This window comes from Callithrix jacchus, chromosome 6, assembly GCF_049354715.1.
Source record: "Callithrix jacchus isolate 240 chromosome 6, calJac240_pri, whole genome shotgun sequence".
In the NCBI taxonomy this organism is placed as follows: domain Eukaryota; kingdom Metazoa; phylum Chordata; class Mammalia; order Primates; family Cebidae; genus Callithrix; species Callithrix jacchus.
In genome coordinates this window covers 82,928,385-83,000,473 of record NC_133507.1, presented here as the reverse complement: position 1 = coordinate 83,000,473, position 72,089 = coordinate 82,928,385, and the positions used below count along the sequence as shown (strand labels likewise).

At 36.7% G+C, this 72,089-nt stretch overlaps 1 non-coding gene across 1 annotated transcript; it reads left to right on the top strand.

Annotated features, from left to right (window-relative positions):
• The first annotated feature begins 35,597 nt into the window (after nt 1-35,597).
• On the top strand, nt 35,598-35,704 carry LOC118154899 (U6 spliceosomal RNA). The gene has a single exon (XR_004745150.3). It is a non-coding gene; the product is annotated as a U6 spliceosomal RNA (small nuclear RNA).
• Nucleotides 35,705-72,089: the final 36,385 nt, after the last annotated feature.

Sequence of the window (72,089 nt, the reverse complement as noted above, 5' to 3'; positions counted from 1 at the left end):
GAATAGAGAAGTCTAATAAAACTTTCTGTGATTATAATGGCTAGTATCGTAGTCACTAGCCACATGTGGCTACTAAGTACTTGAAATGTGGCCTGTGAGACTGAGGAAATGAATTATTAAATATTAATTTAGATTTAATTATTTTAACTTAAATAGGCACATACAGCTAACAGAAAGATACAAAGAGATCTTGAACTTTAACAAAATAGATCAAATATTTTCTATGCATGAGACTGTAAATTCTATTCTGAACCAACCCATTTGAAATAACATAATAAGTCTCGGAGTTTGAGAGAGCTACACCATAAAAGTTATTTCTACTAGTATTTAAAAAGTAAGTTTTAAAAGATGACCTCCCATAATCAAGCACGAAAAAGAAACAAAGTGGCACCATCAATGTGAAAATATAGTTCACTGAAAATATTGTTTGTTTCCCAAATTACTGAGACGGAGACTCAACAGGGAACTGATGGTAAAGAACTGTAAAAAGATGGCCTCTGCCACAACCTTCAGAGACAGAAAGCACTCTATAAAAATGTTCTACGTGTAAGAACATGGATCTTTATTTTCATGCTGCTGCTAAGCCTGTTGACTTTTTCCCAATCTAGTGAAACATCATCAAGAGTTAGAACGTCTGTGTTATAGGTCCAACTCTGACCAAATCCATGGCCCAATAAAGTCATATAATTTCTCTGCACCTTGGTTTATTATAGAAAGAAATAGATGGGCTAAATGATGTCAAAAGTTGCTTCCAGCCCTGATACAATTGGTCCCCATGAATACTTTGCTAGTCCTTTTAAGACTTATGCCTAAATCGGATTTTACAAACCAAACTGCGATATTGTACAATATGCAAGCATAAATTTGGTCTGGGCTGGTATATAAAAGCCAAGTCACATCCATTTTTGTGTAAAACTTGAAAACCTCTTGAGATGTGTTTTGAGAACAAGTTTTCACCATGTATGCATTGTCAAACTTCTGGGTCATTTTTCAAATCCCTATTTGGCATAGAGGGGTGTAGAGGTAACATACAGCATGTATGTGACTAGTTTCCGGTTCACACTGCTAAAAATGAGACGTTTCAGGGTCAGGGCAGTTGCAACTGATAAGAACCCTGAGCTTAAACAGTGAACTTTCAATGGTTTATATACTCCCTTTCATTCCAAAACTCATTAAGTTGTTAAGCATATTGTAAAAGTTCATTGAATAGTTACTCTTCCCATAAGATCAGTAAAGACTAAATTCCCCCCACTCCACCCCTGCGCCCACATAAAAATTAAGCCATTTGCAACTATTCAGGGCCAATGTGAAGCAATTCTTGTCCTTGATGTTGCTAACCATTCTTTGGACAGGCTCACATATTAACATCTCTCATACAATGGAACAGGAAATTTGAAATCATGATTTCCTTATGACTATGAAATCTAAAATTCCAGACTTTGACCAAAAGTACTAATTAGCAAATATCAAAAAAACCATATCTGAATTCATCCAAACGCATATGTCTGGAAGAGATACTCAAGGGTCTTGCATATGAAGCACTCGGAAAATTTACAATGGACCTGTCCTTAAGTCGCTTTGTTTGGGAACAGAATAAGCTTGGAAATAATTAGAGTGGCAAAGTCAGCTTCCCTGGACCTGATCCCTGGCATTGCCAGGAAACTTAATGCTGTTTAAAATGCTGCCAAGAACTGTTGGCCAGACCCTACACAGTTGTAAAAAAAAAAAAAAAAAAAAAAAGATCCTCTATAGTCATGTAAATCCCTGTTGCCTCAAACCCCACAATGGCCAACAATTATTTTACCATTGACAAGATTTTCAGCACAGTATGTTGGAAAGGACCTATCATTTTCAGAGATCTTGGTCTCTTTATAAGCACTTGGGAGTACTGCCAGACAACAGATTTGAGTCATTATTGCTGGACTGTTGGATGGAAATGTAAAGATATATTTATCCACTATTCTGCATTATACAGTCATGGCTTCTCAGGGATGGGCAGTACAAATGGGTTTATCTTTTCACGCTATTAATTATAAATTGGGAAAACCAGAAAATGGATCAATTAAAACCAAGTTAGTCCAGCTAAAGAAAGTACTTGGCAATTTGCTTAAAAAAGTTGTGGCAAATATGAAAATGTCAATAAAGCCAAAGATGAAGAAGCTAAATAATGAAAGATTATTTTATTATTCAATGTCCTTTCTAATGTTTAAATATTAATAATAAAAGATATTAATATTTCCACTCTTGGTTTAATGTTTTTCTTCTGTTAAAACCACAAGGTGCCAAAGATTTTCTCTTCATGGTTTTGTTAACAACTAAAGTCTAATCTCTGGCAAGATTGTTTTCCGATTGGTTTCACAACAGGGTAACATTGCTGTGTTTCTTCTGCATTTGAATTTGTCATCACTTTAAGTTACAGTATCTCTCTGGATTCTATGACTACCAGTCACATGTATTATGATATAATTCCTCTTTTTCATAAATTCAGTTCTTTATTTTTTTTTAAGGACCACAGTTACGTTTTTTCCCCTTCTTAAATATGCAGACTATGATCAGAGATGGAATTTCTAATAGATCAGCAAGTAGTTCAAGATGCTGCTGACTGTAGCATTATAAATAATTTATAGCACATGAAATGTTTAATAACATCTCCTACCAAAAATGCAAAATGAACTTTGAATGGTAATAAACCATGCTCTAATCTAAAATAAACATAAGCATTAAAGTGGGCATTTGTTAAAGGTATCACTTCATGTTATGTTTACCAACCTCCAAAATGGGAAATTACACACCTACATCAGAGACAGAAAATAATCTGTCAATAATAGAATATTTGATTTTCAAAACAAAATGTATTAACTAGACCTATATGGACCTTTCTTTTTTCCAAAAGCATTTCTCATCTCTGAAACAATGGCTAAGAACTTCAATATGCCCACACATCCCATCTGTCTCCAGTCTCTTTTTTATCCGAATAGGATGATTAGATGAAAAATAGATTAAGCACATTTACTCATCAGCTAAGAAGTGACTAATTGCCCCACAAATAAAGTTCAGTTTGAATGAGTGCGTAAATAAATTTAATAAAATATTTATCCAAAAGGAAGAGAATGATCAAGATGCATCCTACGCTAAAGCTCAGAACTTTACTATTTGCTTCTCTCATACATTTATATAAATCTTTCCCTCTCCCATGTGAAGAAAATTTAATTTTGCCAAGCAAAATTAATTTTGAAAAACTTAAAGTTTGCCATCCTTCAGATTCATTTCCTGAGATAACCCGACTAAAGTTCCATTAGGTTCAAGGAAAATCTTGTACCTGATGCCGACAGCCTTTGATTCCAAAGGCTCTCCCTCCGCAATTATTTCAATTTGTATTAAACTTCTGTTATAGGATGAGGTAAAGAGAAAGAGAGTATTTATTTGAAGATTCATTCATTTTCTGCTATTCACACACTGTTATTCTGCAGTTTTTCCATACTGCTTCAAGTTATGCTAAGGACACAGTTATGCACAGAATTTGCTTGTATTTTTCTTATGGTTGAGGAAGGAGATTTTTACAGATGTTACGTAGGCCACCACCATGGTCCTAAACTACATGGAGAGCCAGTAAATATGTATATCTTAATATGATGACTCAGTAGTGTAAAGAAGTCAATCTTTCTAAGTTAATTTCTAACTTTACCATGGTCCCAATCAAATTTCTAAAGTATTCATTTGTGGACTTATTTGTTTGGGGTGTGGATTTTTAAAGTACAGATTGTATCTAAAAATTTATTTTAAAGATCATTCACTAATGTATTCTTCAAGGAAAATAAATTAGTCAAGCTGTCTATGAAAATGTATATGGATGAGGGATAATAATGATAAAGATAATATATATCATATTGCTACAGGTATGTGATCAATATTATATTAAAAATCAGCTAGTAAAAAGAGTTTACTTAATAAAGGATGCTAACAAAATTGCCAGCAGATATGCACAGAAAGAAAATTGTATCCCTATCTTACCCTATCTGTAAACATCATTTCAAGATAATCAAATTTCCAAATATAAAGCTTAAACAAATGAATAAATGTACTATAAAAAAAGAGATTGCTCTTTATATAATATTAGAGTGGAGAAGGCCTTGCTACACATACCATAAAATTTGAAAGACATAAAATATACATTGGTAAAACCGCATATAAATTTGAAAATTCTTCATAACAATATCATAAAGTCAAAACACAAAAAGGAAGAAATATTTGAAAACATCTGGCAATGGGCTATTTTGTTAATACAGAAAGGTTTCTCACAAATTGTTGAAAAGATCCACAAGTCATAGGAACATTTTACACAAGATACAAACGGCTCAGAAGAAAAACAAAATATTTACAAACTAACATAGTTAAAGATGTTCAACTCAAAATTAAACCTAAGACAAAGTTTGACACCTATGGGATCGGCATTCTATAGGTTCCTCAACTCATCCATTTTTCACCTTCTTTTCACTTTCTGGGTGAACTCAACCACACCTCAGACACCAATTATCACCTGTGGGCCAGCCAAATGTTCATCACAGACTGTCTTCTGAGCTCCAGACCCCTCTTTTTCTCCTCCCCAAAGCAATCTTTAGTTTGTCATGAAAGCAATTTAACAGGATAGGAATAACATTTTAAAAAGAAAATATTACTAAGTGAACCAAGCTAATCTGTAAAGGACTGCACACGATGTGGTTCCAACTATACGCCTTTAGAAAAAGGTGAAACTATGGAGACAGTAAAAAGATCAGTGGTTGTCAGGGGTTTGGAGAGGAGGAGGAAAAAATAGTACATGAGGGATTTTTAGGCCAGTGAAACCATTCTGCATAATACTATAAAAGTGGATATATGTAATTATTCATTTTTAAAACCCCTATAGAATATATATCATGAAGAGTGAACCTCAATGTATATTACAAACTTTCGTTAAAAATATATATAATAGGAGCTGGGCATGGTGGCTCACACTTACAGTCCCAGTTACTCAGGGGACTGAGGTAAAAGGATCACTTGAACCCAGAAGTTCGAGGCTGCAGTGAGCTATGATCATGCCACTACACTCCAATATGGGCAACAGAGCAAGACCCTGTCTCAAAAAAAAAAAAAAAAGACACTGTGCATCATGGGCCGAATTGAGTTCCTAACCCCCAGTACCTCAGAATGAAACTATATTTGAAGATAGGGTCTTTAAAGAGGTAATTGAGAAAATAAGTCATATTGGTAGATTGTAATCCAATATGGCTAGTGTTCATGTAAGAAGAGGAAACTAGGAATACAGACATACACTAGGAAAATCATAAGATACAAGGAAAAAAGAACTATAAGACAAGCAGAATGGCTTGGAACAGATCCTTCCATCATGGCCCACAGAAGACACCAATGCTGCCAACATTTCGATCTTGGACTTCCATCTCCAGAACTGTGAGAAAATAAATTTCCTTTGTTTAAGCCACCAGGTCTACTGTGTTTGTTATAGCAGCTTTAGCAAACTAATACAAATAGTGTAGCATGGCATGGCATAACATAGGATAGAAATTAGAGTACATCACAGGTAGTGGAAGTCAATATTGTTTAGTAAAACATTAGTTTCTGATGTGGGCTGTGTATGTGGAGTCATGTATGTCTATTTCTTAAGATAGTTCATAATTAGAAAAGTTTGGAAAACACTGATCTAAATGATCTGTTTTTTATCCTTCTCTATGACCAATAGCTTAGTTCAGGACTTCGTCATTTCTTACTGAAATTACCTTTAAAATTTATTGCATGTTCAGTGTGTCTATTCCTCTATTCAACAAATACATATTGAGGAATTACTGTGTGCCAGACACTATTCAACATATCTCCAGGACTGAGAACACACAGCCATCATCCCCGCTCTCATTCAGTCACGGTCTAATATCTCCACTGAAGTTTTTGTTTTCTCTCTATATATCCATTCTCCACAACCCTGAGAGCAGTCCTCCTAGAATACATATTTTATCACTCTACTCTGCTCATACCACCCATTAGTGGTTTTCCTATGAGTTTTGAGAAAAGCGCAAACTCTGAGCTCATGAGAGCTTTCATGATCATAGAGATACATGCTTGTATCTCTCACATTTAACAGCTCTTGCCTATACACTACGTTCTAGATATAATAAATGATGTACATTACACCTCCCCACATATCACATGCTCTCTCAGACCTTTGTGCTTTTATGTAAGCTTCAGCTTCTATCCTCCTCCCTATCTGCCTTTCACTTTGATAACTCCTAATTATACCTCAAACTGCAGCTCAGGTGCAACTTACTATCCCCCAACCACTCCTTTAACACTTCTACCTCTTCCTCTTCACAAAACCTAGTCTAAATTAGCAACCTTACCACATCAAGCTAATTGTTTACTTTTTTGCCTATGCCTTTCATTAGTTTAATGAGTCAATGCAAATAATCATTTTATTGCTTTTCTAGCTTTTTCTAAATTATTACATTTTCTAGTACATAAATGAATAGATGAAGAGAGGATGGATGGATGCACAGCTATTTACATAGGAATCCTTTCAGTCATTAATAATTCATCAAAATGTTTTTAGAAATAAGCACAATAGATAATAAAACATGCTGTGTTATGGCAAGCAGAGAAGTGACAAAAATTATAGAAAAGTATAAATTGCAACAAATGAAATAAGAGATATTACAATGCTATATTACCTACCCTAATTTGTGAAATATTTTACTTAAAAATTGCCATTAATAATAATTGAAATGAATGTAAATATTTTAATTATTTCTGGGAGAAAATCACTCCTTGTTCTCTAGATACCAAATAATATAGATGAGGAATTTTCAGGGAAACTTTTTGCTAAAGTACCTTGCCTGTCATGCCTCAATTATAACATGAATAATGGAGAAGAAATCAGAAAAAAGTTACTTCCAACCTGGTAAAATATCACACATATATCATACTTTGTAAATGTGAGCTTAGCAATACAATGTAATCCAGCTATTCAGGGTTCTGATTATTAGCCCTGTTTCTGTTTATCTGTCTGTAGTTATCTAAAGACTATATCCAGAAGATAATTAAAATGGAAGGAAAACTCCAAGTGCTAGTGTCAAGTTTTGCTTAGGTGGCAGTCTCTTCTGATAAATCTATGCCTTCCAGATACCCACCTTTTATACCAGTGCTCATCTTACATTATCAAGCAGTGCTAAGGAGAAAAGAAAGGAAGGTGGAAAAGGAAAGGAAAGTAAAAAGAAAGGAGTAAAAATGGTGATTGTCCTAGTTCAGCTGCCCCTTTTCTGAAACCTGAACCTGTTTGTACAGTTTTGCAAAATTTATTCTTCTTTGAAAAAAAGTCAAAATGCTCTTAGCCCTATTTTCAGAATAGAACATGTGATCATACTTGCATATATCAATATAAGCACCTATTAGATGTAACAGACTTTGTTTTAGGTTTCATACATATAGTAGCACAATCCACACCATCTTTTATCACTTCCCACAACCCATGAATTTTTAGGGATAGTTGCTGCATAAAACATTTCACTGTCTACCTCTCTCAGGATTTCAGGAATTATCTTAAATGTAGGCCTTGACACAGAATTATGAAAAGATATCTGGCCATGAATGAGGCCTATTGATATGGTCCATATGGACCAGCTTTCCAGAACAAGGCCAGAGTGAAGATGGATAGAAAATGGAGCTGGAGGAGCAAACAAAAATATCTTCTGACACAACATGCTAGTAACAAAGGATATTGTATAATATGTAAGAAATAGCAGTGTGAAGATTGCAATAGACACTGAGAATCCACAGGAGACCTGAGAACACCAAACATTCATCCCACTGAAAAACACTGACATCATCCAATGCATGCATGGGTATACTTGCTTCTATATTCTTCCACCCAGCCCTTCCTAGGCCTTCAATATAGAGTCCTGTTGAGCCAAAATTATCTTCAAGTCCAACCTTTCATTACTGACTATATTTAGGAGCACATCAGTCTGTGATCTCTTAGCATCCTACTTCCCATGGATAGGGCTTGGGAATAGCTACTGCAGATGGAGTCTCTTCCCTTATATTATTTCTGAACAGAAGCAAAAGTGCCATAGGAACCCACTCTGTTCCCTATAAGGGAAGAAGGTGGCTTTGCTAACAATACCATTTTATTCTTTGCTTTATTCTGTTTGCTTCTCTTTTTTTAAAATCAATTACTTCCCATCCCACTGGGTCCTCCAGAGCTATCTCACCATAGCAATCCCACTATTACAGTGTTATTCATTATATAATACTTCTAATCCTCAAAGCAGTCATCCAAGGTAAGTGTTATTATCCTCCATTTGGCTAATGAGGAAATTGAGATTTGGAGAAGTAAGTTAACTCCTTCAAGAGTAGACTCTTTAAGGGGTCAAGATACGTAGACCCCTAGCATTTGTTGAGATTCCTGGTATACTTTTTAAAATCCAAAATTGTATTAGAGTTAGAAAAATTGTGTGATAGAGACAGAAAAATTGTGTGAAAATCGTGTGATAATCAAAATCCACAGAAAATATGACACCAGGAGTGAATCTAATGTAAACTACAGACTTTGGGTGATAATGAAGTGTCAGCATTGGCTCATTGGTTGTAACAAATGTACCACTCTGGTGTGGGATGTTGATAATGGGGGAGGCTGTACGTGGAGGGAGTGGGCATATGGGAACTCTCTGTACTTTCTGCTCAGTTTTGCTGTGAACATAAAACTGCTTGAAGAAAAAACATGTATATTTTTAAAGAGAGAGAAAGAGAGCCAGTGAAAGCATGAGAGATAGCAAGATTTACAGGTCCTGACATAAAGGGGTGGCTGAGACACACACAAAAATGTGATACTGTAATGTCTATATTTAATAAATTAGTCCTTGTATGCAATAAAACAATATAGTACAGTTATGATTGCTAAAAAGTAATTTTAGCAATTATGAAGTTACTCATTCATAGTGTACTACAGATAGTGCAATCTAGGCTATACAACAAGAAGCTGTATTTGTTGTATTTCTACAGGCCAGTAGGGTGGTTCTGCCAATCTCAGCAGGACTAGGCTGGGCAGTTCCAAGCTGCAGTTGGATCTGGAGCTGTTCCAGGTATCTCTTACCCTCTGTGGACTCATGGACTAGCTGGGGCATGTTCTTTTCATGGTGACGGCAGAGTCCCAGAACACTTGCAGACACACACAACACTCTTCAGGCCTCAGGCGAGTCCTGGCAACCTTCTCACTTCTGTACACATTCCATTAACCAAAACAGATACATGGTCAGATCCAAAGTTAGGGGACAAGAAAGTTCACTCTCTCTTTAACAGAAAGATCTGAAGAGTTACTATGAGAGGCAGAGATACAGGAAGGAAGGAAGTAGTGAGTCTATTCAATCTGCCACAAATGCATGCTGCTTCTTTCAATCTACTGTGTTTCTATGACAATATGTATAGAGTAATTTAGAGATAAAGGTAACAACGGAAGTCTAAATCAGAGGCAGGTGGCGATCTCTGTTGGTGTCCTACCATAACCCCACTCCATTCCCCTTTGATCAAAGACTTGAGGGCTTTCTTTGGGTGGAGGAGCGAGCAGGGTGGGCCAGACATACCAGAAAGTTAACACCACTAGATAGAGTTTTGACAGGTACAACACTGAGATGTGTTTCACAAAAGTTTCCCAGAAGCTTTCCCTAGGATTAAGCACCCATTGCCCATGGTGATAACATGTTCTTCAAAGCACACCATATGGGCTTTCTTCCCTCACCCATCTTAGTTCTCCACTCCCATAGCTAGGCTTCCCAGGATCATGACACAAGTGAAATCTTTGCCCCCAAATCCTTCAAGGAGTTTCTGGATAATAAGATCCCATCCCAGGCTCAGAAGCTTTAGTACTTTTGGGCTTCCTCTCTCTCACTGAGCATATCCATGGAAGAAACAGGTCAACCAACCTCTTGCAAATCCTATTCTGTGGGTCAACTCCAAGAGCATCTCAAGAGCTGAGATGTGGTTTATAAATGATTGACTGAGTCTGACCGCAGCGACCAACTCTTCTTATTTATCTGAGACTGAAAGAGTTTCTGTAACATGGAATTTGCAATACTAAAACCAGGACAGTCCCAGGTAAACCAGGATGTTTGGTCAGACTAAGCAGATCATAAAAAATGGGAGTCAATAATATGGCAGTTATGCTCATTTTCTCATTCTGACATCCGATTATTGGTTACTGCATAAAACTAGACAACATTCCTGATGAAAGAACGTTAAATATCACCTATTACCTTCTCCCAGAAAATGCAGGAAAATGAACTAGGCAGATTTGTTAAGTGCCAAATATTCTACCCTCTGTTTAAATGTCTTCACCGATGGGGAGTTTAGAGTCTATTCCATTAATTTTTGTAATTTAAATTCGATTCTACCACTCTGTAATCTAAATTAATTGGTCCTAGTTACCCAGAGTGACACTGAATAAGTATAACCTATAGTTCATATGTATAGGCAAGACAAGGTTCTTCAACTGTTTGGTAACAATGGTTCTTTCCACATCAATGTTCCCCTACTCAGTGAAACATCTCTAGTTCTTCCACAGTGTGATTTCTAGAAAAAAATAATTTTCTGTTCTGGGCATCCTCTTCCAGATTTATGCCCATTTATTGACACTATTCTAAAACTGAATATAATACTCTAGATATAGCCTGGTTGATGTTAGAATTCAGGGACACTAATACCTTGCATGTTCTAGATATGTTATTTATGTTACTGAAACCAAAGTTTGCATTAGATTTCTGGGCAACTCTGCTTCATTATAGGTTTATACTAGAATTGTGCTCCATTAAAACTTCTAGGATTATTCTCTACATAAACTCATTAATCTAAGACTCACGCATTATATACTTGTGGGTTGACTTTTTTACTGTAATTGTCAGGCTTAAATTTCAACTGGTTGTTCTTAGCACCTCTTTCCTACTTTCTGGAAAATTCTAAGTATTTATTTTTATTAGTCAAAATATTATCAACACATTGTGTCTGTTTAATAATCATGTGCATACAAGAAAAGTGACTTTTTTTTTAGCTTTTTTCAAGTAATTAGTGAGAACTTAACCAGGAAAATAGACATAGGGCTAACTTCTAGTAAGATAACTTCAAGATAATATTGATTCACCAAACACACTTTAGATATGGGTGTTTAACAAGCTACAAAGTTACTTACTGTCCTATTATTCAACTCAGATGTTTCTATCTTTTCCATTAAGATATAAAAAGAAGCTGTGAAATGTTTTACTGAAATCCAGTTGCAGTAAATCTCAAGACAGTCCAGTCAACAAATATTCCACTCATAGTAGCAAAAGTAAAACATTAATGTGTCATAATTTGAGGACAGGATGATTCAGTTAGCATTTTCAAACTGCTGACAGATACTAATCTTCAGGTGTCTGCTAGGGAAAAAAATTAGAATTCTCAGAATTTTTGAAATTGTGTTATTCTTAAAATACTTCCAATATTCTTCACACTGTTTACTCATTATTATGGTGTGATAGCTAATTTTCTGTGTCAATTTGACTGGGTTAAAGAAGCACAGATAACTAGTAAAACATTATTTCTGAGTGTGTCTGTGAAGGTGTTTTTGTTAGAGAATAGCAACTGAATCCAGTAGAAAGAAGATTGCCTTCACCAATGTGGACAGGCATCCAATTCACAGAGGGCCCAAAGTGAAAAAAACGGTGGAAGAAAGGCAAATAAACTCTGTCTGAACTGGGGCATCCACCTCCTCCTGCTGGGAAAAATTGATGTTTCTCATTCTTAGATCTTTAGACTCAAACTGAATCACACCACTGTCCTTCCTGGTTCTCCAGCTTGCAGAGGGCAGGTATTGGAACGTCTCAGCCTCCATAATCCCATCAGCTAGTTTCCATTATATATTCATACATATATATATATACACACACACACACACACATATATACATACATATATACACACATGCATACACATATATGTACACATATACATATATACACACATATATACACACATACATATATTATATTCATATCTTTATGTATATAATATGTATATATTTTAGAGTTCTCCAGTAGAAAAAATATATATTTTTTCTATTGGATTTATTATACATATTCTATTGTATGTATATATATATATATATTTTTTTTTTCTATTGGATTTATTTTACTGGAGAACCCTAAAACACATTATATACACAAACACACACATATATACACACACATATGTGTATGTATATGTGTATATATAATATGTATATGTATATATATAATATGTTTTAGGGTTTTATATATATTATGTTTCTTTTTCAAAAATATCAAAATAAGCCCAAGGTTTTATAAACTATGAAAGAACTTTCCTTTTAATGGCATAAAGCTCAACATAATGTGTTGAATGGAAAGAAGAGAAGGAAGGGAGAGGACACGAGAAAGAAGTGAGAAGGAGCGAGACATTGACAATAAGCAAAAGTCCCTCCTGTGATTCCATGCAGTACCACAGCATTTGAGAAAACAAAGATGAACATAAGACAGTCCCTGTCTTCAAGGAGCTCCCAGTCCAGATACAATAAAAGTATATATGCAATTCAGGACATAGACATGGGCAAGGACTTCATGACTAAAACACCAAAAGCAATGGCAACAAAAGCCAGCATTGACAAATGGGATCTAATTAAACTTAAGAACTTCTGCACAGCAAAATAAACTGTCATTAGAATCAACTGGCAACTAACAGAATGGGAAATAATTTTTGCAATCTACCCATCTGACAAAGGCCTAATATCCAGAATTTACAAAGAACTTAAACAAATTTACAAGAAAAAAAAAAAACACATCAAAAAGTGGGAGAAGGATATGAAAAAGTTTTACTTCTCAAAAGAAGACATTTATGCAGCCAACAAACACATGAAAAAAAGCTCATCATCACTGATCATTAGAGAAATGCTAATCAAAACCACATTGTGATACCATCTCATGCCAGTTAGAATGGCAATCATTAAAAAATCAGGAGACAACATGTGCTGGAGAGGATGTGGAGAAATAGGAACACTTTTACACTGTTGGTGGGAGTATAAATTAGTTCAACCATTGTGGAAGACAGTGTGGCGATTCTTCAAGGACCTAGAAATAGAAATTCCATTTGACCCAGCAATCCCATTACTGGGTATATAACCAAAGGATTATAAAACACTCAATTATAAAGACACATGTACACGAATGTTTATTACTGCACTGTTCACCATCACAAAGACTTGAAACCAACCCAAATGCCCATCAGTGATTGACTGGATAAAGAAATGTGGCACATATACACCATGGAATACTATGTAGCCATAAAAAAGAATGAGTTTGTGCCCTTTGTAGGGACATGGATGAAGCTGGAAACCATCGTTCTCAGCAAACTGACACAAGAACAGAAAACCAAACACTGCATATTCTCACTCACAAGTGGGTATTGAACAATGAGAACACATGGACACAGGGAGGGGTACATCACACACCAGGGCCTGTCAGGGGGTGGGGGAGCTAAGGGAGGGAAAGCAGGGGATGGGAGAAATGGGGAGGGATGACATTAGGAGAAACATAATGTAGATGACAAGGGGATGGATGTAGCAAACCACCATGGCACATGTATACCTATGTAACAAACCAGCACGATCTGTTCATTTGCCCCAGAACTTCAGGTATAATTTTTTTTTAAAAAAAGAATATGTACCTCATTTTAGCTTTGGTTTGAGTCTTAGCCATGGAATTTCAACTTGATTTTCTCTAAATTTTTTGAAAAAATCTGGTATCAGATCTGTTCAAGTTACTTTCCCTTTGTTCCTATAACAAACTTCTATCTCATCACAGTCATTTCTATCCCAAACTTCCTAACACTATCCTTTTATCAGTCTTTATTAGTTAAAATAAATTCGGACCAGCAGTTTCTCAAAATTTTTTCTTACACGTTTTCTTATAATTCATTGTTAGCTAGGAAAATTAACCATGTACCAACATCTCTATTTTTAATAGATAACTTCTAGTATTGCCCAAAAGTTAAAAAAAAAAAAATCTGCCACACTTTTGTATCTGTGTCTTGCCTCTTTACTAGTTTTGTAATCTGCGTCATGAAGATTCATATTCTGCATCTGACTAGGCATGCTGCAATCCATCGAACAATGATGTTTCTTCATATACTTCCAGAAATCTGTCTACCATTTATCACACCTTTAATGTATTAAAAATAGATTATCTTACTATGCCTTTATACTCCACATTGTTTGAATAAGACAGATATACTCCCACTGTTATATTACATTCCTAAATTTCTACCCATTAAGTCTCAATATTACACTAAAGTTTGTTTTTACCGCTGCTCAAAATTAAATTTTCAAATTTGTCATTGGCCAACTGAGGTCATAATTTTCAGCCTTATCTTCCCAATCACTTGCACATTTGCTGTCACTGTTCTTTTACCAACGCACATGTCATATTCCATAACAGTTTGAACATACAGATCTTTATTACAGGATTTTATTTCTCCTCCCTACAAGTGCAGTAAAATTGTACTGAATGGAGCCTCACCTCTCCTGACAACAACAGCCTCCAATTTTCATAGTAGGCACATTATCTTTGCCAATTCGCAGTCAAAAAAAAAAAAAAAACTATTCTTCAAGAAAAATGTTTGAGATAGCAAGAAAATCAATCAGTCATAAAAAGCAAAATATGAACTGAATGAAATGTTTAAAATAACACTCCAGTTTTCTGTGACTCAGTTTCATATTTGTAGACATTTCAGGAACTGCATATGGAAATGGCATTTATCTTTGGTTATGTAATTTAACAAACATATTAAAAGTTATTAGTAATTACTGGGATTTTTGCCAATTTTTTGCCATTGTATCTTTGCTACTGCTTCAGAAATCACCTACCAACTAAGTATGTTAAAGCTTTGTGTATAAAGCTCTGTCCTTCATCCTGGTTTTTGGGACAGAGCTTTATGTCTTTGCTAGTACATAGAAGCATACCTCATTGTTTCAGGGACATTCAGATTCCACTCCCAAAGGTCTGGTTTCATATTCAAGATGCAACAAATGATTTTGCTTCAGGAATTAAAATGCTGTTTTCTTTGAAACACTCCCCCTCACCAATCTATTCATGAGAATTTTGAATCTCCAATCTTCACAGGAACATTTTCCTCTGCTCATTTCCTTCTTGTATCACCTCTCCCATCTTATTCAAAATGACTTCACCTCCTTTAATAAGCCATACCATAAACAATAGTCTCCAAATCTTTACCTTCTACCCAGTACATATTCAGAGTTCTCATAATTGTCACAGCTTCAAAAAGAAAATTCTAGCTCAATTACTCTAAGTAATCATTTCCTGCACCAGTTATCTATGGCTACATAATTACCTCTAAAACTTTGTGGCATGAAATAACCATTTATTATTTCTGGTGATTCTTTGGATCAACTGAGCAGTTTCTGCTGGTCTCACCTAGTCGCAGTCAGATGGGATGTGAAATGCTAAAAGTGGTACAGTAGGTACCTAGTCAGGCACGAACAGGGCAGAAGAGGGCTCCCCGACATATACACTAGAAGTATTGGGTGACCATCAGGTAATGGTCAGGCAGTTGTTAACTGTCTCTCTAAAATAATTGATCACAGCTGGTGCCAGGGAACGGCAGTCTCTAATAGACAGAAAACACCTGAGACTGGTGATCAGCAGCTTCCCAATAAGATCTCAGGAGTGAGGAGTTAATAACACAAAAGTCTGGAAGTATGCCAATGTATAAAACCCCAAGTTCATGGGCCAAGCCATGGACTTGGTCTCTCGAATCGCCCACTCAGCCCTCTTCCAAGTGTACTTTCCTTCCTTTCACTACTGCTCTGAAGCTTTTTAATAAATTTTCACTCCTGCTCTAAAACTTGCCTCAGTCTCCCCTCCAGCCTTATGCCTCTGAGTCAAATTCTTTTTTTCTGAGGAGGCAAAAATGAAAGTTGCTGCAGACCTTGTACGGATACCTTCCTCTGGTAACAAAAGCAGAGGCATAACCAGCATGGGTCAGCAGGAGCAATCCACACAAGCAAAAATAGGGTACATCATCCGTAAATTTCAATGCAATAATTTAAATGACGAGAAGTCAGCCTACCTTGGATTATCATCACCAAGTGCCAGCAGTTCTGAACAGTGTCAGTGGCAAACTACTCCTCCCTGGGAAAAAACAAAACAATGAGTTGGCCTAATTTCTTAACAAATACCAAAGCTCTTGAGTTTCCATAACATTTACATAAACTTCAAATTAGCCCTTTTTACTATTTATATTATAATGAACATTGTATTCTACATAGAAGTTGGAGAACTCACTGATCATCTCCCTCCACCAGCCCCATTACATATGTTTGTTTTAAGAATAGTTTCATGGTGACTACAAATTGTTCAAGCTTTCTTTGTGTGTAGTTTACATCCCTAGCCCTGTGGTACTACATATTCTTGTGTTTAATCAGTAGATTTGAAATTAGCAATGATACAATGACAGAATAGCAGGAGCTCAAGTTGTGTTTCCTTGTCTTTACAATCATTCTTTCCGGAATTTTTGTGAAAAAAAATTTTTAAACTGAGGCAAGACAAAAACTGATGTATGTTTTTGTTGAGTGCAATTTTTAGTTCATCTATAAAGTATTTTGCTCAACATGAATATCTTTGAAATTGACATCTATTTATTATCTTACTTGCCAAATGTTTGCTTTAAAACTAAGAAACATCATAAAAATTATAATTATTATTTGTTATAGTTGAATGTAATTTTGCCATAGGGAAAAAGTTGGTGTTAAAATGATCTACTCTGAGTGTCCAACACTTGAGTACAGTATTAGCCAGAGAATCTAAGAGGCACTCACTCATATGTCTGGAGTCGGTGGTGTAGGCAGGGACGCCTGGAATCTTCTCCACAAAACTGCTTCTCCTCCGGTAGGCTAGACCGGCTGCCTCACAAGATAATCTTAGGGCAACATTCCTAGAAGATGAAGGTAGAAGCTGCAGGTCTTATAAGACTTGCTAGCAAAAGAAGTTGCACAATTTCTCTTTCTCCATATTCTATGGGTTAAAGCAAGTGGTAAGATCAGCTCAGACTCAAAGGGTGAGAAAATAAACTTCACCTCTGGGTAGAAAGGGCTACATGTTTTAATAATATGTTTATAAAAGCTTACCCCAGGGGGTCCTTTGAAGTGCAGTCTTCCAAATCTAAATTGCTGAGGAAACCTACTTTATTTCATGTTACCTAGAAACTGTTAGATACCCAAAATTGTAGGAGCTCCTGGAATGGCTGCCTTTAAGTCAGTCTGGCCATCCCATCACTCCTTTGGGTAATTACTGCTAATTACCTCTAGGTATTAGCAATTAATATAGATTGACCCCAGCTGGGTACCCCCAGGCTTTGGCGTCAGTCTTTTACTCTTATAGACCAGATACTTCAAAATTTCTTGCTTGCCTGTTTAAGCTCTTTCGTCATTCTTTTCAGAGCTACATTCTAAGCTTAGCTAGGGCAATTAGGGTCTGTCTGTAAGATCTCCCATGGGGGAGGATTATTTTATGCAGCAGTTTAGTTAGTCATTAAGCAAATATGAACTTAATAAGAATTTGATTTGATTGTGGACCAAATCTGACCAAAGCTAGAAGGAATGCCTTTCTTCTTCTCACAGCCTTTTATTTTGATCCAGTTTCTGGCACATCTACTTTTAGCTTTTATTATGCTTACATGTGCAGTGGCATCTCTTTCCTGGTAGACTTCGAACACCCTGAGAACAGGGTTCATGTTGTCCTCTACCTTGTATCTCCCATAACATCTTGGATGGCTCTATAAACAGTGAGTCCTAATAAATATCTACTGATGAATAAATGAATGCATAGAAACTTTCCCTGTGTATTAGTCGTAAAACAACAAATAATTTAAAAGTGGATATAACCCTTACTCCCCTACACCAGAGAGGAAGATACCAGAATAAAGATGAGCTAACCAGGGGAAGCAATAATTAAATTTGTGGACTTTGATTCTGTATTCCTATTCTCAAGGCTAATTTATCATCTGCTTAAATGCAAACTTCTCCATAAAAGAAAATAATTGTTCCAAGTTTCTTCAGGTATAAAGGGAAAAACACAAAACACACATGTTCATTTCCTGAAAGTTCCAATAGAGGCACCAGCATAGAGAATGCTTCCTCCACCACCAGCCTCTGGACCGTGACAATGCTCATCTTTGTTCTCTTAGCCTTGTCGCCTTTTCATTTCCTTCAGCTGTGCATGTCTTCAAGTCTTTTGTCTGCTGCCTAGAGAATGAGTATTCTCTGAAAGAATAAATGACTGCTTGAGGAAATGAAAGTGTACAATCAATCTTTTTACAAATCTGTCTAATGGTTATTTGCAAAAGAAGTGAAAATGCTGAAACACTTCTGGTTTTTAAAAACACAGTAGAAAATATGCCCAAGGATCCAAGCAAGTCTGACCAAAGTGAATGAATGACATAACTGTCCTTCTTCATTTAAAACTTGCTTTAATTGTCGCTAACTTTATTTGTTAGTATTAATTTAACTGCTGATTCTCATACTTTAGCTAACATCAGAATTGCCTGGAGGGCTTGTCAAAATACAGATTACTGGGCCCCACTTGCAGCGTTTCTGAGTCAGGCTTGGGGTGGGCCTCAAAAATGTGCATTTAATATAAATTTCCAGGTAATATTGATGTTTCTGGTCCAGAGACCACACTTTGGGAACATCTGACTGAAAGTATCTTTATTCACATATGGCTCCCCACGTACACGCTTCTACCACCTCCTCAGAATATCTCATGAAATTCTAGGTAATTCATCACCTGGTAGAACACTTAATACCGTCGTCATTTATAGTGAACTCCATCTATTATTAATAAATGTACAACTAAAATAAATAATGTAAATCAGAAGCGATTCAGGAGATAATGTCGCATGATCAAAATGTAAAATTGTTTCAAACTACAGGCCATTTTACCGAATCAATAAATCAAAATTATTTACTATGTACATTTAATACAAACCAGTCCTCTTCAATAAATAGAATTAAATGATGCCTTTTCAGGTAAGCAAAAATACCATATAGCATTATTGTATCTAAAATGGTTTCACCTTAGACACAATAAGGGGGTAAGAGGCAGAGAAGGCACCAGGATCTCCAAAGGGAGAATATCTAAGTCAGTGATATTTACCTGTTCCTGGGTAAGGACCAAAGACAAAAGATAAAAGAAAATTAGAAGAAAAGAGTAAGTTGCCAGGTTAAGGCTTTTGCTCATATTGAAGAGAAATAGTCAAAACAGACGGAGTCTCCATGATAACCCAGAAAGTCTAGCCTCCCCTCCACCTGTGGTCCTTAAACCCACATCTTTAGTTCTTCATCTTCTGCAGCTTCCAAATTAGACACACGTGTTCCCTCCAGTAGGCCTCTCTAGGTTGTATTCCCTCTTTCTTCCACAATGCACACAGGCTTTTGAGAAACGTTTATTCAATGAATAAATAAATGAATGAGAAGGAAGTGGAAATAAAGAAAAAGTTATAAACTTAGAAAAGGAGGGGAAACTGATTTTTGCTCTGGAGTGGAGTAGGGATGTTTTGGCTGAGGATGTTCTTCATATGTATAGAGTCAGAGGGAAGTGACCTGCAGACAGGGCTGCTGTGCAGAGCTGTGTATGGGGTGTCATTAGAAAATTCAATCTAGATTACAATGTTGATGCTAAGCCCAAAAGTTGTGGGGAGCACCACCTGCCTAATTGAATGCAGAGGTCTGCAGAGGAACCCTATAGTCTGAGGGTTAGAAATTAGGGCTTTGAGTAAGATAAATTCTAATTGGTTCTAACTTGTGTGATATACAAATTTAACCTCTCTCAACCACCATTTTCTCATCTGTTGTGACTGTTAAATAAGACTGTTCCTGCTTTCTGCAAAATGCCTAGAATATGTCTTTCTCAACTGGTTTGACCTCTTCTCTCTGTGACCTTGACCTGCTTCTCATTTCAGGCAACTATGGGAATCGGAACTCCAGTTTGTTATTTCTAGTCCGAAACTGGCCCCTGCCCAACTAATCCAGTGTCTCTCAAACTCTCTCCTGCTGTGACACATTTGATAATTTAGATCTCTTGTATCACAAAGAAATATCTAAGGTCATAGTGTGCTGGTAAATATTGAACAACCACCTCCCTGAAGTGGAGAAATAAAAAGCCCTGATTTGTAGTATTCACCAATATCTATGGTGTAAATACTCCCACTGTGCTAATTGGAAGCTACCAAAACAAAATCACAGAACAGAGTTCAAAAGCAAACAATAATCAGCTTTTGTGAACCTTTCTAAACTGCTCCGGTACAGCAGTATGAGATGATTTAGGGGCATTCACCACTCCCACCACTTACTCTTTTCTCCTTTCTCTGTTTTTTTTTTCTGTCTTTTCTTCCTTTCTATGATTGTTTTCCACAACTTCTTTTCCCTTTCCCATGTGTCTGTCAATTCTTGGGACTATTGACTGCTCCCTTAGAAACTCCGCCAACTTTGCTAAGCTCTGCTCATAAACTCAAGTCATAAAATTATGATCTCTACCAATAATACACACCACCAAGATAGTTCTCAACTATTACCACTGAATGAGTTAAGAGTTGATTTTGTGGCCTCTATAAAACTTGCTAGAAATTAAAACCAAAGAATCTCTGGCCATTAAATTGGTATGTAGAATGAGCCAATAATTACCTCTCAATATCTTTTATTTGCACAAAGGAATTACCTAATTTTCCATGGGTTGATGAAATAAGAGAAAGCAGTAATGGCGGAGCAAAGCAACCTGGGATGAAATTAACTCTTCAAGCCCCGGGCTGGGATTAAATTTTCATTGTAAAATTTTTATGAATATTCTATCCCTTTGAATTCTAAATGAAGTAGAAGTGTCTCCTCCTATAGATACGATTATTCCCAGGACAAATATTGGACCATACCATATTCTAAAGGATTATTCCTACCACCAAATATAACCTCCCCTCAGCACTCCTCCAAAAGTCTTTGTAATTGGATCCATTACCCAGAATCTTCTACCTCTACCCTGCCCCAGGCATTCTGTTAAAAAGAATAGAATACACAAGCCTATCAAGTTAAATGAGTCTTTGCCAAAGTGTGAACAGCAGGGGCCTCTGAGAGTCATGCTACATGAAGGGTATTGTGGGATAGGTTCAGATTCAAGGCCTCCTTTCAACTGCTTAAGAATTGATAATCAGGTACGTTCAAGAGAGAACAGAGTGCTCCATAGCTGCAGACCAGTAATAAGGCTTTTCGGGGAAGATTATTGAGATGCATTTGTAAGTTTTCTGTCTGCTTTCAGAGACAGGGAAACATGCTTAATATGGCACTCTTCTTACTCTTAGATATGAATTGTATAATTCAATCTCTGGAGTCCAATGCGAAACAATTGTTTCATATCAGTGTAGCTACATTATATGCTGTACGCTGTAAATGTTCACCTCTCTCTTTGGGTGCTCTCAGCTCCTAATAAGAACACTTTAAAGAGGCATCGTTCCAAGAACAACCTTGGATTTAAACTTTGGGATGAATAGTAAATCAAGGTGTGGAGCCATCTTTTCAAAAAGCGACTAAAATCTAAGGGAGGCCACATAAAATGCTCTGTTTCAAAATAGTTTTGCTTTGTGTAATATCTGTTCCCCATTTTCCTTACTCTATTTCCATTAATGAATTTTTAAAATTTAATTGGAATTGTCCTATAGACTTGCTACCTAATTTAAAAATGTACATAAAATGATTACTTTGCAGGTGCTACCTGCTTTCAAAATATACGCAATAAAGTATAATCTTATAGAACAATTAGAAAGTAATTATTTGCATTAGAGAAAGAACCATTCCTTAACAAATAGCTTTATGCATTTAAAAAAATACTGTATTTTGACAGCCTAATTCAAATGTCATTGATTTACAACAATTGTAGAGAAGGAAAGAATCTGGGGAAGTAAAACTGAAAAACATATAAAAGCTAAATGAAGGATTTGAGGGTGGGGATAATAAATGCCGCTAACAGCTGACTCAAGTACCAATAACGACATTACTGCCAAAAGTTTGTCTGTTGCTTACCTAGAGCTTTTAATCAGAGTCACTAATGCTCATTCTTGAGGCAGGATTAAAGTATATCAAGAAGGTCAGTTGGCCTGCCAGTGAGGAATGGAAAACGTCTTCCAGCCTTAGGCAAATGCACACCTTTTTAGAGTAAAACCTGGGCCTCTTGGCTAGGATTTTGATGTTCTGTACAGACCCAATTCCACTAACTTCAGACAGTGGTCAAGACCCAACCTTGAAAGGACTAACTGGGTACAATCATAGCTTTTCCTTGCTCCTGATTTCTAGACTCCCATTGCCAGGCCCCACCTGGCACACTGGACCTACCTTTTCAAGAATGAGAAAGAAACAAATATGAAAACAGACCGAAGTAACAATGACACCCCGAGAGGAGGGTTCCCCCATGCTGCATGTGCCACTCACCTGTTCTTTTACATTACTCACCCAGTGTCTCCACAGGCAAGTTGAAGGTAGCAAACTGCCTAACAGACCTCTTCATTCTCCAGCTTTCTTGCTTTCATCATTCAGTGATCTTTTAAAAATCTATGGAGCCCACAACCAAAGAACCGGTACGTGATGGCTTTTCAGTAGACAAGTTTCAAGACAGTGAGTTTAATAATACTGAACATCAAGACATTAACCATAACAACACAATGAGAATCAATAGCAAAAACAGTTCTAGAAGTGTCTAATACTCCTCTGTCTATAGGAATCAAAAAGTAGCATGGACCTCAATGTACAAGAGAAATAAGAATTCTCTTCCCTTGTGGAAAAAAAAGACCCATTGACAGAGTGAAGACTGCATCTTTAGTCCCTGCTGTCCTCTGAAATTTGCTACCTCTCAGTGTTAATTTTGGAGGGGAAAGTGATGTATACAAGAAAAATGTCCAAACTTGAGCTGTTGTCTTATGCCTAGGCACTGGGGTATGGTAGAAAGAGCATTGGCCTAACAGGCAAAAGAACTAGGCTCTGCCATTGGCCCTGTGACTTCTATAAGCTATGTAAATGGTCAAGTGTTTCTTCATCTGTACCCTAGGGATAATAATAAACACTCCTACTTCCAGGGGGTTACCATGAGGGTCAGGTGAAAAAATGAGTGAAGCTGGTTTGTCTGACATGGAGTCCTAGTAAGAGAAGCCACCACTGCATAAACCCTGCTTAATTTCATCCCCTATAACATATTCTTTGACCTCACCAGAAACTTCTCGTTTCAGTCCAACTTTGTTACTTGGTTAAACTACCGGCCAAAACATCACCTTTATCCCTTCCAGAGGTTGCCCAAAGCATGAGAAGAAAAATCAGACCTATCAGGTAAGCCACTATGTCTCTAAAGACATGATGAAACGCTGGGGCATGAGGTAAGGCTAACACCATCCTAAAAATGGATCAGAGATGAGATAATACATGCAAAAGAGCTCTGAAACCGTAAAGCACTAAAACGCTGTGTGTTGTAACTGTTAATGAGGATGGGTTGGGTTCGGGTGACAGTATTTCGTGGCTGGGCCCAAGGTCGCACAGTCAGACCTCAGACATTGCCTAGACAGCTGCTGTTCTGACTGAAGAACCAGTGCCCTCGTCATCCTTGTCTCGGTATAGACCCTGAACATTACTCATGCTGCTTCATTATTCTTGTTTTGGGCTTTTGTTGATTTCTGAATAGAGTTTAAATGAGGTTTTCTTTCACAGCTACTTAGAAACACTGGAAAATAACATACTCACACCCTTGACATGTGTCATTTTGTCTATGAGATGTCTTTAAAATCCTTGGGACTCACTGAACTAAATTTTGAGGACTAACTTGCAAATCGGAGATCAACTTCTTCTTGAGAGGAAATAAAAGGAAGATACATCGCTTGCTCATCGTGGCTGTAGGACAAGATGATAAAGCAGCCACAGCCACCAAACTAGTGGGTGCCGGTGTACTCTCCGTACTGTTTAAATGAGATGGTTTTAACATGCACCAAAGCATTGACCTTCTAAACAAAAGGCATTACCTCTAACTTCAGTTTCTTTTTTCTGGCATCTTCTTATTTTTTCCCCAGAAACAACAGAACCTTAACATACTTCTCTAATCTTCCCCTCAATCCCCCTTACACTTGCCATACCAATAACCCTGAACCAGAGTTCGTAACTACAGACTAAAGATTTAAGATGATACAAATTCAAAATAAACTATTTATGTGAAAAAACACTGAGATCTCAGCAACTCATCCCATTATTTGTCTTCATTTATACTAAAAGCACAAAAACAGCCAGAATGTTTGTTTATTTATAAAAATGACAACCACCAGTTCCAGCGGGTCTCTGTAACAAATGTGTTGCTCAGCACTGAGTGTCAGACCTGAATAATAAAGCCCTTAGTTAAGAGCATCACAGAATTTGAAGAGACCTTAAAGATCATATCATCCAATCTCAAGTTTACAGATATAAGAAGCTGAGATCCAGGGGAGGGAATCCCTTGCCTGTGGCCACACTGCAGTTAATGGTCTCATCTTTCTGATCTACCACTCTGCATTACACCATGCTGAAGGTTCTCTTCGACTCTCTAAAAACAAGCCTTATTCCCAGTCCTACGACAATAACATCTTTGCTCCATGTACTGAAAAGGCAAGAAAGCTAATCATTAGTATAAATTTTAAAATAGGTTATCCTATTCATCTGTCTTTATATATAGGACAGGATTTGTGGATAAAAAGTAGCACAAGGTCATATGAAATTTAAAAATATATATTTATTTTAATTATGAAAATTATTTGTAATTAATATTAGGCAAATAGCAAAATGCAGTAACGTACCAAGGATTTGGAGAGGGGATCATTACTCCCCCACTGTTAAGTCACAGCATGGTAAATAGGCTATTCGGAAACGAAAATGCTCATAAATATATATATGCCATCCTGAGTACCCCTTCATTTCAATAACACTAATTGCCCTTTTTTTCCTTGCTGCTCCTAGCCATATTTCTTGGAAAACAACAGCTGTGTTTATTCAAATAGCAGCATACTGATGACTTGATGATAGGGTAATCTGCTGGAATTCCAAGTGTGACAGTCCCAGAGATAACTTCTCGGCACACCAGAAAAGTATCCTTTGCATAGTACAAAGCTTTGGAAAGGAATCCCCACTTTGTTAGCAAGTGGGATTGGGTGTTCTTTATTTCAACTGGTTGCAACATTGAATTTCTTCCAACAAGTATCATATTTTCTGGTTCTTGCAGAATAATCTTGCCATACATCATTGTCACAAAGTAAATCTGCAACATGAACATTTTCACTTCAATGGCTTCTAAGCAAAGGGATTAAACAGTGCCTTGAATTACAATAAAAACAGCCACAAGATTCGGTTCAAAATCAGAGCAATAAATTCCACTTGTTGGTATTTTCTCTGAATCAATGGATACTGGAGGGGATAATAACAGCTTAAGAAGCTATTTACTAGAAAAGCAAAACAAAACAAACAAACAGAGACCTAAATATCCCTGGGAATGTAATTAATTGAAGAAGGTTAATTTCTAAGGGTACCAAGGGTTAAATTTCTACAAGAAGTTGTCATCTTTCTTGATGATGACCACTCGAGACATATTTCTACTGAATATAGGATTTATAAAGAATATTTAGAAATAAAATAAGTTCAAAAAAGCTAACCAACATTTTTAAGGTTATGAAGCAGTTGGTCTCTTTTAACAATAATCTTTATAACTTGGGAAGTTTTAATTTTTATTATTGAGTCTTGATGTTTGCCAAGAACTTAATTCTTTTCTTTAGGAGACCTTGTCAAATCAACTTAAAAGGACAGACTTGTATTGCTGATTACCTTAAAAATATCAACAATAACAAGTACATATATAAAGCAATATGTTTCAAGTACTCTTTCATGTTATTGAATACATTAGCTCTTTAAATGAAGGGGTCCTTTTTTTTCAGATGGAAAACCTGAAGCACAGAAACCTTGCCACTTGTCCAAGCTCACCCAGCTAGTAAGAAATGGTCAAGATCCCAGCCCACGCTTCTAACTCTACAGTTCATGTTCTTCACATAGACACTATACTTCTCTCAAACTAAGTATAGCATGCAAGAAAAAAAATTATACAAGACTTAAAAGCAACATCTTATAGATATTAATAATTCCTTCAGATTAAAGGGCATTTACTTGATATCTCACCAAAAAAAGGAGCCTATGGAAGGAGACTGGACTTAGAAGTCCTGCTAAGTCAGAAAATTTTTATTGCATATATACACCTGGGGCACAAGACTGACAAGAAATTGAGGAAGCTTATCTCCAGCAAGAAATTTGGACATTTTTCAAAAAGACTATTCTCTCTGTTTCCTGGAGAGAAAAAAGGGAAATAGGATTCTAAAAAAGTCTGTTCAGGTTGGGTGAGACTTTAGAAGAGCTTTCTGTCTGCCAAAATGAGTTCCCAAAAAGATTTATAAAAATTGTTCTTCTAGAAGTTGTTTGTATTTTGTTTTGTCTGATTTTGGTTTTTAACATAGGAGAATGCTACAGAACTAGAATGGTTTGATGAATTCCTAAAAGATGACTAATTAATAGTCTATAATTTCATGAAGGCAATTCTGTCTTTGGAATAGGTTGAGAACTTAATTCAGCAGATAGCAAAGTCACACTCTATTTCTTTACTCACTTAGGATAGCTTTTGGAATATTCCCAACACCACTAAACAAATGCCAAACCTCTTTGTATACCATCTTCCCTCTTTTCTTCATGAATTGTATCTTCACTGTAGATTTCAGGTGGAAGTTTTCAAAATCAGAATTGCAATTTCAGACTAAAATGGCTAACACACATGACAGAACCTCTCCTGAATTTTCATGAAAATCACTAAGTGTCTATATGTGTGTTTGTATATCAATATGTACATAAATGTATGTGCGTGTCCATGAGTATCTATGTGTTTGTCAGAGATTCTGTGTGTGTATGTGTGGGTCAAATGAAAATGAAAGTACCCATAGGAAAAAAAGTAGAAATTCAGTCTCAAAATTTACAGAGGATTTCAAGGGGAACAAGCAGAATAAAAAGAATTGGAGCAATAAGTAAAGATATAACTAAAGAAAACATTCCAGGTTTTTAAAAATGTCCTAAATACATATATATAAATAATTCAATATGTTCCAGAAAAAAAATTAAGTTAAAAAATCTATATCTAGAAGTATCCTTGGACAGTGTTTTTCAAGAATAAATAAATTTCTTATAAACATTCAGAAAAAAATGTATTCTACACTCAAAGGAACAAAATTAAAGTTAGCCTCAGACTTCTACTTTGTAAGTTAAATTGCAGAAGACAAAGGAACATGCACACAGAATGTTGAAAGTAAATTTAATATCTAACCTATTTGTTAATCTATTTGAAATGCATGATAAATCATATCTCCATATAAAAACTTCTCAAAACTTTTCATTGCCCTTATAACCATGTACCAAATCCCAACTGTGATTCACATGGCCATCCACCATCCACCATCCACAACTGAGTTTTTGCCCACTCTTTATAGGATTTATATGTTCCACTCCTCTTCACTTTCAGTGTTTTAAGTATGCTGGTCCTCTTTCAGCCTCTCAAATATACCATCTGCTCCTACCTCAATGCGTCATTCATGGAGTTTCTGTTACTCAGAATATTCTTCCTCCTACTCTGTATTTCTGCTAAAATTTCAGGTCTCAGTCTAATGCAATTTTTTAAAGTAAAAACGTTCTCTGATTCTCAAACTAGGTTGTTAGGTTGTTCCTTCTGAATTACATAGCCATATAATCACTCTTATCTCTCCTTTTTGTCTTTATATCCTTCATGTTTTCAATATCCAATACCTAGTAAATTATAAGCTCCAAGAGGTCATGGCCACCTCTGTCCTATTCACTGTTGTAAGTCTAATATTTAACATTGTACCCGGCACATAGAGGATGTTCAATAAGTCGTTGTGACAGGAATGAACATATTAATGAATGAAACATAAAAATATTCTTAAATATTCAAGAGCTTGGAAAATATATTACCCATATGCCATTCTTTAAGAGTATGTGTATATATGTCCACTCAAAATATCAGTTGAATTAAGAGCTCAAACATGAAAAGAGTGTGCTGTAAAATGACCAATGGCGAGGACCAAGATCACTGAAATATGTACTTGCTTACAAATGTATTAAAAACATATCACAATATTAAAGGCAAATAAATAAAATCCAATTTGAAGTTAGTTAAAAATTATCAGTAATAACTATTACTTACGGAATTATGGCCAATTTTTATTTGTTCACATGTTCTTTTATATTTACCAGCCTATAAAAATATATACAATATTTTTCTAATTGAATAATTACATATTTTTCTACAGAAGAATATACAGTGAAAATTGGGGTCTAAGCGTAGTGGCTCATACCTGTAATCCCAGCACTTTGGGAGACTGAGATAGGAGGATTGCTTAAGGCCAGAAGTAGCAGACCAGCCTGATTAACATAGTGAGACCCTATCTCAATGCAATTTAAGTAAAATAAAATTTTTAAGTCAAAATAAATTAGAAAAAAAGAAAACTAGGGGAGGAGGAAGACAGTTAACAACATATTCAGTGCATTGTTTTTGTCAGTGATAGGTTTAAGAATAGGGACATTTGACCCAATTTTGACCAATAGAATACAAACAAAAATCTGCTGACAGGAAGTGCTTCTGGAAAATATTTTCCTTTCTGATGAAAAAGGGGGGAAATGGGAAAAAATTATCTTTTCTGCTTTCTTTGTCAATTTCAGATATGGCTATGTTAGAAATTATCTTACTACAAAACATCTGAAAATCACTCATCTACTATACTACCAGAAAAAAAAAATCTTCTCCCATTATAAAGATTGGTTTATTTTTATAGCATTATTTAGGAGGTTTTAAAATGATAAGCTTTTATTTTAGATTCAGGAGTACTTGTGGAGATTTCTTACATGGGTATATTCTATAACACTGAGGTTTGGGGTATGACTAGTCCGGTCACCAGGTTGTAAGTATAGTACCCCTTAGGTAGTTTTTCTGCCCTCATTCCTCTCCCTCTCTCCCCATTCTGGTAGTCCCCAGTATTTATTGTTTCTATCTTTATATCAATGTGTACCCAGTGTTTGGCTCCTGCTTATAAGTGAGAATATGCAGTATTTGGCTTTCTATTTCTGGGTTAATTCGCTTAGGATAATGGCCTCCACCTGCCTCCATGCTACTGCAAAGGACATAAGTTCATTTTTTATGGCTACATAGTATTCCACGATATATATATGAACCACATTTCCTTTATCCAATCTTCCACTTATGGGCATCTAGATTGATTCCATATATTTGCTATTGTGAATAGTGCTGTGGTGAACATACACATACATGTGTCTTTTTGATATAACAATTTATTTTCCTTTGGGTATATACTTAGTAATGAGATGACTAGATTGAATGGTAGTTCTGTTTTAAGTTATTTGAAAACTATCCAACTTGTTTTCTACAGTGGCTGAACTAATTTCTATTTCTACCAACAGTGTATAAGCATTTAAGAATTGGAAATTTAAAATCTTATTTTCAGTCTACTCTTGTCTTACCATAACTTTTATAAGATGCTCTCTAGTATGATGACTCCTACTGTTCTTTACACCTGAAATGATTTAACCTGTTTTTATCCTGCGAATTTTAGTTTTTCAAGCCCAATTCAGATATAATCTTCATTATAAATTATCTTTAACATTTGAGAAATAAATTCTCTTGGGTTTATTTTTTTGTTAATTAGCCAACTAATGTCATTAGAAAACTCTTGCAAAGCATTAAGAAACAGGTAATCCTATTTGCAATAAGTATTCAAGAGATACAATTAGAAAACATATATAGATTCTGAGAATATGGAATAAAAATAGATTTTCTTATTCCTCTAAGTAGAATTAAAAGTTCTGGACATTATATATAAAACAAATATTAGTGAACTCAAAAGTGGAGAGAAGAGGACAGACTGAATAGGACAGATGCTCAGAACTCAAGAAACAAGTTCCCTGGGTTATATATATATGTATATATTATACTTTAGGCTCTGGGGTACATGTGCAGATCATGTAGGACTTTTGCACAGGTACATACATGGCAATGTGGTTTGCTGCCTCCATTTCCCTGTAACCTGTATCTGGCATTTCTCCCCATGTTATCCCTTCCCTATCTCCCTATCCCCTGCTGTCCCTCCCCTTGTCGCCCCCCACAGACCTCAGTGTGTGATGCTCCCCTCCCTGTGTCCACGTGTTCTCATTTTTCAACACCCACCTACGAGTGAGAACACGTGGTGTTTGATTTTCTGTTCTTGTGTCAGTTTGCTGAGAATAAGGGTTTCCAGATTCATCCATGTCCCTACAAAGGACACAAACTCATCGATTTTTATGGCTGCATATTATTCCATGGTGTATATATGCCACATTTTCCTTGTCCAGTCTATCATCAATGAACATTTGGGTTGGTTCTGGGTCTTTGCTATTGTAAATAGTGCCACAGTGAACATACATGTGCATGTGTCTTTATAATAGAATGAGTTATAATCCTTTGGATATATACCCAGTAATGGGATTGCTGGGTCAAATGGAATTTCCATTTCTAGATCCTTCTTTATGCATCATATATTCCAGAGTTGGACCTAAGAAACTGACAACCTCAAAGAAATAATAGCTGAAAATTTTTCAAATTTTGCAAGAGACAGAGCCTATAGATTTAAGAAGCTAAGCAAACCCTAAACAGGAAACACATTATGAAATCATACTAAGAAACATCATAGTCAACATTCTATAAGCAAAGACAAAGAAGTCTTCAAAGTAGTGAGATAGAAACAAAAGTTTATATATATTAAAATATAATAAATCAGAGACAGTAGATTCCCCATCAAAAACTATGAAGGCCAGAAGGAAGTGGCACATTTTTTCAAAAGAAAGAAAGAAAACAAGTATCACCCAAGAATAATATATGCAGAGAAAATATCCTTAAGCAATAAAGGGGAACTCAAAACATTCTCAGATGAAGTAAAACTAAGAGAATTTGTCTTCAGCAGACCTACCCTAAAAGAATGGCTAAAGAGACCAGGTGCGGTAGCTCATGCCTGTAATCTCAGCACTTTGGGAGGCTGAGGCAGGAAGATCACAAGATCAGGAGATCAAGACCATCCTGGCCAACATGGTGAAACCCCATCTCTCTAAAAATACAAAAAATTAGCTGGACATGGTCATGGGTGCCTGTAATCCCATCTACTCAGGAGGCTGAGTCAGGGGAATCGCTTGAACCAGAGAGTCAGAGGTTGCAGTCAGCCAAGTTTGCACCTCTGCACTCCAGCCTAGTGACAGAGCGGGACTCTGTCTCAAAAAAAAAAAAAAGGAATGGCTAAGGAAAATTCTCTTAACCCAAAATAAATGATAAAGTAGGATCCTTGAAACAGCAAGAAGGAAGAACTTTGCAAACAAAAAATATGGATAAATGCAGTGCACTTTCCCTTTTTTAAAATTTTTTCAAATCATGTTTGACAATTGAAGCAAAATTATAACACTGATATGGTTCTAAATGTATGTCAATGAAATATTAAAAATAATGCTGATGGAAGAAATGAATGATCTAAAGAAATGGTGAGATATGCTGTGTTTAAGGATAAAAATACATAGTAAAAATATTGGTTTTCCACAAATTTATATATAATTGTAATGCAATTTCTATTAAAATCCTGGCTAATCATTTTTTGTAGATATTGACAAGATTATTCAAAAAATAATATAAAAGGGCAAAAGAAGTAGAATAGTTAAAAATTATTGCAAAAGAACAATAATACAAGAATAATGAGTGTACCTGATTTTAATACTTTTTATGTAGCTATAGTCAAGACTATGTGATACTAATGGAGCAATCCACATATCGATTAACAGAACAGAGAAACCATAAAGAGATCAACACAAATATGTCCCACTGAATTTTGACAAAGAAGTAACAATCAATGGAGGAAGAATAGTCTTTTCAACAAAAGGTGCTAGAACAACTAGACATCCATAAGCAATTATAATAATACTTTTGTCATAAACCTTACACCTTACACTTACACAAATTTGTGCAACCTTACACCTTACACAAATTAATTCAAAATGGATCACAGACTTAAAGGTAAATTGTACAAGTATAACATTTTGGGGAAAAAAATTATAGGAGAAAATGTTTGTGCTCTAGGTCTTGGCAAAATGTTTTTGACTTGACAACAAAGCATATCTATAAAGGGAAATATTAATAAATTAGACAATCATAGTTAAAAACTTTTGCACTGAGAAAAAATTCTATTAAGAGGGTGAAAAGACAAGCTACAGATGGGAAGAAGATATTTGTAAACCATATATCTGACAAAGAACTAGTATCTATAATACAGAAACAACTAACAAAACTCACTGTAAAAAAAAAGCTAAATAAAACAATAATCAGGCACAAATGAGTAAACAAATAGTTCATCAAAGCAAGTAAATAGCAAATAAGCATATGAAATTATGCTCAATATAATTAGCCATAGGGGACATGCAAATTAAAACAACAATGAGACATTATTACATGCCTATCAGAGTGGCTGACATTGAAACAGAAAGTGACAGCAGTAGATACTGGCAAAGATAATGAGATATTTGATCACTCATACGCTGCTGGTGGAGTTATGAAGTGGCGTAGTCACTCTACAAAACAATTTGGCAGTTTCTTTCAAAAATAAACATGCAACTGTTATACAACCCAGCAATTTTAGTCGCATGCATTTATAACAGAAAAATGAAAACTTATGTTCATCCAAAATCTTTACACAGTGTTCACAGTAGCTTATTTGTTTGTAATAGCCAAAATTTGAAAACAACTCAGATGTCCTTTCACTAGGTGCATAATAGGTAAACAAACTGATGCACACCTATCATAGGCTGCTATTAAGCAATAAAAAGGAACAAATTATTGATAAACACAACAACCTGTAGGAATCTCCAGACAATTATCTTGAGTACAAAAAAGCCAATCCTGGACATAGAAAATGTAGTACATTTACACCATGAAATACTATGCAGACATTAAAAAGAGTGAAATCATGTCCTCTGTAGCAACATGGATAGAGCTGGAGACCACAATCCCAAGTGAACTAACTCAGAAACATAAAATCAAATATCCCATGTTCTCATTTATAAGTGAGAGCTAAACAATGGGTACGCATAAACATAAAAATGAAAATAATAGAACCTGGGCCTCCAAATGGGAGAGGGTGGAAAGGGGATTAAGGCTGAAAAATTATCTATTGGGTACAATGTTCAGTATTGGGCGAGTATACTAGAAGTCCAATCCCCACAAGTATGCAATATACCCATTGATATGATTTGGCTGTGTCCCCACCAAATCTCATCTTCAATTGTAATACCATAATCCCCACATGTTTAGGGAGGGACCTGGTGGGAGGTGATTGGATCATGAGGGTGGTTTTCCCCCATGCTGTTCTTGTGTTGGTGAGTCAGTTCTTATGAGATCTGGTGGTTTTATAAAGGGCTCTTCCCCTTTCACTCCTCATTTTCTCTCTCCTGCAGCCATGTGAAGAAGGTCCTTGCTTTCCTTTTGCCTTCCACCATGATTGTAAGTTTCCTGAGGCCTCCCCAGCCATGTGGAACTGTGAGTCAATTAAACCTCTTTCTTTTATAAATTATCCAGTCTTGGGTAGTTCTTTATAGCAGTGTGAGAATCAACTAATATACCCATGTAATAAAAAAAAGAAATAAAATGTATATTTTTAAATAAGTTTAAAAAGAAAAAGTCAATATCAAAAGTTTAAATACTCTATGATACCAGTTATAAGATGTTCTTAAAATGATAAAGTTATAGAAATGGAGAACAGATTAGTTGTTTTTAGAGATTAAGAAGAAAGTGGGGACAAGAAGGGAGTGGGGACAGGTGGGAAGTGGGTATGGTCATAAAAGTGCAACACAAGGGATCTTTGTGGTACTGGAGATGTTCTTTATCTTGTCTGCATCAATGCCAATATACTGGTTTGTATATTGTAGTATAGTTTTGCAAGATGTTAACATTAGAGAAACTGAAAAATGAGTGCATGGATTCATTGCATGTAAATGTACAAGTATTCCAAAATTAAAAGCTTACTTAAAGAATACATATATGTAGGCCAGGCACAGTGGCTCACGCCTATAACCTCAGCACTTTGGGTGGCCGAAGCAGGTGGATCACAAGGTCAAGAGATCGAGACCATCCTGGCCAACATAGTGAAACCCTGTCTCTACTAAATACAAAAAAATTAGCCAGGCATGGTGGCACATGCCTGTAATCCCAGCTACTTGGGAGGCTGAGACAGGAGAATCGTTTGTACCCAGGAGGTGGAAGTTGAGGTGAGCCGAGAATGCGCCATTGTATTCCAGCCTGGGTAACAAGAGCGAAACTCCGTCTCAAAAAAAAAAAAAATACATATATGTAAAACTTTCCATAATAAAACCCTGATAACAATCTCTAACAAAAGGCAATGAATAGGAAAATTATAAACCCATCGTATTCATGAATATAGATATAAAATCTAGGTTAAAATACCATCAAACCTAAGTCAAAAGAACATTAAGGTCATTCTTTCTCATCTTAGCAAAGGATTTATTTTATGACTATGAAGAGTTTGATATTAGGATATTTAGTAAGCAATATCATAATATTAATAGGTTTTAAAATGTTATTGTCCAAGCAATTTCCAAATAGGCATTTTACAAAATTCAATATCTATTACTTACTTCAAAAATAAGATATGGCAGAGACTGTTATTAGTCATCAAACATTTATGTGCTCCTTAATCTTTCTCAGTCCAATGAATCTAAGTAGTCTAGGCATATGACTAATTATTACCAATTAAACGTTAGAAGAAGGAAGAACAGTTGTGTTCTCTTCACATTCAACCTTGTGCAGGTGGTTGAAAGAAAAAAAAATAGACCTGGTGGAGTCAGAATTTGGAAGCAGGCTGGTTCCCTGGGACACTACTTGGGAAGAGAAACAGATAGGAGTGTGACCTATTACATACTATGACATGAGCAAGGGATAAATCTTTGTTGTATTAAACCGTAGAGATTTTACAGTGCTTTTGTTATTGCAGCATAGTCTGTGTTATGCCCAACTAATATAACTGATACAAATCTTCTGAATCAAAAGACAGAATCATGTTTAATACTTTGCAAACCAAAACTCCACAGAACAATGACTGTGATCTTTGGGAAAATGGTGCCCTGCATACCTGATCTCTCATTTAATAACTTTCAGCACACATTTGCATATTGAAGGCTCTGAGAAGTCCTGTAGAAAAAAATCTGTATATTTGTTGAATTCAACATTTCACAAACGTATTTCACAATTTAATCTTTTAAATAATGAAACATCTCTTGACCAATGAACTTGTATTCTACAGAACAAATTGAAGAAAATAAGGCACTTGTGCTTGCTTTGGCAGCATATAAACTAAAATTGGAATGATACAGAGAAGATTTGCATTTCCCCTGCACAAGGTTGTTACACAAATTTGTGAAGCATTCCATAGTTTTTAAAAGAAAGAAAAGAAAAAATAGATTTTAAAAAAGAGAAAATACGGCACTGGAAGCGTTTTTATGAGATTCAAAAAACAGACCAAAATAGCCACAGATTTGCTAAGGTTTATATCCAAAATCTTTTATTATAGCTTTATTTACGGTATGAAACAAACAATAGATAAATGCATATCTCTATGTAGAGATATATTTAAGCAATAAATATAAAATAAATTAAAAGCGTTTTCAAATAGCATTGAATTCCTGAAAAATTCATATATTTTTGGACTAAGAAAGTGGGATACAAAAGTATATGTATAGTATAGGCCAGGTTAATATACATACATACTCTCACCCAGACAATGAAGTACACCAAAATAGTAGTAGTAGTTATCTCTGGAGGCTGGAATCATAGGTAATATTTCATTTTATTCTTTATACTTTTAAAATATTTTAATCAGAAATACTAAACATTATTTTTTTAAAAAAATACAGAAATAGAACAGCTTCTTTCTTACAAAAGGTCTGCTTTGTCCTTCAGCTAGCACCTTATGATTAATCATAATGTTTACAGAGGAGGAATAATCTCTTTTCAGCATGAAACATCTCATATTCATGCAAAAATAATCTTAATACTTATTATTTTTAATACGAAAAATATGCTCAAGTTGAACAGTTTTTATCAAATACTTGACATGAGTATGTAAAGGAGAACTTGACTTTGTAAAAACTGTAGTATACAACAAAATGTTACAATCGCTGTTAAGATTTGGGGAGGAAAAGGAAAAGAGAGTCTGGGAGCTAGCAGCCAGAAGGGTGTTCTGAAGCTCAGTGAGTTCATCCTTACGAGTCTGGCCTAGAAGCACGTGGCAATGTGGTCCAACAGAGTCCCATCGTCACCACCACCATAAGTAACACACACACAGACACATGCACACACACCTTCACACTTCACAATGCAAGTTTCTTAAAAAGTCCTTTTTTTTTTTTTTTTTGCTCTATGCCTTCCTTAAGGTTTGCAGCTGCCAATTTCCTCCTTCCAGGATTTTCTCTATCTAAAATTTCTCTATTAAAATAAATATCTGAGAGAGCTTTCACTGCATCATTTCCAAGACAAATTTATGGCCAGTGTAGAATCACTAGGAGTTAACTCACTGACTATTTTATCATCTTCATGGTAGTCAACTTCCAGGCATATTTCAAAATAAAAGCCACTTTGTGGCTATATGCTGCCCCTTCAGTAATATCTCTACCATAGCCTCCAGATCATTGTTTTCTGTTTTGTCTTCTGTTTTCTTCAATTCTGCCTTTATTTTTATTTGAACTTTGCAACTCTGATATGTAACATCATAAATCATATTGGAATATATATTGCCTCAAAGACTTAACAATAAACTTGCACCTCCACATGGAATTAGACAGTTCAACGAAGTAAACATACCATTTCCATTTTATACTCTTTTTCACACATATTTAGTTTTCAAAGTTATAAATTGGTGTTTTCAAGATATAACTTTATACCCTCTTTTAGTGATATTTTTAGTTTGCCTTCTAAAAGAAAAAAATAGATATATTAGAGCATATGCTTACATTTCAAACTTTTAACTGGATTTTCTATAATAAATACATGGGAAATAGTCATAGTCAATTCGTTTGATCATAATATAGCATAGAAGAGGGGGAATGTAGCTTTGTTGTCAGCTCTGGGTTCCAGTTTCAGCTCTACTTAATATTTTGAATAACTCCTTTTCATCATTTACCTGCCCTAAGTCTCTATTTACTTTTCTGCAATGAAAGTATAAAAGTGGTTGCCTCATAGGTTATAATGATGAATAAATGACATTAATTAAATGTGCTATGTAACAGTTTATCATTGTTAAAGTTTTTCCCAATTATTTTGATTCTATATGATCTACCATCACTAAAACAATACTGTTCTGTTGTACCTCAAAGAATCCAATGGAAGTCTACATAGCATAGTAAAAAAAATTTGTCTCCATGGACAAGTTGTAAAAAATATATATTTTTAAATTTTAAATAGCCCATTGACCTTTCTAAATCCTAGACTGTAGGAAGCCATTTCCATTTTTTAAAGGTCACTTATGACATTGCCAGTATGTGGTTGGTAACGCATTTTTTTTACTGTAAGCTGTGAAATACAAGTACAGAATGTGTAGGTTTATTACATAGGTATATGTGTGCTATGGTGGTTCGTTGCACCTATCAATCCATCACCTAAGTTTTAAGCCCTGCATTCATTAGCAATTTGTTTTAATGCTCTCCCTTCCTTCTTCCCCCACCCCCTGACTGGCCCCAGTATGTATTGTTCCCCTCCCTGTGTCCATGTGTCCTCATTGTTCAAGTTGTATTTATGAATGAGAACATACAGTGCTTAGTTTTCTTTTCATATGTTTGCTGAAGGTGATGGCTTCCAGCTTCATCCATGTCCCTGCAAAGGACATGATCTCATTACTTTTTATGGCTGCATAGTATTCCATAGTGATGGCTTCCAGCTTCATCCATGTCCCTGCAAAGGACATGATCTCATTACTTTTTATGGCTGCATAGTATTCCATTGTGTACATGTACCATGTTTTCTTTATCCAGTCTATCGCTGATGGGCATTTGGGTTGGTTCCATGTCTTTGCCATTGTAAATAGTGCTACAACAAACATATGTGTGCATGTGTCTTTATAGTAGAATGATTTGTATTCCTCTGGGTATATACCCAGAAATGGGATTGCTGGTTCAAATGGTATTTCTGGTTTTAGATCCTTGAGGAATCACCACACTGTCTTCCGCAATGGTTGAACTAATTTACATTCCCACCAACAGTTTAAAAGCATTCCTATTTCAGCGCAGCCTCTCCAGCATCTATTGATTCCTGGCCTTTTAATAATCACCATTCTGACTGGTGTGAGATGGTATTTCATTGTGGTTTTGATTTGCATTAATGTAATGATCAGTGATGTTGAACTTTTTTTCATATATTTGTTGGCTGCATAAATGTCTTCTTTTGAGAAGTGTCTGTTCATATCCTTTGCCCACTTTTTGATGGGGTTGTTTGTTTCTTGTAAATTTGTTTAAGTTCCTTGTAGATTCTGGATATTAGACCTTTGTCAGATGGGTAGATTACAAAAACTTTCTTCCATTCTGTAGGTTGCCTGTTCACTCTGATGATAGCTTCTTTTGCTGTGTAGAAGCTCTTTAGTTAAATTAGATCCAATTTGTCAATTTTGGCTTCTGTTGCAATTGCTTTTGGTGTTTTCATCATGAAGTCTGTGCCCATGCCTATGTCCTGAATGGTATTTGCATAGGTTTTCTTCTAAGGTTTTTATGCTTTTGGGTTTGACATTTAATTCTTTAATCCATCTTGAGTTAATTTTTGTATAAAGTATAAGGAAGAGGTCCAGATTCAGTTTTTGGCCTATGGCTAGCCAATTTTCCCAGCACCATTTATTAAATAAGAAATCCTTTCTTTGTTGCTTATTTTTGTCAGGTTTGTCTAAGACCAGATGGTGGTAAATGTGTGGTGTTATTTCTGAGGTCTCTGTTCTGTTCCATTGGTCTATATCTATGGTACTGGTTTTGGTAACAGTACCATGCTGTTTGGTTACTGTGTCCTTGTAGTATAAAGTCACAAAGTATGATGCCTCCAGCTTTGTTCTTTTTACTTAAGATTATCTTGGCTATACAGGCTCTTTTTTGGTTCTATATGAAATTTAAAGTAATTTTTTCTAATTCTTTGAAGAATGTCAATGATAGTTTGATGGGAATAGCATTACATCTACAAACTTCTTTGGGCAGTACGGCCATTTCACAATATTGATACCTTCTATCTATGAGGATGGAATGTTTTTCCATTTGTTTGTTTCCTCTTGTATTTCCCTGAACAATGGTTTGTAGTTCTCCCTGAAGAGGTCTTTCACCTCCCTTGTTAGCTGTATTCCTCAGTGTTTTATTTTCTTTGCAGCAACTGTGAATGGGAGTTCATTCATGATTTGGCTCTCTGCTTGTCTGTTGTTGGTCTACAGGAATGCCTGTGATTTTTGCACACTGATTTAGTATCCTGAGACTTTCCTGAAGTTGCTTATCAGCTCAAGGAGTTTGGGGGCTGAGATGATAGGGTTTTCTAAGTATAGAATCATGTCATCTGCAAACAGACAATTTGACTTCCTCTCTTCCTATTTAAATGCTTTTTATTTCTTTCTCTTGCCTGACTTCTATAGTATTTGAAGTAGTAAAAGAGGGCATTCTTGTCTAGTGCCAGTTTTCAAGGGGAATGCTTCCACTGGGTTTGTCATAAACAGCTCTTATTATTTTGAGATATGTTCCATCAATACCTAGCTTATTGAGAGTTTTTAACATGAAGTGATGTTGAATTTTATCGAAGACCTTTTCTCCATCTATTGAGATAATCATGTGGTTTTAATCATTGGTTCTGTTTATGTGACGGATTACATTTATTGATTTGCATATGTTGAACCAAACTTGCATCCCAAAGATGAAGGCAACTTGATCATGGTGGATAAGATTTTTGATGTGCTGCTAGAATCGGTTTGTCAGTATTTTTTTTTTATTTATTTATTTATTCGATTATAGAGAATTTCGTTTCCTCAAGTGTCCCACCTGATTATAAGCATCTTTTCCCTACTTTTATTTTCTAATCACTCATTCATACACTATCTTCTGCTTTCTACTGCTATGAAATTTTACCTTGTATATAAATTTTTAAAGTATATATTTCATTGATATTATCCACATTTCACGTGTATCCATTGTGATCTCAAATTGCAAAAGTCCACTGTCACTAATCATACCTATAGCACTACCTTATTACAATTCTTGTAAATAGCCATGTGCTAAGAGTAAATACTATCTGTTTTGACAAGCAAATTCAGGTTACTGTTTTGCCTTCTTATGTGGTAAGAAGCTGAACTACTACCTCTTCCATGACTGGCAAACAGTCACTGACAGTTTGCCAGTCATGGAAACTGAAATATCTTATACAAATATCTTATTTGTATAAGATATTTCAAAAAGAAAATAGGCTATCTACTTTTTTATCCTTTCAAATATCATTTGTTCCTTATCTGATGCTCTTTATTTATTTAGGTAAATCCAAGTCTAACCATATATCATTTTCCTTCTCATTGAAGAATCTTTTTTTGACATTTATCATTGGGCAGGTCTGGTGGTGATGTATTTCCTTACTTTTTGTTTGTCTGAGAAAATATTTATTTCTCTTTCAATCTTGAAGGGTAATTTCACTAAACATAAAATTCTAGGTTGGTATTTATTTTCTATTTAAATGCTTAATATATCCTCCACTATCTTCCTGCTCTCATGGATTCCAGAGAGAAGGCCACTCATCCTTGTTTCTCTATAGGTCAGGTTTCTTTTTTTTTTTTTTTGGAGGTTTCTGTGGGACGGGAGAATCACAAGGAATCAGGTGTTCAGAGGAATGTATTGAGTAGAGGTGAGAAAATAGGATGTTGAAAATTTAAAAGAGGAGAGAATGAGAGGAAGAAAGAGGGAGAGAGAACAGGAATATTGCTTCATTCTAAAAATGGGTATGAATAATGGCCGATCAATATTTTGTGTATTTAAAATGGAGAACTCGATAAATTTGTTTTTTTAAAACAAGTTTGTTTGTCAGTATTTTATTGAATATTTTTACATTGATGTTTATTAGGAATATTAGCTTGAAGCTTTATTTTTTTTTTGTTGTGTCTCTGTCAGGTTTTGGTATCAGGATGATGTTGGTCTCATAAAATAAGTTAGGGAGGAGTCCCTTCTTTTCAGTTGTTTGGAATACTTTCAGAAAGAATGGTACCAGCTCCTCTTTCTATCTCTAGTATGATTTGTCTGTGAATCTGTCTGGTCCTGAACTTTCTTTTGTTGGTAAACTATTAATTACCAACTCAATTTAAGAACTTGTTGTTGGTCTATTCTAGGATTTAACTCTTGGTTCAATTGTGAGAGGGTGTGTGTCCAGAAATTTGTCTATTTCTCTTAAATTTTCTAGTTTATTTGCATAGTGGTGTTTACAGTATTCTCTGATGGCAGTCTATATTTCTGTAAGGTCAGTTGTAATATCCCTTTATCATTTTTATTGTATCTATTTGATTATTCTCTTTTCTTCTTTATTTGTCTAGCTAGCAGTCTATCTATGTTGGGTTTGACATTTAATTCTTTAATCCATCTCAAGTTAATTTTTGTATAAAGTATAAGGAATAATGAGTTAATTTTTTTTTCAAAAAGCTAGCTCCTGGATTCACTGATTTTTTGAAGGATTTTCATGTCTCTATCTTCTTCATTTCTGCCCTGATCTTAGTTATTACTTGTCTTCTGCTAGTTTTTTAATTTGTTTGCTATTGCTTCTCTAGCCCTTTTAATTGTGATATTAGGCTATTGAGTTGGGATCTTCCTAGCTTTCTGATGTGAGCATTTAGTGCTATAAACTTCCCTCTTAGCACTGCTTTAGCTGTGTCCCAGAGATTCTAGGACATTGTCTTTTTGTTCTCATTGGTTTTAAATAACTTCTTGATCTCTGCCTTAATTTCATTATTTACCCATGAGTCATTCAGAATCAGGTTGTTCAGTTTCCATGTTGTTGTGTGGTTTTGAGGGAGTTTCTTAGTCCTGGGTTCTAATTTGAATGAACTGAGGTCTGAGAGATTGCTGGTTATTATTTCAGTTCTTTCGCATTTGCTGAGAAGTGTTTTCTTTCCAATTATGTGCTCGATTTTAGAATAAGTGCCATGCGGCACTGAGAAGAATGTATATTCTATTGATTTGGGGTGGAGAGTTCTGCAGATGTCTATTTGGTCCACTTGATTCAGAACTGAGTTCAAATCCTGAATATCCTTGTTATTTTCTGTCTCATTGATCTGTCTAATATTGACAGTGGGGTGTTAAAGTCTCCCACTGTTAATGTATGGTATTCTAATTCTCTTTGTGTGTCTCTAATAACTTGTTTTATGAATTTTGGGGCTCCTGTATTTGGTGCATATATATTTAGGATAGTTAGCACTCTTTGTTGCGTTGATCCCTTTATCATTACGTAATGCTCTTGTCTTTTTTAGTCTTTGTTGGTTTAAAGTCTGTTTTGTCAGAGACTAGGATTGCAACACTTGCATTTTTTTTTCTTTCCATTTACTTGGTAAATTTTCCTCCATCCCTTTATTTTGAGTCTATGTGTGTCTTTGCATGTGAGATGAGTCTCCTAAATACAGCCCACAGATGGGTCTTCGCTCTTCATCCAATTTGCCAGTCTGTATCTTTTAATTGGGGCATTTAGCCTGTTTACATTTAAGATTAATATTGTTATGTGTGAATCTGATCCTATCATAATGGTGCTAGCTGGTTAATTTTCATACTAGTTGATGCAGTTTCTTCATAGTGTCATTGACCTTTATATTTTACTATTAACTACTAAAAATATATTCTGCAAAATTATACACACTCATGTATTGAGTAATTTATGGATTATTGACAATAAATTTCTTAACATAACCTATTTTCACCTACCACCTAACTTTAGCTGGTGCTAAAAATAGGTAAACAATGTTTATTTTTCTAGGACGTAATACATGCCCAAAAGACAACTATATCATAGAAAATCACAAAATATGCTCCAAAGGCACCAACATTTTACATGGATTTTATCCTTTTTACGTATTTTTTTTCTCCCAATCTTTATTAAATCAGTAAGTTGATGGTTTATGGAAAATAAAATTCTATTTTTTCCTACCAGATTTTCATGTTGCCAGTCTTAGTTGGTCACTATTTTAGCAAGATGGCAGCCCCTACTTTAAAGCTAAGAAATGCCACTGGGCATGGAGTGAGATGTTGCTTTAAACATATTCACAACCACATCGGTTGCTTTCATAGTTTGTCGTGGGGTAAGGGAAGGAATGGAGAAAGTTAAGTACCTATTACAATGTCAGCAGACATACTACTGAGATGAATCTATTTTGACCTTTGTTCACATTCCATCTGCTCTGGTGACTAGGGTGAGTTCACAGGTTTACGATGAGTCAGGCTTCATTTACATTCTCAGAAATATTTGCAGTTTGGAATATTTGACAGTAACACACCCTGAGTGTGGAAACTAAGTTACTAAAGGATTTACTAAAGATGTTGCCGTGACCTAGGTGAAGTGATGAAGGTGATCAAGTAGGGCCTTTGCACTAAAAGTACCTCAGTGTCCTGAGGTAGCCCCTGAGCCAACCATGTCATCATACAGTTGCCCCTGGCCAAATCATGACATGTTCCCAATAGTGATAAAATCAATTAAAATAAATATCAAGAGCAACCTTGAGAAGGTGATAAGCCACAAAATTCTACTAAGTAGATATATATGCAAAGCAGAAGAGGATTAATCCCATGCCTTGAGGATGAAGTTAAAATCCAGAAAGAGCACAGCTGGCAGGGATAGAACTACATTTCAAGGTTGATATCTACATGTAAAACTCTGTCTTTAGGATCAAATGGTAGAAGCACTCCCCTCTTATTTAGTGCTCCCTGGTCACAAGAACCATCAAAAGCTAATGAAAGGAATTGCCCCTACACTAGAAACAGCAAATCACTCAAGGAGCCCTTACTGAGCGACTACCCCTCCCAAGTACCTCCCAAGGTGCTCCATCTTAGTGTCTTTAGCTGGTTCCCCTCATTTGTTTGATCTCTAAACAGGGGAGGTTTGAGTCCTTAAAAATCTCTTTGTAATCTGTAATTAACTTGGTTTGATACTTATTCAGTCCCAGAGTTTTCAGTATTGTCTATTCATAGGATTAAAATTCTCCAAATTTTTTCTCTAGTCCTAAGCTCTTGATTTAAATATAAACCCACCTCCTTAACATCTCCACCAAATTAGCCAATAAGCATCTCAAACTTATCATATCTCAAACTTATTTCCCCTTCCCAGTCTATCCATTCTGTAGTCTAACTTATTTTAGTAATCGGCACATCTCTTCTGCTGTTAACTAAGCCCAAAATCCTTCAGGTCATCTTTGGTTTCCTTCTTTCCTTAACAAATCCTTCAGCAAATGTGTCAGTGCTCTGCATATGTCCAAAATCCAACCACTTCTCAATGCTTCCACAAACTGTATCCAAGCACCACAGTTATATTAAACAGTTATATCAGCATCCTAACTCTTGCTTAAACAGTTATATCAGCATCCTAACTGATCTCACTAATTCCATACCTGCCCCATTACAGACAGTTCCACAGGCACAGCAACTAGGGTGATGCCCTTAAAAAATAAGTCTGATCTTGGGAGGCCGAGGCGGGTGGATCATGAGGTCAAGAGATTGAGACCATCCTAGTCAACATGGTGAAACCCTGTCTCTACTAAAAATACAAAAATTAGCTGGGCATGGTGGTGTGCGCCTGTAGTCCCAGCTACTTGGGAGGCTGAGGCAGGAGAATTGCCTGAACCCAGAAGGTGGAGGTTGCGGTGAGCCGAGATCATGCCATTGCACTCCAGTCTGGGTAACGACAGTGAAACTCTGTCTCAAAAAAAACAAAGAAAAAAAAAGTCTGATCATGTCACTCCTCTACGTAAAACCTATCAAAGGTCTACCCATGTCTTTGGAGCAAAATCCCAAGTGTGTGCCAGGGCATATCAGGCCTTACTGATCTAGACTCCTGGAGCTCTGCCTTCCACTCTGCTTTCCACCAACTCACTCTGTCACACACACCCCAGCCTCCTTGCTCTTCCTCAGTCACTGCAAACTCACTCCTGCTTTGGGGTCCTTGGACTTGCTATTACCTGTGCATAACATGCTCTTCTACAAAGATGTTCCTTCCTTTCTTCAGATCTCTACACAAGGGTCATCTCCTCAAAGAGGATTTTGGTGATCAGCATGTATCCCTCTTTTCTGGCTTTATGTGCCACTATAGTACTTATCACTATCAGACATATTTTGTATTGTTTATATTTTTATCTTTCTCTCCTGAAGAGAATGTGAGATTTTTAAGCACCAGGATTTTGTTTATTATCATTACCACATTGTGCACAGAACATACCACAACACTTGGAACATAGAAAGTGTCCAATACATACTTTGAAAGAATTAACATATTAACACAGTTCCTGTCTTCAAGGAACTCGCCAGCAAGTAAGGGAAATCATGATATGCACAGCTAGCTATAATGCAACCAACTGGGATTAAACAGATTACAGCGAAGCACACACAGGAGACAAAATGATTTCTAGCTGCGGTTAGAGAAGGGTCAAAGTTTTCTCACACACGCATACATTCAGACATACACATGAGTATTTAAATTAGGCTGAAAAAAGTAAATAAGATCTCAACAAGGAGAGACATGGAGACTAGCATGGGCACAGGGTGAAAACTTGAGTGTTTAAATGATCCTGAGTGGCAGCCATCTGGAAGCTAAATACAAAGGAAAGGAGAGGAGGCTGGACAAACATGAGTGAGCCAGATTTTTGAGGGGTCTTGAATGCAATGAAAGGTGATGCTGTTTTATGCAGCCGTGAAATATTTGTTAAGGAACTCCTTTGGGCCAAACTGTGCTCAGTGCTTAGAATGTAAAACTACATTCCCACTCCCTGTGCTCAGAAAATATACAGCAGAGCACAGCACATGTAAATGTGCAGAGCAGTGAGTGCCATTATGTGTTATGAGTGTCATAGCAGCCCCCTGAGGGCCACACAATGAAGGAATGAGAATCCTATAGTGTAGAGAAGAACTTCCGGAAATATCTTATGGAGAACAGGAGTCAAGGACTTTTAAGCTGGAGATTAAAATAGGGGGTTCCAAATTTTGGAAAGATTGTACAAATTAAGCTAGGCAATTAATAAGAAGGGAGAAAGCCTGGCGAAAAAAGGTGTAGCTTTCTTCTGGGTAAGGATTAAAAGCCTAATCAAATTACCTTAGACCTGGAAAGATATCTTATCCCCTGTACTGGTGAGTACTTACCATCCCAGAAATTTCTTAAAGATAAACCAGTCTCATCTGTGTAGAAGGAAAGTTGATCAAAATCCTCCTATTTGGTGATATATTACATTTCTCTTTAAATTGAACCATGTAAGAAATCTAGAAAAAGACGTAAAAAATTATCAAGGTGAGTACAGAAGAAGAACAATGTGAACAAGTGTTTCATGTGTAATGAAATATAGTATGGTAAAGGCTGGGCACAGTTGCTCATGCCTGTAATCCCAGCACTCTGGGAGGCCGGGGCAGGCAGATCACGAGGTCAGGAGTTTGAGACCAGACTGACCAACATGGGAAAACCTTGTCTCTACTGAAAATATAAAAAATTAGCTGGGCATGGTGGTGCATGCCTATAATCCCTGCTATTCGGGAGGCTGAGGCAGGAGAATCACTTGAACCCAGGAGGGGGAGGTTGCGGTGAGCCAAGGTCGTGCCATTGCACTCCAGCCTGGGCAAGAAGAGCAAAGCTCCATCTCAAAAAACAACAAAAAAAAAAACCAGAACTATAACATGTTATTATGTTGAATTGTTTTTAAGAAGGATGTAATTATATCACAGCACCATCTTTTATGTATATTACTGTGTACATTACTTGTATATTATCAATAGTTTGATAATAACCAAATAAAAAAGAACCTGCAATATGCTCTCCTCCCATCCTTCTGCAAATCCTCTTCAAGATTTCAAGATGTTAGTTCTGACAAGTTCAAATCATAATCATGGTAATTAGTATTTGACACTTACAGCCTCTTCACCAACAGTACATGTTGTTCATTTGTCAACATATAGTTTCAGTATAGAAAATATTTACCATATATAAGAACTATATTTTGAGCCATTTAGGAACATTTTGATAATCTAAACATACTGAAGGGTGCTTCCACCACTGATTTTTTTTCCTCTGAACTATTTATATTTTGTTAAGATGTAATTTTGTAAGCTAAATTAATTCTCAAATTTTTGTTTGTTGCATTGAGTCTATCAGAATTATTTTCTAACTCACAGAAACAGAGTCACAAAATTTACCTGCTGACTTTACAAACAAGTTAAAGTGAGTTAATGTAATTCTCATATATCTGAACACATTATGTGTCGATTCTCTGGTCACTACAAATACATAAAAAATGATATATCATTGTTTGATGTAACATTCTGTATCTTTCTCCTCTTCTCTAAAAACTAAGTATAGCCCAATGATACTGTTATACACACATTTTCTTATGGTAATTCAAAGCCATTACACCTCTCTGCTTTCTTACAATAATTGCTTTAGTTGAGATGGCATAATAAGATTTCTTCTCTAGACCAGCATGGATATTTCCTTAGACCATCGGTGTCAGGTTCAAGGGTCAATGGCACCTGCAGTCATTTTCTGTACTAATCAGTCTTCATGCTGCCAATAAAGACATATCCAAAACAGGGTAATTCATTTATTTTATATATATAATATATAAATATATTATTTTAAATACATATATAATGTATTATATATTTATATATTATATAGATAAATATTCCATTTTTATATATGATATATTTATATTTATATACATAAATGTAATATATATACTTATATATAAATATGTAATAAAATGTAATATATATATACTTATATATAAATATATAATAAATAAATTATATAAATATATATATTTATATATATAATAAATTATTCAGTTTTGGATGTGTCCTTATTGGCAGCATGAGTCAGAAAACAATTTGTGTGTGTATATATATATATATATAATTGCATTTTAAGTTCTGGGATAATTTATAAAGAAAATGAGGTTTAATGAACTCATAGATCCTCGTGGCTGGGGAGGCCTCACAATCATGGCAGAAGATGAAAGGCACATCTTACATGGAGAACAGTATAGGGGAAACTGTCCCATGATTCAGTTATCTCATACAGACCCCTCCCAAAGCATGTGGAAATTATGGGAGCTACAATTCAAGATGAGATTTGGGTGCAGACGCAGCCAAACCGTATCATTATCTAATTTGGAAGAAACACAAGTGTGAGGTATAGCAACCTTAATGGTAGTTGTAAGTTAAAGAGTTGTTTGTCTTCATGAATTTAATTTTAGAATATTTGCAATCTTCCCTGCTCTGCTAAGTTGGCTCAACAGGTATAACTACTTTGATGCCTATTTATTAAGATCTGTGTATCTCACTCAGTTTCTCTCCCAAAGTCACCAGGGCCTAAAACCAGCCAGTACATGCCACCATCTCTTCTGGGTAGGCAGCCAGATTCCCAGGAGCTGGTAGCTCCTGGGTAAGCTTTTCTGACCACAGTTTGGCCAGGTACTCTCGTGAGGAAGCCTGCAAACACCTGCTTGTGGCCACTTGGCAGCTGCCCCAGAAACATCAACTGGAGACTGTGTGGTGTGTACATCACAGATCTAGAGTTCTGGGATTTTACAAAGCAATTTGACAGAGAGCTGATCAAAACAAACCATGAAAGTAAGTAAACAATAAGATAAATATACTTGGAGAAATGGCATTAGAACGTATTTGTGAAAAACAATTCTCCCTGAAGCAGATTCCCAGGGCTTTTTTTGTTCCAGAATTATCTGATACATTATTACAGTCTGTAGGAATGACTATAAAGTGTATGATGGTAAAAATGAGTGAAAACAGCACAAGCCTGTGAGAAACTTCAATTGAATTGCAATACACAGAGGGATTAGGTCAGAGAAAGATAAATGTATCTTTAAGCAGTGTGTGCCTGAGAAATTATGTGTGATCAAAAGCCTTCCCACAGTCCCACTTATGACTAAACATCTTCAGCACAAAGAAAAGTATAAACAGGTACATTTCTGTGTTGGAAATGGAAATGAATAGTTCTCTGTTTCTTTACCTTCTTACATTTGTATAGTCCTTTACAGTTTAAAAAAAAAAAAAAAACCTTCATAAGCATTATATCTTTTGATCCTTACAACAACCTTGTGGGTAGGTAAAAGTTTAAAGATAAAAAAGAAAACAGATTTGAGGAAGCCAAGTGGTAGACTTGTTTGAAAGACGGTGTCCTTGACTTCACTCACCAGCTCACTAAGTCCCAGGCTGCTGGCAGTGGGATGGAGCTGGGCAAGATAGCTTGTCAGAACAGAAGGCACAAGATGTGTGCTCTGTGTATGTATGTGTGTGCGTGCGTTTGTTTGTGTAATGTGTGTGATTGTCAACTTTTTGCCTTCCAAAACAAACTTTTAAAATGTCTGAATTTTCTGTGATTTCAAAAGACTTGTTATCTATTTCTTCTCCCTTTAATTAACAAAAATAAAATATAGGCATGCAAAGAGCATGGTACCATCAATACAGCCTGGTGTGAAATCTTAGGAAAATATGAGGAAATAGAATAGTACTCAACTTTTAGCCAATGTGAGATGTGAAAAACCTTCATGCAGTACATATTTGTAGAATCCATCCAGAGGTATCTGTAAAACAAATGTGGAGAAAGCCCTTTATGTTAGAATAAACAAGGGTCATATTCTTCTTTAGGAATATTGAGGTATTACAACCTTGATTTCTCTAATATTTACAAGAGTCATTGCCCTTGAGTGTAGATGCAGCATTTCATGGCAGACAACCATCTATTTTAACTTTAATGTTAAATACAGCTATATTTTCAACTAGATACTTTTAAAACTAGTCTCACTATCTTTTTTCTCAAACTAAGATCTACTGTAGCCTCTCTCTCCAGAAATGGCATAACTGCATGCAATCTTCCAAGCTGTAAACCTTGTTCCCTGGTCAGTTTCCTTTCCTTCTCATCTACACATTATTTAGTCCCACTGATTTCACCTCCATAACAGGCTCCAAATAATTGTCCTTTGCTCTAGCCCCACTGCTGTTATTTCAATCCCAGTGAAAAGATAACAAGGATCTGGATCCTTGCAGAGGCTCTCTCAGGAACCCATGGGATAAAGTCCCAGGTCCCGAGCATGGCCTGAACAACTCTTGCTTTATGGTCTAGTTTCCGCCTGGTTTTCCAGAAAAAGCTACTGAAACCTAATACCAGCCACACTGAACTTCTTGCAGCTCCCCAAATCCCATGAAGTCTTCTTGCTCTCTGTACTTTTGCTTTTTTTTTGTACATTCTGCATACAATGCATTTTTCCCAGCCCTATCTTCGTTTATTTCAAAATTCAGCTTAAACACCGCCTCCTCTGTGAAAGCACCTCAATTCTCATAGACTTGGCCTCCTCCTTCTATTCCTGAGTTACTGTTGCCTATATTATTATTTTTATTATTATCTGTGGCTTTTGTTTACATTTTTAATGTTTTTCCTATTACTAGTTTATTTTTATTTACTTATTTATTTATTTATTTTTTGAGACAGAGTCTTGCTCTTGTTGCGCAGGCTGGAGTACAGTGGTGTGATCTTGGCCCACTGCAACATCTGTCCCCCAGGTTCAAGCAATTCTCCTGCCTTAGCCTCCGGAGTAGCTGGGGTTACAGGTGCCCACCACCATGCTTGGCTAATTTTTGTATTTGTAGTACAGACAGAGTTTTGCTATGTTGACCAGGCTGGTCTCGAACTCCTGACCTCAGGTGATCCACCCGCCTCAGCCTCCCAAAGTGCTGGGATTACAAATATGAGCCACTGTGCATGGCCCCCATTACTAATTTAAAAATTATTTACTCTATTCTTACTTTATTGTCACCCTTGAAATTTTATGTATACTTAATAAAGTCTAAAAATAATTAATATCTTAATCCTTTCCCTTAATTCCTGTAAAATCCAATACAAGACTTTAAACCCATTTTAAAGACTCCTGATCCACATATTATTGTTGTCCAGTTTTTATTTACTCTACAAATCAGTTACTATTATTATCATTATTTTATGAGACTTTTTTTGATACATGTTTACCCCTTACTGCCAGCCAGTTAGTTCTTTCTTGTGTGTGTGTGTGTGTGTGTGTGTGTGTGTGCACTCATTTAATTACATTGTTGAAATGCTTCCACTTTGTAAATACAAAACTGTTCCTCTTTCCCTTTATTGTTAAGAAACAGTTTTAAGATTGTTTTACTAAGTGTTCAATTTTAGGTTGGCAACTATTTTCTTTCAACCCTTGGCAAATATTAGTCCAAAATTTACTGGATTTTCATTTTTAAATATCTGCTATCAACCTAACTGCCCTTCTTTTGCAGATCCATTTTTCACTTTTAAAACTTCTTTGTCTTTGATGTTTTACAGTTTCACTACAATGTATCTAGATGTAGATGTATTTATGTCTTTATCCTGCTTTTTAAATATTATCCTTTCCATTTTTCCTAAATTTTTAACTAATGTATATATTATTTTCTCTCTGTTCCCTAGACTCTAGTGGAATTACAGCAAGGAAGTCCATTAGAATTTATAGGCTACCATGTTGCCCAAGTGGAGGTCACTTGATTTCCCTTAGTATATACCTCTATGAATATGTATCTCACTGTCTTATCATTGTTTATTTAAACATTTATCACTCCCACTATTTAGTGAGCACATTTAGGTCAGGAATATATTTTATTCACCTCTATCTCAAATACTAGTATATATAGAAAATAATAATTTTTTTAAATGGATGGTAAATCAATTTTAAAATCTCCAAGAAGCAATATAGATAGATTAGATAGATAGATAAATAGATAGATATATAGATAGATAGATAGATTTACATTGGCCTAATACCAACTTGAATATTGTTATTACCAAGAGACTCTAATCTAAACCTATGTTTTTAAAATGAGCAAACAAAAGGAAAACAAATCAGTGTCCTTCTAGCAATAAATGTATATTAAACTATATCCCATATAGCTTTTATAGAAATAGATTGACCAGATCTTAAGTTAGTAACCCACATAGGCAAGAAAAAAAAAAAAAAAAAGATGGTTTAGAGTGATGATGAAAAAATGTTCGTTCTATCCCATTCAGCTTGCAATTTACCTTATCACTACAGATGTTGAAAAATGAAAATCCAGTAAATTGTGGATTTATCACTATTGAGTGAAGAGATGCCAGGTTTGAAGACTATAATGAAGGATAGTTATTGCTGCCTCTGTACCAGTCTGGAGTGCTGCCTTTAGTAAGCAACCTAAGACTCAGCCCTGGTACTCTTCCTAGTAAGTTGTCTAAACCACACCTGAATGAAGGGAGCAATGCTCTGTTCACAAAATGTATGCTAATACTATACAGATTCAAAATTACCTTTACTAGATGTAAACTATTCCTATAAACACAGAAATTAAATATTGTATAAGTGATAGGCTGCCTCTTAAGGACAAAAAAAAAAGGTAAAAATGAATTTTCCCAGATATAGGTGTCAGGGGGATGGAGGCAGCAAACCACATTGCCATGTATGTACCTATGCAACAATCCTGCATGATCTGTACATGTACCCCAGAATCTAAAGTACAATAAAAATATATTTTTTTAAAAAATGATGCTGCAAAATCACTGTCATATGGAAATGTGATTAAAGGGTCAACTATCAAAAAAGTTTAAGAAAAATGGTAGATTATTAACTGCCAGGCAGTAAATAAACATAATAAATATAAATATACTATATTTCTGGATTTTAATAGTTTTAGTAATGTATTGTAGTTTTGTTTATCTTTGTACATAAATATTAACCTGGTATACTTGAAAAAAAATAAAGGAAAAATGAGCAGTATTGTTAACCAAAGTTGAATATGAGTTTGTTTTGGGCTTTCTTTTTTTTATTTTATTTTTTTTTTAACAAGTCAGACACCTTTAGATTATTATGTCCCATTTAAGTCATTAAGCTCTCTCTCAGAGAAAAGGGATATCAGGGACAAAATTCAGAAAAGGATTACAATGAGAACTTAAGGAAAGGGGAAGTTAGAGAATTTTAGGCCAGGTAAGAGATGTCAAAATCACAGGAAGGAGATGACTAGTGATTTGAGATATATTAAGAAGTTAATACAAAGGATATTCAAGTTCTCCCCATCAGTGATGGACCAAAACCAGAGAATATTGTAAAAATCAAAGAGGAAGAGATTTGGGTTTAGGAAAAAGAATCACTTGACTTCTTGTGTGACAAAACTCTGAATGACTACTGAGCAAGGTTATGCAACCTTCCAAGAGGGATTGAAAACTATGTATTTTGAAAGCCTTAAGCACTCAGCTTCCTGAAGGAAGGAGGATGCATCATATCCTTTCTCAAAAATACTTCATTTCTATAAGTTAATGGCGTTATCTTATATTCACCATACCTTTACAGAGTCCTGAAAAGCACAATATACTCTACATTTATTTAATGCTCTCAAGTTTCTCCTCCAGAGCAACAATATCACAACAGGTTTAAACTTTCCTCATAGCAGATATATTGGATGTCTTTAACAATTTTTGTATCCACCAGCCAGACCCTCCTTAATTTCTTTGTAACGTCTAATAAATATGGAGCACCAAAAAATACACAGCTCTTCAACAAGATCTCAGGCAATGCCAAGTCAAAATAGGTAGATTACCCCATGGCTTCTGCATGTCACGCATCTATTAATACATCCTAGAATCATGTTCGCACTTTTAATAACAGCACTAGGCTGCTGACTCACATTCAGTCATGTCTACTTCCTTTGTATATATGTAATTATTCCCTGTCTTGTGTCAGCTTGGTTTGTTTTTATCCTTAATCTCAACCTGTTTAGCTTGCCCACTCTAAATTTTCGGGTTTATTGAATTTATTCAGGCTTCCATGTATCAATAACACTGCCAAAATTAGGACTCATTTTCTAACTTTCAAATAATCAAAGCACAAGGGGAGTTAGGGAAAGTTCGTTATTTTTGTTTGTTTGTTTCAATTATTTGGGAGGCCCTCTGCTAGCTGTTTAGGGTAAAATGGACCTGGTTCCTGCTTCCTGATGGATTACAGTCTATCAGAGACAGATATCAATAAATACTAAACTAGAACCTTATATGAGAAGTTCTATGATAGGAGAGGCAGACAGCAACCAGACAAAGGGAGACGGACACGAGACTTAGGGAACTAGATGCTGTGGTTCCATGTTACAGTTCCACCTGACCTCCAAAGACAAGAAGGATACATAAGAGGAAGAGGCTAAAAGGCTGAGAATTTATACAAATATGTAAATTAGCTCCTTTAATCTCATGGCAACCCTATAAGGGTAAGTGTTATTATTCCAACATTCTGGATGAGGAACTGCAATTTAATAGGGTAGGCAACTTATCTGAGGTCACACACCTCCAGCTAATAAATAACAGAACTGGATTTCCAGTGCAGGTCTATATGACTCCAAAGTGCGTGCATCAGAACACGCTGCTTTTCAACCATTCCCCCATGATTCTGATATACTAACACAAATGTCACATGGGAAGAAATCTAAAATTTCAGAAGTCCAGATAGTGCCTACTACTTCCTCTTTACATGGCATTCAGTCAAATCATGACATCAAACTGACTTGATATAAGCTCATCCCAAACTATTCTGGTAACTTCCTGATACTCTGGATTCAGGAAGCCAACTATCTGATGACTTGCTGGTTATGTTTCCAGGTTTCAAAAATATAATAATCCAGCCATAATTTTAAGGGTCAGCATATGTTTCGGTTTTTAAAAATGTACCATATTCTCTCATCTTAGGAAAGTTTTTTTACTTTCGTAGAGAATATTCTACAGTTAATAACAGTGCAAAGCACTCAAGAATTTCAGCAGTAGCTTGAGTATCTATTTAGATGGTTCAGTGATCATAGTTTCCTGTCAAAAGCAGGTAGCTAATATTTAATATGTATTTAAATAGGAAAAGGAAACAATCCAGGAAATCAATGTAGTACATATAATTAATAAATGATGTCTGAAATTTTATGTTCAATTCCTGTTACTGTCATCCATCCAACAAACACAATGTTTAAGCTAGTTCCTGCAATAGGTCACTTTGAAAGGTCCTCAGAGTGAAAGTGCACCAACAGCAAGAGCTTATCCCAATTCTATTCTTGACAGAGCATTGGTTCTCCATTTTCTCATTTCTCTGATTTCCCTTGGCTCCAAGGTTGATCCCATTACTAGTAGCATAAGCATATCTTACCCTTAGAATTGCCTTGATAGATAATATTCCAATAGACTCCTAGAAACACACTTCCTACTTCTCAAAATACACCAATATGAAATTTAAATTGATGTAACCACATTAGAAAAAACAATATTTACTAAAGTTTAACTTATGCATGCCCTATAACCCAGCAATAGAAATGCCTGCATATGTTCACCCAAAGAGATGCACCAGAATGTTTATAGTAGTGTCATTTGTAATGTCCAAAAGTGGATACTATCCAAATGTCCAACTATAGTAGAATGACTAAATTGTGCTGTAATCACATAGTGGAATACGTTACTGCAATGGCAATGAATAACTATATTTAACAATAGGGATGGATCTCACAAACCTACTGATGAGTGAAAGAAGCTAGATACAAAAAAGTATATATCATGTGAATCTATTTATGTAAAGAACAAAAAGAGGCAAAATTATTTTTTCTTTGAGAAGTCTGGAAAATTGTTACCCTTAAGAGGAGTGGAAATAGGAAGGAGTTATAAAGAGAGCTTCTAAGATGCTAGTTAATCTAAGACGCATTCTTAATTGGGGTGTTGGTTAATCAAATGCATATATACTTTTGTGAAAATTAATTGACTTACTTTTCTATACATGTATTATTCTTCAATAAAATTTTTAAAGCCCCTAAAGACTTGAAATGTTAGCTAATTTTGAGAGAGCATAAAATGTCACATGTGGGAGAGAAAAATTTTAAGCAAGTCTCTGCATTCCAAACAGTATGGACATAAATGTCTATTTCAAGATTGACAGGGATTTCAGAACTCAAGATATTTTCATGCCTCCCTATATGTTGCCCTTAGTCTTTTTTTCTCGTTGTGGCTTCCTATTTACTTTCTCTGATTATAAATAATGTTTCACTTCTGCTCAGAGACTACCCCACACTTCAGGCACATTCCCTGGCCTGTAAGCCTTGAAAGCAAGGCACCAGTCCCTATATGTTATTGTTCTAGCTCTAAATGTCCTGCCCTGGTCATGCAGTCACCTTTTCTTTCCAGGGCATTCTGAGGCATCATCCCCACAATGGCCTTTCTCTGTTTGACGTCTTTAGTTTGCCTAACTCATACTTACTGTGGCAAATAAGGGTGGTGAAGCTGAGCTGTTTCACATATTGTACTAATTTCACCCAAATGCCCACTTGACTTAAATGGCAGATAATACACTGTTTTTGTTTTCACCATTTCCCAGTAGGGTCACCCCCATTCACAGCTCATTTATAGCACTGACATTTGTAGACCTCCAAAGTGGCCAAATTATAGCTGCTTCAGGTCACCAGCCCCTTCCACATTTCCACTTCTCTTTGGTAAACCATTCAGAAGCCCTTCAGCAGGCTGCTTATCTAGAGTGATATGAGGATGCTTTTACAATATTAAAAATAGTTAAAATGTATGTTAAGAGAAGCCAACATAACTTCACAAAGAAAAGAAGAGAAGAAATCTGACATTTAGCAAGCACCTACTATGGGCAGAGCATTATGTTCAGTACTTTGCCATATGAGAACTTGTTTAAGCCTTACACCTTACAGTGTGGATATTATGATATCCCTTTCGTAGATGAGAAAATACAGGCTTGGATGTTACATATATTGCCCCAAATCATACATGTAAGCCAAGTATCAGCAAATCTTCTGTGAAGATTCAATAAATAGTTTAGGCTTTGTGAGTCACACAAGGTATCTGTTACATATTTGTCTTTATTCCTTTGGTGGTTTGTAGGCTGGTTTTTAGAACGCTTTAAAATGTAAAAACTGTTCTCAACTCCTTGATTGGATTTGGCCCAAAGATGGGAGTTTGTAGACCATTCAAAGACCCCTGTCTTAAGAGGTTGGAGAGAAATATGTAATAAAACACAGGCTCTAGACTTGGTCAGAGTTTTATTCCTAATTCTATCACTTACTCATGAGTGTTTTTGAAGAGTTTACAAAGGGCCAAGCAACATTCCTTGTGTTTCACATGTATTTACTTACTTAGTCCTCACAACTCCATGAGGTAGGTCCTATTTTTCTCCCTTTCTACAGAGAAGGAAACTGAGGCCCGGAGTGATTACATAACACCCAGATTTACACACAACAAGAAAGTGGTGGAGCCTAGGCCATTAGCTACAAAGCTCATGCTTTGAATGGCCATGCTAATATTATCAAAGTCAATCATAAACTACCTGATCAGGACAAGTAATATATTAAACTTATACCCAAAAGAGGGTTTTTAAGTTATTTTTGCCTGATCTTATTGGTCTTGCAAGAAAAAGACTTAGTAACTGAGAGTGTTGCAACTTGGATTAAAGCCTCTAGACTCTAGAAGATACCATCAAAGCAAGATTCTACAGGTTTATCAGGATGCAATGCAGACCTCAGGCAGGGTAATTGTTCCAAGGCAAAGGATAGACTAGATTTGCATTCAATTAATCAAGGTCAAAGAAGTCCAAGGTGTGAGTCCAGACTCGAGGAGTGAACAGGTGAAGAATCAGTCAGGGAACAATTGGCAGGCAACCAAATGGTCAAGCAACTGGTATTGGGAGCTGTGGCTAAAACATCAGGGCATCTGGTGGAGGGACTAAGCCCTAGTATTTTGACATCCCCCATGTCTTCCCTGAGTGAACAGCAGGACTGACTCAGTGCTGAGCATGGTGAGTTAGGGTAGCTCCTTGGCCTTGTGTCTGCCTCAAGCCCAGGGGTAGAAGTGTAGGTCGGTTAGGTCCACCTACTGGACCCCAAAAGACCCTTGAAATACATAAATATTAAGTTATTCAAATTCCAAAATAACAAATATTGCTGTTTATTATTCTTATAATAGTCATATGTGGTTCTTTATCAACCATGGATAAGAAATATAAAGATATTTAAAAGTAAAGGGAACTTTGTGGTCTTGTGTGGTGATGAGTCATATGGTCTACCAGAACCTATGTGATCCACCACTGACTTCCCCACAGCTTGAGACCCTTTGGGCAGGCTGTCCACTTTCCTCAAAATGCTTGCTGCTGCCTCCATCTTTATAACCGTTAAATAAGCTTATATCTTCCACATTTTATTTTATATTTTCCCTTCGGCACGCATTACAATGTTTAGTTGTTTCTCTGCTTGGTTTAGATTGCTTGATTCTTGCCTGTGTCCCTCACTAGACTGTAAGCTCCATGAGAGCAGAGATCCATCTGCCTGATTCATTGCAGTACCACCAGCATTTAGCACAGTACCCAGCTCAATACATTTGCCCTTGATAATTATCCTTTATGAATAAATTTATAATGCTTTAAATATTATTTCTCCCACCAGACTGAACAAAATTTCCCTGAAGTCAAGAAATATAATTACCCTGAAGTCAAGAAATACAAATTATCTGTCAGTCTTATGTAACAATACCAAGAAAATCATAAGACCCAGGATAAATAGAGTGTCATCACGTTATTTATACCAAAATATGCCCACAAGGTCCCTGGGACAGAGAAACGACTATATAAATAACAAAAAGATTTCACTGGTAAACAAATAGCAAGAATACTTCTGCCTTTCACACAGTAAACATTATGCTTCTTTCTTTTGCTTGCTGATGAAAAAAATTTACCAAAGCAAGCAGTCCTGTTTTTCCCTTCTATTTTTTGATTTGAGATGGCTGTAACTTACTAAGTAAATGACCTGGCATCACTGGAGTACTCAAAGTCCATGGTACCTCTCACCACTCAAAAAGCAAGGGCATCTTTGGCATTCCAAATGCACATAAAGTAATCAATACAGAAAAAACAACAAATTAATCAAAAGTTATGTAAGCTTATACCCTGAAAAGAACTTGATTAAATCTCCAACCTTTGTAGCCATTTCTAATCTGGGATAGTGCAGGTGTTTACAATCTTTTGTGACTTGACCTCAGGTGACCCAAGGGTAGTTTTAATTGCTTATCAAATGTACTTTTATGAACAAGATAAAGATATTGTGAATGCATATAAACTACCTTTGAAATACAGCGAGCCTTTCAAGATGGGATTTCTTAGGTTAGCTTACTACTCTTTCTTTAGAGTCTAATTGATTTTCTTGACATCTCTTTAGCCTGGCAAACTGCCTGCCTAAGTACTTTATCTGACCTTCGGGCTGCTTGCCAGGTATTGATCCAATACCTACAATGGCTGTGTTGTATCAGCTCTACTAACTTTGATACAGGCTAATGTACTAGCGCCACGCAGACAAGAAGTCAATGGTCTCAAAATTTCTCTCATCCTCTCTATCTTATAGCTTCTTTTTTTCTTATGCAAGAATTTCAAGTTCTATCAAGATCAGATTAGATGAACATTTGGGTCTAATCTATCTTCTAGGAATTTTTTCAATGCATATTAGAAGAGTTCTCTCCAGGCAACAGTAAATGAAAATGTTGAGAAATATTTGATTTCTTGTTGAAGTTAAAATAGTGTTACTTGATGGCTTTCCTTTTGAGGAAAAGTAAAACTAAATATGATTTATGGGGATGCTTGGAGAGGATGCAGATGACATACACTGTGTCATAGTGAAAGGAAACCAGGTTAGCAAGGGGTCTTGAAAATCATGTCATAAGTAAAACCATGAAAAGAAATAAGACAGACATTTTTGTTCATGGAGAGATTAGCATACTTATGAAGACAAATGTGATAGCTCTTTGCTATTAATAACTGTGAATTTAATATAAGTATTAATTTGTAGACAGATCTCATGTGTTTCGTAGCTTGCCTTGACAATAAATTTTAGAAAAGCATTTTCATTGGACCAATGGCCCTGAGCAAACTAGGGAGAGCCTCTTTAATAAGAAACCCTGATTACTCAGCCCAGGATGAAATCCTTAAATATGGAAAAAAACGAAGGACCTGTAAGCAGAGCTATTGAGATAAGTCCTTTGGTAAACATAAAACCTTATTGAAAATATACTTTGTGTTTCAAGGATAACTTGAAATAGATAAGTGACTTCCATGGAACAGAGATGCTACTGATGTGCTTTGTCCTCTGTCCTCTAACTTCAAAAAAAGGAAAGAAATGGAAGGATTTAGAGACTTTGTAACACCTCTATATGGAGCAAAATGGTGTTGACTGGTGCCTACTTCATCTGATCTAGGTTCTTTTGTTGTTTGACACAGAGAGAGAGAAATTCATACTTAAAAGCAATTCATAAATTAAAATAAACAAAAATGCACATTCTTCCACATAGGCACATCAGGCCATCTACATATCCAGGCAGCTGAGTGGTGCCAGGGGTGGGAAAGGGGCAGAGGGTCCCACAGAGCTGGCACGGGTGGAAGAAATGCAAAGGGTTCTGCAGTTCTGGCTGTGGGTGAATGGAAGAGGTACAGAGGATTTCACAGGACTAGTGTGTTAAACCCAAGGAAGCTGTGCTGAGAAAGGAGCTGCCTGGGTTATTTTAATCTCCACCTATACTCATCAAGAGCCATTGAAACTTTAGAGTCATTCCTCCTTGCATCAGTTAGGTTCCCTCATCCAAACAATATTGCAGGTAGATCTGTAGAATAGGTTCTTCCTTTGCTCTTAAAACCATGTTAGCTTTTTGCATCTTAAATGCTAGCAAACTGGGGCACGTATCGTCAACCCAGTAGGGGAGGCAAGGAGAACATCCAAGAAGAGAAGAAATATTTGAGTGAAAGCAGAAAAGTGGTAAACAGTGTGAAGGCCCAGAAATGCCTTTAGATAATTACATGCACAGTGCTGGCTTGGGAGCCAAATATTGACAGACTTTTGGACAAGAAAACTTTAGCCAAATCTATGGCCTCTGAGGAGAAAATGTTGAACAGAGCAGTCATGAGTGAAAGGTGATGATTGCTCCAAATTGTTTTGTGAATTATCAGTTAAATCAGTCCACTAATGGGATCACAATAGTGTTTGTCTCCAACAGCTGGAGGCCAAAGGGCCTTGAAAACAAGGGAAGGAAATCCACTGAAGTTTGGCATGAAAATATAATTCAGGCAAGTACACCTAGGGGAATACAAACTTGCAAAGTGATAGAAGGTCTGAAAATACAATTTTGCCAGGAAGGCTGGAAAGAGTGGCCAATGGGATAGGAATGTATGCATGGCAGAGCACCAAAATGCTCTTGCTGCAAGCCATGTGGGTCCAACAGACAGACAAGGACCTCATTTGCTTTCTCTAGGAACGGTCGGTGGGATGTGTATTAAGGTGCAACAGCTGGGTTTGCATTTTTTAAAAAGGGACAAGAAAAACAGAAGAAGAAGTAGAAGAAATTTAGTAAATTATAATCAGAGGTGATGGGAGTCACCTTCCAACATAAATAAATAAGTAAATAAATAAAAGGAGAGGCAAGTCTCAGTCAATAAAAAAGAAGGAAAAGTGTGGTTCAAAAGCCAAATCATAAAAATAAGGAAACAATTTAAAATATTGTATCTATGAAGCTACCTCGCCAGGGAGTACAAAAATCACCTCACCTGTTTGATCCGTGGTTTCCCAAACTGTAAAAGGAAGGTTGGTAAGGCCCCTTTTAGTGCTGATTATATGTACCCTGAAGCAGTTTTTAAAATTCAACTTCTTCTAAACCCAGCTCCAACTTCACTTTGGGTAACTCTTCTTTGACATACACCCTGCTTCACTCAGCCTGCCTCTTTCTCACATCTCCAAAAAGCTATCTACTTTTTCTACACACACACACAAACAGCATGTTTGCCTTTTTTTTTTAATTAAAAGAATAAATATGGCGGGGTAAAAGTGACCTGGAGTTCGGAAGCTGTGGCTTCTGGTTCTGGCTCTCTTGCACAGACACAGAGTGCTGCCCTCATACATGAAGAGATGGTCCAAGTTAGGTTATCCTTGAAGTTCTTTCCAGTTCTAATAATATCTCTCTAGTTCTTGGGCCCTTGAATGAGTTAAGAACTCTCTTAGCAAAGAGAGGTCAACTAGAGTTAAAAAAAGGACCAGGTTCCTTGCATTCCTGTTCTCCATCTAATCAATATGTATAAACTACAACTAAGATGTCCCAGCTAGAAGTCAGAAAGTACATGAAACCAAAGAAAATATTAACAAGATACTAAAAGATGAAGCACTCCCCAGATAGGTGGCTTAGTCCATTGCATGCCGATCTCCAGGGAAACTAGGAGGAAGAGGAACTCTTCTCAAAAACACTTAAAAAGAGATTTGAAAGAAGCCAGAGAGAAGCAGCAACAATTCACCATACTCCTCCAGTGCTCAGAGGAGCTGTCCTGAGACATTTCCTCATCTCTGAGGTCATTAGTGATCATCTCTGGCTAGTGCTGATTTGGAGTCCACTAGAGACATCCCTCATGTCTTTTACCAACAACTCTTCAGCACTCCGTTGCCCCCACGTCATCCTGTAGCCTGTGGGCCACTCTGCAGCCTGCATTCCCACCAGGTGTCCTGTCAGGCAAAGCTGGTTTATTTGAGGTCACACTGGCAGCTGAGCCGAAGAGCCTTCTGCCTATGCCGTTAACCTTGCCAAGTTGAGCTGCATCTATTTTTTTTCTTTAATCATTCCTAGAAATATCAATTCTGGAAAACTCTGTTTTCCCACATAAGGTTTTGGCAGCCAATCCTCAGCAGTTACCTCATTCTTTGCTCTGCTGCCATCTGAGAAAGTGTACCAGGAAAAACAGTGCACCTGTAGGCAGAACAAATGCACAGAGGGTGAAGGATTGGACCAGCTCTTCATCCTGACAGGCTTATGGAGGGAAGATCTCCATGGAGATAAAGAATGTTAGTGCTGCCAGAAACCTGAGACTCCACCTAGACCAAATCCATCATTCTCCATGCAAGGAAACTGAGACTGAGCAGAAGGAAGTTTCTTTTGCAGGTTATGGCTGAAAATATTTGCATATGGATGAGTGAATAAATAAGAAAAGGAGAGAGAGAAATTTAGAATGGAAGAGGAAGGACAACAAGTACATTTGTGGAGCAATTTGCAGAGGCAGAATGAGAAATGAGAGAGGACTGTCATTAAGTGTCTTAGTCCATGCAGGCTGCCGTAACAGAACGCCACAGCTTCAGCTGGCTTATAAACAACCAACATTTATTTCTCACAGTTCTAGAGGCTGGGAAGCCCACGATCAAGGCAGTGGCATAACTGGTGTCTGGTGAAGGTCTGCTTCCTGGTGTGTAGACAGCCATCTTCTTGCTGTATCCTCATATGGTGGAAGTGATAAAAGAGCTCTCTGGGGTCTCATCTATAACATCACTAATCCCATTCATGAGGGTGGAGGCCTCATGACCCAATCATCTCCCTCAAAGGCACTACATTCTAATAGCATCACATTGAGAATTAGGTATTAACATATGAATTTTAGAGATATAAATTTTCCGTCTTCTGCTACTACACCAGTCAGACTTTAACCACTGATCATCATTCCTTATTTTTGGTCCAGGCAACATCTTCTGAAAATAAGCTTTTCATAATTTTTCGATGTTATTGATAATTAATTCTGAAGAGAGGTCTAGAAAGAGACTTAGGAAGCATATAGTCACATCTTCATATTTTAGACATGAGAAACTAAGACTTAAAAAAAAGTAAAACAGCTTTTCCATAATATTCAATTGCCACGGGATGGACACAAAAAGAAAAAGTGATATAAACAGACTCTGATCTATTGTCCCTGAACATTTTTTCTCTACAGAAATAAGTCCAAAACAGGTGTGTGTACACACACATGCCCATGCATCAATACCTACTGCAGGTATAAAGAGCTAAATTTACCACTTCGACAGCTGGGATTTTACAAGTTGACTTTTCACAAGGTGTTTGCGGTTTCTTAAAACATGTTAGGCTCTCTTCTGTTTTCTTCTCCTGAGAGTTTAAAAAATTAACATCAAATTTAAACATAAAAAGGCTGATGTGGTAAAGACCGTTACTACAGAATTACTTTACACTGGCAAAATTAAATCATGGGCAGTGAATTCAAGCTTACATTAGTGTGATGCCAAATCACCTCACTTCATTAAATAATGTTTAAATAATGTAATCAGAAGCCAAATCTGCCACCTGAAGGCCCTGCTGAAATTGCACCAGTGGGGTGTTTCTCTCTGTACCTGATTAGAGGGAATTCACTTTGAAGTCAGTGGGAACTGAGAACTGGGGCCAGCCCCACAGTGACCTGGGATCGAAGCAGCCTCACTCCTACCACTATTCGTGGGACCTTGATCTGGGATGAGTTAATGAACAGGTAATTTAGTTCAAGGAATCCGTGATACGCACTTCCGACCCATGAAGGAATGAACTCCTACAGGAAGCCAGATGCCCATTGAGAACACAGGCGTGGCCTAGAGGGGTTCAATGGGCCTCACACAGGAGTTCCACTTCCCACCAAGCTTCAACTCGCCTTTCTCCTCTGGTATCCCCTCAGCACATCATCATCCCAACCATTCACGACACAGAATGTGCTGGGAACTTAGTTGGACACTCTGCTGGAGACCTCCCTCCAGGGGTTGACAAACTGGTAAGAGAGCCAAGACACGTACACAAGAGGCTAAATAATTACAACCCTTGTATAACCAGAGCACCAATGAAGCTAGTGAACACATAAATAATTATGGAGTTCAGAGAAGGCCATTGTGGTAAATTACAATGAATTATGAGGCCCTTTTTTCCTTTGACAGAATCTGAATCCTTTTCCACATTTAATTATTTTTTATTATTTAGGGCCAGTTTATGGTCTGCCTTCATTTGAATAAGAAAGGAGGAAGAAAGCAGAAGAATCTAGCACTCCCAGTAGGAATCTGAATTATAAAACATGAACTGAGCACCTACTACGACTATGTGGTAGGCACTGGAATAAAAAGACAGTTGGAACATGATGCACAGTGGTGTAACTGAACCTCATCTCAAGCATTATATCCCAGTTCAAAGAAAAATGTTCATGAGACCCTTAGATGGAACCCAGGAATGTCATAGGCAAACTTGAGCAGAATCAAGTAGAGGCCAATGAGCAGAACAATGAAGAAGAACATGGTTACTTACCCCCAAAGAAGTAGAACAGGGCCTTCTAATACGATATCATAGGTATGGGGGCTGGAAATGTAGGCAGAGTAAAATAGGCAACTAAGAAAAGAAGATGAAGAAGGGCATACATGGAGGTGGCAGTGGGCTGTTATCTAAGAAATGTTATCTAAAGAATTCAGAGAGGTTAAACAAGGGCGAGAAAGATGTGAATTACCTGGCACTGGGAATGAAGAGATACACTCTCCCAGACCAGGCACACAGTGTCAGACGAGGGCTCCATAAAAGCTTCCTTTCATCTGCATTTGTTCCCCATATAATAGAGACATCTACTTTCCAAGGCAGAAAATGGGTGCAGGAATCAGACACCAAGCCAGGAATGAGATTTGGGAATAAATCATCTAGCAGCCTGTGCTCCCAGAACAGCCCTCGGTGGCCTGGGAGTTAGACACAATAACACAGTCAGTTCTAAGTAATCCTGCTCTGGAGGGGGCGACAGTACCATATAATTGTGTGTATAAACTGAACTGGTTGCTTCTTAGGAAGAAATGTTCAAAATGAAATACATTTTGGAATATCTTGGAAATGTTCAAAATCCAAGTCCTATATTAAAAATAGTATTTATTGACAAAAAAAGAAATATCCACTATCATAGTCAGACCTTGAAGAAACATTTAGGAATAACAGGGCAATGAATTGTAGAGCTAAAATACCATGCCATGGAATTGTGATAGCTTGGTCCTCATGAGTCTCAATCAGCTCAAAGATTATTCCCTGCTCAGCATGTATGGGTGATTTATTTTTATTTAACAATAACTAATTGTCTCTGGGTTATGTAATTTCTCACAATATTGTAAGTGGAGAATGAAAAGCAACAAAAATATCAAAAGAATTTCTGGGTGTGGAATGTTTTCATGTTTCTTTTTACTGTTAAACCAACATGATTCTTGGAAAATGTGCCTTTCTGTCATTCAATGACACAAAGCTTAATGCAGCAATTTAGCTTAGTGTTTTCATTGCTAGGCCCTGGAGGTAGCATGTCATAGGGAAAGGATGCAGGATCTGCAGCTGTCCAGCCCTGCATTCAAATCCTGGCTCTGTCACTTAGTTGTAATCATTAATAGTTAATAATTATTGAGTTAAGTTATTTTATAGTGGAGAAAACTGAGACAGAGAGTTTAGTAACCTGGCCAAGGTCACAGTAAGTGGGAGCCAGGATTTGCTTCTATATCTGTATAATGTCTTTTAACCCTTAGGCCATATTACCTTTTTGATGGGGTTTGGATCTGTGTCCCTGCCTGAATCTCATGTCATATTGGAGGAGGGGTCTGGTGAGAGGTGATTGAATCATAGAGGTAGATTTTCCCCTTCCTGTTCTTATGATAATGAGTAAGTTCTCATGATAGCTGATGGTCTAAAAGGGTGTAGCACCTCCCTCTTTGTTTTCTCTCTCCTGCCACCATGTAAGACATGCCTTACCTCTTCTTTGCCTTCTACCATATCGTACGTTTCCTGAGGTCTCCCCAGCCATGCAGAATTGTAAGTCAATTAAACCTTTTTCCTTTATAAATTACCCAGTCTCTGGTAGTTCTTTATAGCAGTGTGAAAATGGATTAATAGACTCTTCTTTCTTGGATTTATGCTCTGGGCAACTTAGTTTCTTTGGACTTCGGTTACTTCATCAATAATATAAAAAAACATGCTATCTATCTTGCAAAATTTATGGGACAACTAACTAAGAAAATACACGTAAAATGTTTCATGTAGTTCCTGGTCCATAGAAGGTATCATTAAATAATAGCTATTAGTATATTTGATAGATGATTGTTTTTATAATCTCTAAGACTTTACTAATAAAGTGACAACTTTTTTTTTTTGAGACAGAGTCTCACTTCGTCACCAGGCGCCAGGCTGGAGTGCAGTGGTGTGATCTCGGGTCACTGCAACCTCCGCCTCCCAGGTTCAAGCAATTCTCCTGCCTCAGACTCCCGAGTAGCTGGGACTACAGGCATGCACCACCACGCCCAGCTAATTTTTTTGTATTTTTAGTAGAGACAGGGTTTCACCATGTTGGCCAGGATGTTCTCGATCTCTTGACCTTGTGATCTGGCCACTTTGGCCTCCCAAAGTGCTGGGATTAAAGTGACAACTTTTTAAGTGTTATAGCTACATTTCCATCTTTAAGAATAAAGGTATTAGTACTAGCTTTTCATTAATAGGAGAATCACAATTCCCATTTAACTTCTTTTACCTATGTATTTTGAGACCATCAAGTGCTTAAAAGATGAATAATCAGGGCTTGGCTTAGTCAGGAACTTAAAACACATACACATACACACACAAATACATAAAAGATTAAATAAATGCTAAGTGGATGGCCTCATCCTTCTAAGCTAAATAACCGAGAATAGTGGCTTACATTGATCCTGAAATATCCCATCATTCACCAAACACATAAGCCTAATCACACATGTGAACTGGCTGCTTATTGAACTAAATTTTCTGCAAAAGACATTGTTACCTACTCAAAAGGAATTACCAAACTCCTACACTCTGTACCTCCTCCTTTTATTTTTCCTTGCTAACAGATCTCAAATTTTATTCCAGGTACCCACAGCCATAGGCCCAAAAGAGAGGAGAAACTCCTCAACCCTAGGTAGTAAATCATAATTGATCTAAGCTAATGCTGATATTCTCTTTCTCCTTGCCAGTGATTGATTTAACAATGGACTTGTGATAAAAAGCTAGAGAGGAAGTTAATGGGGGACTTTGGAAAAGCATATTTTCCTCTCAAAAATAAACATTCAAGGAGAAACCTGGAACTTGGAATTATCTCGAGTGACTAGTTTGAGACCATAAAGATTACCACTGTAAGAAGGTAAATCGGCAGGGTGCAGTGGCTCACACCTGTAATCCCAGCACTTTGAGAGGCTGCGGCAGGTGAATGGCTTGAGTCAAGGAGTTCAAGACCAGCCTGGGCAATGTGGCAAAACCTTGTCTCTATGAGAACTATAAAAAATTAGCTGGGCATGGTGGTGTGCGCCTGTAATCTCAGCTACCCTGGAGGCTGAGGTGGGAGGATCACCCGAACTAGAAGGTCAAAGCTGTGTGATCAGGTCAGGCTACTACATTCCAGCCTGGGAGACAGAACAAGGCCTTGTCTCAAAATAAAATAAAATAAAAATTCTGAGCAAAAAGATGGTGAGAACATGACTTCTTCGTGAGCCACTGAAGATAATAATTAACCCTGAATGTGTCCTAACAAGAAGCCCTCCAGACTTCTTTGTAGTAAACTAATTAATTTAGTCATTCTGAAGCCATTTTGGGTTGGGTCTTCCGTTATCTGAAGCTGATTATCTGTGTCTTGGTTAAGTCTAGGGAATCCAAGATAACACAGATTCTAACATTCTTGATTCTATGATTCCTACCAAAGGCATATGACTGAAGCGGGGAGGAGAAACAGCAAAGCAGTATAGTGGAAGTGGAGGAACTGGGGAACTGGGAGAAATCTTCTGATCTTGTTTTCCAAATATGTGCTGTTCCTTACCATACTCACTTCACTGACCTTGACTAGCTAGTTGCCCTCATCAATTTGCTCACTCTAAATCTGCCTTGAGATGTCCCCAGAATGGCACAGTAGGACTTAAAATTTTGTTGCTATCCTAGAAAAATTGCTCCAGAATTGATGCATCCCCTAAAAAGCAATCTCTTTGCCGAAATGTGCCTTCTCTCGCCCTATACACAAACATAAAGGCTCATCCCCACCTGGCTTCCACTGAGCTTTCACAGGACTGGCAATACCTGGAAAGACTGGAGTAGAGATAGATGAACTGGCCATGAGCCACCAGGCGTGTCTCTTTCATCGTGTTGTGCATCAGAAAGAGAAACTTGCCTGAGTGGACACAGCCGTAGAGAGTGAAGAATAGGAGCTTTTTAGAGCTGCTCAATAAAAATCAGGAAAAAGTAGAGACTGACATTAACAACCTCCATTCATCAGGGTGACCAGCTGATTGTCATAAGCAGCTGCTCTCTTCCATTACTGATAGGCTGCAAGATTATATCTGGGAACAAAATTCCCTACAGTATACTTTGTGGGAATAAAAGAATAAAAACATACCATGGAAAGACATTATAAACATCTTCCCTGGAGACTTTATCTATCAAACCTATAAATATAAAATGGAGATACACAGATGCACACCCCCCACACATACATGTATACATATGCATATGTACACATATACATATACAGAGATAGGTGGGAACAGATGATGATAGAGAGAGAAAGAGAGATGATAGACAGACAGACAGGCAGATAGATAGATAGATAGATAGATAGATAGATAGATAGATAGATAGATAGATAGATAGATAGATGCGGCATACATATAAAATGGAAGGGGCAATATTTAAATACAGCCCTGCAGCAGGGATAGACAAACTGTTCTCCAGTCCTATTAATTTGTGATATGCTATATCCTAAGGACACATTCCACCCCCAACTCATCAATGATTATTGTCATCATGAATTATTCTTGCACTGGTTAGTCAATCCCTTTCTTCATTGGCTTGACTAAAGAACTCTCCCTGCAATTTCAGCTGCACTTCTTCCTTACCGCTGCTTCTCATATCCTCTTTGTTTCCCTGGGTCTCCGATTTCATTCTTTCCCGGCTCTTCTTAATCCATCATTCTTTGTGAGACACTGTTGGCTGAGCACTGCACAATAGGCCTTGTCTCACCCTATTTACCATGCCCATTAAATCTATTAGTCTCACTACACCATCGGCTTTTAAAAGCACCCCTTTCACAGGCCCCCTTCTTACCTGTTCTAATGACATTGTTCCCTCTCCCACTGCCCTTTGAACACTCATGTCATTAAGCTCCAGTTTCACTTTGCTTATGATAATGCCAAGATGGCTGCCCTCTATAATCTTACTCTGGAGCCTAACAGAGAGTACTTTTACAGCAGCAGCCACAACAGATACCTATTGATACCTATGGATGTCTCCCTTTGCCTCTCCTTCCCTCAAGGTCCCAGAGCTGCTATTAGTGTGATTTTTTCCCCACTGTAAGTAGCTCGTTCCTCACAGCAAGTCCCATGTCATTTGTCCACAGCCTGATCTAGCTCACACAGGCTGCTTTAATTGGTCATTCCCATTTACACAGGAAGGTGCTCAATGATGTTCAGCCCTTCCCTCTTCCTCTTTCCTTCTACTAAGCATTCTGCTCACATGTTTAACTCCCTTTCATTTCCTCAAATATTTACTTACTGAGTGTATTTTAACTACCAGGCTCCAAGCTAGGTGTTAGAGAGACAAGATAAACAAGATCTAGTCCCTTCCATGAGGAGATTCCCATCTGGGTGCAAGGAGGGAGGAGATGGACCTGCCAACCAATGATTATGGGCTAATTGCTTTATCCAGGCTGGAGGGAATCCAGGCACACCAACTTCTGTCTTGTTTCTATGCTAAAAATAAGGGGAGGCTGTGCGGAGCAGCGTCAAAACAGACCACCAAAATCAGGATGAACCTTGGTTCAACGTCAAGTTCAGCCACCAATTTGAATAACCTGAGGCAAGCCACTGACGGCTTCAACAGAGCCTGGGGTCCCTCAGCTCTGAAGGCCAATGTTAGTAGCACCTGCCTCCCAGGGGCTATTGTGAGGATGAAATGGAACAGCACCTGCAGAGGCTGATAGCCCAGCACTTGACATAAATGTTAGTTCAGGGTGCACATGTTTCCCACATTTCCCAGAAAATCCCTGATTTTTGAAGCTGAGTATCCTTCCAGGGAAGTGTGTCCCCTAGTGTTATACAACTGGTCATTTTTTTTCTAGGAGTGTGGGTTTGTTTGAACACATGTGTGAGATGGATCAGCTTTAACTCCACTTGGGTTGAGGCAGCTCAATTAATTCATCTCTAGCACCTTCTCTCTGGAGACATGATGCGCATCAGATTAGGGCATGGAGAAATTAGGGTCTCTGCTGGGAATTTATTCATGTCATACAGGAGAGCTGGATTTATTACTGCTGAGAGTCTCAACACAAGGGGAGCCTGAGACTTGAACAGCAAGGGTGTTCCAGGTCAGGAGAGAGCCATATTACCAGACTTTCCATGGAAGCCTCATGTCGACTGTCTGAGCAGCAAAGGCCTTAAACCCAGCTCCTGCTTCATTTCATTGTGACAGAAGACCCCCCACTTTACCCCCAGAGGAAGGGGCTCTCACAAAAATCCTCTCCACAGCTTACCATCCCAATGACTGCAAAGCGTCAAGTGAAGGGCAGTGAAAATGATTCTTGATTCATGTACAGACCACCCTAGCATTTTAAATTACAGATAGCACAAGAAAAATATAACTTCTTTTGTTTTGCCTGCATTCAAGATAATCTTATCAGAATTGTCAGGAAGGAATAATACAGTAGTCAAAAGAATATTCAATGCTCCTTCAGGC